The 72089-nt window shown below is 43.6% G+C and overlaps 3 protein-coding genes and 1 pseudogene across 3 annotated transcripts; 1 reads left to right on the top strand and 3 right to left on the bottom strand.

The window, feature by feature from the left end:
* Nucleotides 1–17147: 17147 nt before the first annotated feature.
* On the top strand, nt 17148–23570 carry LOC136520626 (serine/threonine-protein phosphatase 7 long form homolog). The gene is made up of 4 exons (XM_066514201.1): nt 17148–17290; nt 20725–20989; nt 21069–22373; nt 22524–23570. The coding sequence occupies exons 2-4, from the start codon at nt 20741–20743 to the stop codon at nt 23352–23354; spliced, it is 2385 nt and encodes a 794-aa protein (XP_066370298.1). The 5' UTR covers nt 17148–17290; nt 20725–20740; the 3' UTR covers nt 23355–23570.
* An 829-nt stretch (nt 23571–24399) lies between these two features.
* On the bottom strand, nt 24400–25848 carry LOC136520688 (aspartic proteinase nepenthesin-1-like). The gene has a single exon (XM_066514320.1). The coding sequence runs from the start codon at nt 25764–25766 to the stop codon at nt 24408–24410; it is 1359 nt and encodes a 452-aa protein (XP_066370417.1). The 5' UTR covers nt 25767–25848; the 3' UTR covers nt 24400–24407.
* Nucleotides 25849–26719: 871 nt separating this feature from the next.
* Nucleotides 26720–28064, bottom strand: LOC136523642 (protein POLLEN DEFECTIVE IN GUIDANCE 1-like; annotated as a pseudogene).
* A 3585-nt stretch (nt 28065–31649) lies between these two features.
* On the bottom strand, nt 31650–35451 carry LOC136520689 (lysM domain-containing GPI-anchored protein LYP6-like). The gene is made up of 5 exons (XM_066514321.1): nt 34651–35451; nt 33257–33374; nt 33013–33174; nt 32894–32925; nt 31650–31987 (listed from the first exon to the last, which is right to left on the bottom strand). Exons 1-5 carry the CDS (start codon nt 35312–35314, stop codon nt 31743–31745), a joined length of 1221 nt encoding a protein of 406 aa, XP_066370418.1. The 5' UTR covers nt 35315–35451; the 3' UTR covers nt 31650–31742.
* Between the last annotated feature and the right edge of the window lie 36638 nt (nt 35452–72089).

Below are 72089 nucleotides of genomic sequence, written 5' to 3'. Positions count from 1 at the left end.
TTGATGTTGACCAGACTCTGGCACCCAACATCTAGTCACTTTGCTGCTCAGCGTTCGGTCAGTAATTGGAACATGACTAGTGTCTAGTCAGCATTGATCGGACGCGTCTAATCAGGATTCTCTCTCTCTAGAACCTTACTAGAGTTGACCGGACTCTGGCACCTAGCGTTTGGTCACATTTCACTTAGCAACCGGTCGCAACCAGACGACTTCACCTTGGTCAAATGAACTGACTAGACTCTACACCAGCGTCTAGTCAACATTTGACCCTCTATTCACTTCCAACTCGCAATCATATGTGAATGAAGTTTCCTCCAATTGATCTTAGGGCTACTTTGGAGCTACCTAGTGCTAGATTTGACAAGTGTGCACCACAACTAACCCACTAGACTCACCTAGGTCAAGCTACTAGTTCATACCCCCCTTAATTATATGGCCAAAGGAAAACAATATCCTAAATTACTCTAAGTGTCTCTTCAATACCAAACGACACTTAGAACTAGTCCATCCTTAACCTTGTCGTCCATCCTTTGAAAATCAAAATGATTTCCATCGTAGGGGCATGACAACCATGATTGCCCAATCAATCGCCATTATCATGACCTAACTTAATTGCCTCTGCAAAACACATGTTAGTTATAGTAATCACATATTATCATTAATCACCGAAACCCAACTAGGGGCCTAGATGCTTTCAATCTTGCCCTTTTTGGTGATTGATGATAATACGACCTCGAGTATGTTAAAGAGATGAGGTTTTCAACATGCTTGGTTCATATAAGCTTTTGACAATAAGATCAAAAGAGTTAGGCAAGCTTATATGATCCAAGCCAACATGATGTACTCAATAGATATGAAATAAGCATGAGTACAACAAATAAAGCTCATTTGCATTGGAGTAAAATGCGGAAGCAAATCAAATGAGCATAACCAAGTGACATGACATATATAAAGATCAAAGTAGAGAGCACACATGTCACATAACACATAAATATCACTATCACATAAATATCACGATCACACTTATGTAGTTCAATGCATGAAAGTAAACATGAATGCATAATAATGTATCACACATAGAAAACCAAATGTAATAAATAAGCTCCCTTTAAATATATCGCTCCCCCTATGTCTATCATACTCGATCCCTCTCCCCCTTTGGCGTCAAGCACCAAAACCTAAGGGTCTATCGGTGTGGCTAGAGCAGCTGAGTCGGGCGTTGAGGCGCGGTGAGCGATCTAAAACTGGGTTGCATTATCATCTGATCCTGAGCTCTGAGCAGTCTGACCCTCTGTCGCTGGAAGTGACACTAAAGCGGTCTAGGTCGAATCTGGAACTGGTGCATCCTGTGACTTAGTAGGTATGACTATAGGAGCTAGCTCTGATGATGCAACTGATTAAGGGAGCATCTTTGTAGTCCCAGTGACTAGAGCAACGGTGGTAGGTACAGGGACATGTAGATCTAGCGGTGTAGGCTATCCTATCAACTCGCTAAAGGTAGCACCAAGGCTCCTAGAAACTGGGGTGTCAGTCACAAGCAGCGATGAACTCAAAGCTGGTGTGAAGCCCGTATGTAGAGGTGTGAATGAAAGACCCTGGGCTGGCACTGGCAAAGCAAACCACTAGGACACCTACTCTGTAGGTGAAGCGAACAAGGTAGTTGGCTATCTCTGATACTAAAGCACACTAGGCTGAAAACCTAGAGTCACTGTAGTGGTGGCAGGCTGACCGAGCTAAGGTGTAAGCTATGGCAGTGAAGCCCTAATAGCAGAGACAACATGCTGCATAAATCCAAGTAACTACTGCTACATGAGAAGCTGCTTCTGCTGCTGTATGGCCTACTGCTATCGCTGGAACTCATCCTGTCTAGCCTAAACCTGTGCTAAAGCAGCAGCTGTCTCCTAGGTCTGGCGAGCCTGATCCTTCCTCATCCGCTCAAAAATAGCAAGAAGAGTGGGGTCTATCTATGGTGCCTATGGAGCTAAGCTAGAGCCACTGGCCTCACCGTCATGTCATCGTAGAGGCATCTGAGGGATATCTTGGTAGTCATCATCTGAACTGACGCTGGGGTCGCTCTCGACCATACTCTCCTACTAAGCATCTAGCTCTTCCTCCTCTATAGCTGCTATGCCCCTGATAATCTCATCCTACTAGGCGACAGTCTCTAACACCTTTGGGCGATGACATGGCTAGCTAGGTGTCCTTGCTACACTATGGCATAGCATCTGAGTCATGTTATAAGCTGGAAACTCTGTAGTAGCTCCTGAATACTCTACCAACATCTCAGGAGGTCTCATTGTGACTGCCCTATGAATCAGAAATGTGATCTAGTGAGCATACGACAGCTGTCTATGACCTCAAAATCCCTCTGCAAGTGTATCCTCTATCTTAGAAAGAATGAGATCCCATATATCAAATATAGTCTGCTGGATCAGGGAGTTCAGTAGCCACAACTGAATGCGAGTCAATCCCTTACGATATCCTATCCTTGGTAGCAGGGTCCTCCTCATGATAGCATCAAGCAGACTTACTGTAGGAGTAAGATCCTTAGGTGTCCTGCTCGACCCCTCGCTGAATGGCTCTGTGAAGCAAGGTCAGATGAGATTTGTGGGAGGCATGAGACCGCCATGAGGGCGTCTAGGTGGCTCTGTGTGTCCATAGCAAACCTCATGAAGGCAGATGGGTGATTCCTATAACCTAAGGATCTCTCTGACCCTGAAGCTCATCAGCCTATAGTCACGGCCTCTAAATGTAAAGTGTATGAACCTATGACCTGGGTCAATCCAAAGTGTAGCGTAGAACTCATGGACCCAAGATGGAACATATCTACCTATCCATCCAAGTAAGTCTATTAGCCTTGGCAAGTAAGAGAGGTGAGGGTGGATCTGCTCTCTAGCTGCTGCTACAATGACCTCAATGGAGCAAACCCTCTGAGATCTAAAGGCTACACCACTGTTTAGATAAGCATTGTAGAAGTCCTCCTACAATGGTGTATAGAAACCCTCTAAAGCATGCTCATCCCTCCTCGGTGGGAACCAGTCCTCGAGCTGGGAACCAGTCCTCGAGCTGAACAAACCTAAGCTGCTGCACCTGCTTGGCTGTGGCGGCCCTTAAGTCTAGGTGAGTCACTAGAGGCAGACCCTATGGTCTAGGTGGTGAATGAGAACCCCTCCTCTATGTCTCTAGCCTCGGTGTCACCTAGGTACGAGTACGACTAGAGCGGTATAACTATGGCTAAGATGTCTGCTCTATCTCCTCTATCTGCTCTCCCTCCTGAGTTTGCTCAGCACCCTCTGACTACACTAGTGGCTATGTCTGCTACTGTGGCTCCCCCTAAGGCTGAGTCTCCTCCAAAACAACATGTTGTCCCTCAAGCATGACAGTCTCAGCTAGACTACCATGACGATGCTCAACCTGCTCAATGGCTGCCTTCTATGCTGGTGAAAGCTGATCTGCAATGACACCACCACTCCGAGCACCTCCTCTCTCTACATGCTCTGTGGTGGCTGCTACTGCTGCTGCTCTCTCTATATTAGCATATGCAAACTTTCGCTTCTTTAATGTAGTCTTATTTGTCCCCTTGCCTTTCACCTCAGCAGGCAAGCGAGGCGGAGGCCTCGGATCCTCATCACCTGGACCACCTCTAGCATTCTTGACACATGCCATTGCTGGACCTAAAAAGAGTAACTACCACCGACAAGGATCAACTACCAACTGTCACTTCTGAGGCTTGGCCTCGATCCATACTCGTGAGCTTAGCCCTGAGTTATCAGACAACTACCAAAGTGACCTCAACAACACCGACTCGCTACATGATGGAATAGATTGGATATATATGAATAATTAAAATCTAGAGATACAAAACCCTAAGAAACAAGCATTAGATATGAAATTAGAATTGAGAGCTTGCTACCTGATGAACCGATGACCAAAGAGAAGAGGAACGAATCACGAAGAACCACTGGGTCGGCTAGGGTTAGGATTCCGGTGAGGCAACATGTTGTTGGATGGGGTGTGGAGATGCTGGCACGAGCGTGTGGCATGGAGGATGACTGTGGCCGTGGAAGCTAGCATGGCGGCGCTAGGTAGGCAATGCTAATGTGGTAGGGGAGTCATAGGCGGTGGCGTGGTAGAGCTGCAAGCGGCATGGACTAGCTGCGGTGGCTGGCACGATGGCGTGGCTTCGATGCGAGCGCAGCGTCATGGGGCGTGGTGGCATGATGTGGCGCATGCACGATGGCACTGTAGCATGGCTAGGGCACGAGAGCGCGGCGACTTGGGCGAGCGGCAGCGAAGTCAGCGTGGTTGTAGGATGCGGGCTTAGGTTATGGCGCGATGCGGTTATATGAGGTTCCCCACCCATGATTGAAAAGGAAACGGAGAAGAGTTCAGATCCTGTACAATTTCTACTAACCAGACGCTCCGGTGGCAATGACCGGACGCTGCCACCTAGAGTCCAGTCGACAATAGAGAGGTCCAAAACCTCCAAAGTCGTGATCGAATGCGTCCGATCACCACTGACCGGACATAGCCAGAGTCCAATTGATCCTTAGATCTTCTTCTTCGCTTGACCGGACACAGGAATGCCATCTGACTAAACACTGGAAAAGACATGTTTCAGTGTCTGGTCACTCCTTCACAGCAACGGTTCACCTCCTGTGAACTGACCGGACGCTGGACTTCAGAGTCCGGTGCAGCGTCCGATCACTCTTTTTCAGCAAATCTTCAAAGTTCCTTCGTGCTGCTTGTTCCCAATCAGGTCCCAACTTCAATAAAACCCAAATAAACACTAATTGAGACTGATGTGAGTGACCTCTCTCAAATCCTCAAAATTTTCAAAGTATTTTATCTTAGGCTATAATTCTTTTTAAGAAAATAGGCAATAAAAGGGTGATTGAAGAGAAATGACAAAACAACATACATGCATATGCAATGCAATACTTGAAAGTAATTCTAGTTCCTTGTCAAGTTTGATCCAAGGTTAAGCTTCTTCACAAGCTTTTTGGCGGTTATCTTAACCATGTTAGACAAGCCCTAAATGCATTACCAAGAATTAAACATGTTGTATATTACAATGCAATGCAAGGGACAACACAAGCTCATTTTCTAGTGAAGTTGGTAAAATCAAGCACATTGAGCTTATTCCTCAACTGACAAAAAGTAGCCTCATCTAGCGGTTTAGTGAAGATATCCGCCAATTGATCCTCGGTCCTTACACCTTCTAGTGAAATATCATTCTTAGCAACATGATCTCTAAGAAAGTGATGGTGGATATCTATGTGCTTGGTGCGAGAGTGTTGAACCAAATTATTAGCAAGCTTTACCGCACTCTCATTGTCATACAAAAGTGGTACATTTTCTAGAACTACAACATAGTCTAGCAAAGTTTGCTTCATGTAAAGTATTTGTGCACAACAAGCACCCGCGGCAATGTATTCCGCTTTGGCGGTGGACAAAACCACACTATTTTATTTCTTAGAGGACCAAGACATAAGTGATCTACCAAGCAAATGGCACCCTCCAGATGTGCTTTTTCTATCAACTTTGCAACTGGCATAATCTGAATCGGAATAGCCAACTAATTAAAATCTAGCTCCTTTGAGATATACCAAAGGCCAATGCTTGGTGTGTGCTTAAGCTACCTAAGGATTCTTTTAACGGCAATCAAATGAGCTTCCTTAGGATTAGCTTGAAATCTAGCACACATACATACACTAAACATGATGTTGGGCCTAGATGTAGTTAAATACAACAAGCTACCAATCATAGTGCAGTAAAGAGTTTGATCAACCATTTTACCTCCCTCGTCTAGGTTGAGATGTCCATTTGATGGCATTGGTGTCTTGATTGGCTTACATTCATCCATATTGAACCTCTTGAGAAGATCCTTGGTATACTTTTCTTGAGAGATAAAAATCCCTTCTCTCATTTGCTTGACTTCAAAACCAAGAAAGAATGTAAGCTCTCTAATCATAGACATCTCGAACTCCTTCGACATCAATTCACCAAATTATTTGCAAGAATCTTCATTTGATGATCCAAAGATGATATCATCAACATATACTTGACAAATGAAGATCTCTCCATCAAGCTTCTTGGTGAATAGTGTGGTGTCGACCTTCCCAATGGTGAAACCCTTCTCAATAAGGAAATCCCGAAGGCATTCATACCACGCTCTTGGGACTTGTTTAAGCCCATATAGTGACATGGGCAACCTATAAACATGATTAGGATATCTAGGGTCTTCAAACCTAGGAGGTTGATCAACATAGACTAGTTCATTAATAAAGCCATTTAAAAATACACTTTTAACATTCATTTGATAAAGTTTCATTTCATGGTGTGATGCATATGCAAGGAGGATACGAATTGTAACACCCTCGGTGTTACATTGTACTATTTTGTTAAAACACTGCATGAGCATCCTACTTGTTTATACTTGTGTGTAATTTGGAGTATAGATCAATATACATCACTTGACACGTTTATCTAAAACAAGAAACAAATGTTACATTTCATGTTGTTTAAAATTGTTTAGTATTCTGAGCTAATTTTTATCGAGCAAAAATGCTATAGAATGTTTATGCAAACTTTGATAGAGTTGGTAGTACGTACGTCATAGGCAACGATGAAACATGTGTGGACGAGGTTCGTTAGCTAGCATACCCAGTAGGTCTAAATTGAATTCAACGTGAAACCATCGCAGTTTGTTCGTTTCGTGTTAAGTCCGTATTTGGGTCGACGAAGCCACTTTTGGCAATCGTTGTAGAGCGATCGGCTTAGGAAGTGGCAAGATGTCATGACTCTGGTCGATAGCCCTATGTACCCTCTTGTGCATTAAACAACTGGTTTGGCGTTTGGGGTATTGGGTTTGAGTTTTTGAGCTGCTTTAAAAAGCGTGCATGACACATGGTTTAGCTTTGGGCGTGGTCACCACCCCCTGCTGGCCTAGCACCATTGCTGGCTTGCTAGTGCATGCTACTATGCCAGCTACGTCCCACTGCCGTGCCTGTGCATCTATGCACGCACACGGCCCTTGAGCTGCGAGCCAAGGCCGCCTGCCATTGCGCGCTGGCTGCGGCCACTGCCGCTGCTCGCCTTGGCGCTGCTGCTGGCTCACCCAGAGCGCACACCGAAGCACCAGCCACATCCTCACTGCCATCGTGAGGGCACATCATGCGTAGGGTCCTGGCGCTACTGCCTTGGCTGCCTACTACCACTCGCTGGCGCGTGGGTCGCATCGTCGTGGCTGATGTGCTGCGTCTAGGATGCCGACCGTGCCCTGACCTACCCTACCCTACTCTGGTTGAAGGCACACCGGGTCCCATGCTACACGCCGCTAGTCACCACACCTGGTACTACTCCCGTTGACTCAATTCCTAATCACCGCTCCGCCAGGTCCTTAAGACCGGATAGGTGCACGCCATGGGCAAGCCGCCTACTCATAGCACCCAATGGCAATTCATTGCATCACCAGCCTAGTCTTACCCTCCTGAGCACCCCGCGCACCTCAGTTGTAGCTTTATAGTAGCCTCGTCTTCCTCGGCGTGGACGTGCCATCGCCGTGCACCGCCGTATCGTCGATGCGCACGCGGCCGGCTTGGCTCGGGCCTTCTCTGGCCGAACTGACATCTCAACGGTCTCCATGGGTAGTTCCTTGAGCTCACTAGCTAATTTGTTTGCTTTGTTTTCACTGTGGCTCACGGGAATGCACCGCCGTCATAGGGAAAGAACCACCGCCGGGGAGGGAGCTCAGGACAACATCCCTGTTCACCGTATCGCCTCCCGTCGCTACGCGTTGTTATCGAGGTAACCATTGGTCCCTTAGATAGGACATGGAGGGTCGGGTGATGCCGGCGTGGCCGCCCGGTGCCCGCACCGTCATGCCTGTGCGTGCACGGGTGCTGGGGGATGTCGCCATGGTGAAGAAGAAGAAGGGAAGGGCGTAGCTGTAAAACCGTAAACTAGAGGAATAGTGTCTTAGAGCTCGCAGTAAATACAGAGTAGTTCGGGGGCATTTTTGCATGTTTGCCATCACGCGTGGGTCTCTCTCATCACGGGCCATTGGCTGGCTAGGCCGCGCCCCCGCGTGGGCCGTGCTTCGCTGGCGCGCACGCCATGCCATTGTGGGCTGAGCCGTGTGAGCAGGGCCACGAGTTAGAATTTAGTTTCTTTAATTTCCAGTAAAATAGAAATGCTTATTTGCTTTAGTTATGAGTTAAACTTTGATAAATTATAGTAAATTATGTAGAGGTCCAAAAATAGTGAGACTAATTTTGTTAGGTTCATAAAAATACCATCTACTTGATAGTACAGTTAGATTGCAGTTAGCTATGATGGTAATGGGCTCATAAATCCAAACTAAGAGAGCTTAGTATTATGTAGATTAATTTTTGTAGGAATTTTTGTGGGAAATTGGTGATAGCTATAGCTATAAAAAATTTACAATAGACTCACTATATTATTATGTACTTGTTGTAGATTTTGTAGCTTTAAGATGGGTTGTTAAATATGGTAGCTATTACCCTTGCTGTATCGTATGTAGCGTAAATCGGTATTAGGAGTAAGAATACATGTAGTTGCTATAGTAATAATGAATGTCATATTTTAAACTTGTTATCGGTAACAATAGGTAGCTTAGCACCATGATCGATAGCACTAGCTTAGTAGTTAAATCGATGTACTTTTATTTTAAGAGTTGCTATTGTTATATTCCTAAGCATTGCATCGTCATTTCATGCATGTAGATCACGAGTTGGTAGACTTCGTGCCCATCGGCGAGCTGGAGTACGATGAGGTGATCGAGGAGTACGAGGAGGAGATCCTCGTGTAGGAGGGAGCCCCGAAGCCTGCTGGTGCTGACCTTGCTGACCTGTCGCCTGCCCAAGGCAAGCCCTAGTACATAACCCCTATTTTAATGGTCACTGAATATATATATATGTGATGTGCATTTAAGTTACAGGCATTTTATGAAAACTACATGCATAAATATATCTACCCATGAGTCCTCCTAGTACAGGTCGAGTAGCTGCTATGCTCAGGATATCGGTAGCGTGAGTAACCTGCCGTTACTCGCAAATAGATGATAAAATATGATCACTTATGATAAAATGGTGGAAAGGTAAAGGGTGGTCGAGCAGGGATGTGGTTTGGGTATTGGTGGGTGTAAAGGGTTGTGTCCTATGACCAACAGGGCATAGCTCGGTTACACTTTTTCCCTGTCTATGTCGATTAAGGACCGGTCGTTGCATATGACTTTAGGCAAGTCACAAATTTATTGTCCCGAGCGCATACTTGGGTATGGGCGCAGGGAAGACTTGTTGCTCTCTTGTCATGGATCCGACTCTTTCTAGACCGACTGATTGGAGGCAGAGATGGTGGAGGTCCTTGCACCACACTGTGTCCGGGACTCAGGAGTGGGGGCTTGGAGTCCAAGTTTGGACGAGGACCTGGACACCCAGGATAGGAGAGTGATGGGTTAGTCCTGCTTGTGCCTGGGGTACAAGCAGGGCATGTGTTTTCGGGGCACCCAGCTAGGCACATTGATTCGTGAATCGCCGGGCGATCTGGTACGACTTGTCTACGGTTTAGCACTATAGTAAGAACTGGAACTTGAAAGAAGAAGAAATGGAACTGATTGCTCAACCCTTGCTCGAAAGTAGAATAGGTGTTTATATAAACTGTCTAGATGATAACTTAATACGGCTATAATAATACATGAATAAGGACTCACTATTAGTATTGCTTTCTACCAAAAGAAACCAGCCAACCATAAAGCTTATCATATTTCTTAGAGTTAGGAAATTATTTCCACTAGTTGGATAAGTCTTGCGAGTATATTGTGTACTTAGGGTTTATTTACCCCTATTGCAGGTGATGCATGAGAAGTACCTTGTGTGGAGGATTCATCTGGTGGGCTCAGATGGATCCTCGTCCTTATCGCTAGATGTATATTTTTAAAATTCTGCAGTTTATTATTCCACACTCTGGTACTTGGTATTGTAATAATGTACTTTTTAAGAAACTCTGATGTATGAAATGGACTGGTATTGTAACTCGTTCTCATTATTGGGTCTTTGGGAAAAATGTGGATCTTTCAGGTTCTTCCTTGGGGTGTGCCCGATAGATACCGCCCACTATAGCTTACTTTCGGGGTGCTTAGTGTCTGGTGGAAGACGAGCACCGCCATAAGCGTGCTATTTCAGGTGGTTCTGCCACACGAATGGCTTCAAGTCTTGCAACTGGTGCAAAGATCTCTCCAAAATCCAACCCTTCAACTTGAGAGAACCCCTTTGTAACTAGTCTTGCCTTATTCCTCACAACAACGCATTGACCATCTTGCTTGTTGCGGAACACCCACTTTGTTTCAATGACTCTTGTACCTTGTGGTTGCTCTTCAAGAGTCCAAACTTCATTGCAGGCGAAGTTGTTCAACACTTCATGCATGGCATTTATCCAATCGAAATCTTGAAGAGCTTCTTCTACATTCTTAGGTTCAATACAAGAGACAAAAGAGTGATGTTCAATAAAACAAGTAAGTTTTTGAGATTGAGTCGTTACACCATTTGATGGACTCCCTATGATGAGATCTTGTGGATGAGCTTGTAGTAGAGGTGGGTTTCTTCTATCAACCACTTGAGGGGGAGGTTGTGGAGCATCAACATCTTGTGCTTGTGCCATCATTTGATCATGAGAGACATGAGTATCTTCATTTTCTACTCTCTCATCTTTATCACCATCTTATGGCACATTTGATGAAGAAGGTGGATCAATCATTTGTACATCATCTTCATCATCTTTAGGCTTGATGTCTCCAATTGGAATGTTCTTCATAGCCTTCCTCAATGGTTCATCACCTACATCATCAAGATTCTCATGTGCTCCTTGGGAGCCATTAGATTCATCAAATTCAACATCATATGTTTCTTCAACCAAGCCGGTGGCATGATTAAATACTCGATATGCTTTGGACTTTGATGAGTAACCAACAAGAAAACTAATATCACAATGTTTTTGAAACTTCCCTAGGTGTTGTCGCTTCTTGTAGATATAGTATTTGCAACCAAACACCCTAAAGGAGACGTCCAGCTTCTTCCTATTGAGCAACTCATAAGGTGTCTTGCCAAGAAACTTTTGAAGGAATAGGCGGTTGGATGCATAACATGCGGTGTTGATAGCTTCCACCCATAGAGCGTCGGGTGTGTTGTACTCATCAAGCATTGTTCTTGCAAGTGTAATGAGTGTCCGGTTCTTTCTCTCTACTACACCATTTTTATTGAGGCATATATGTTGCGGAGACCTCATGCTTGATCCCAACTTTATCATAATAGGCTTCAATGTTTGTGTTGTCAAACTCTTTTTCATTATCACTTCTAATCTTCTTGAGCTTCACTTCAAACTCATTTTGTGCTCTCTTGGCAAACTTCTTGAAGCATGATGCAACTTTGGTCTTGTCATGAAGGAAGAACACCCATGTATATCTAGAGTAGTTATCAACTATCATAGGACAATAAAGATTTCCTCCTAAACTCTTGTTTGTTATTGGTCTAAATAAGTCCATGTGAATTAGCTCCAGCACCCTTGTGGTTGACATAAAAGCTTTTGTAGGATGAGTGTTTGCAACTTGCTTGCTGGCTTGAGATGCACTACAAAGTTTGTCCTTCTCGAATTTTATATCCTTCAACCCTCTCACAAATTCATTCTTTATAAGCTTCTTGAGTGAACTTATTCCAATATGAGCAAGTCTTCTATGCCATAGCCACCCAAGTGATGTTTTGGTGAATAGGCATGTCTTCAAGTTAGCATCTTCGGAGGTGAAATCCACTAGATATAGGTTGTTGTATCTAAATCCCTTGAATATCACTTGATCATCATCTTTCTTAGATACAACCACTTCCTTCTCGGTAAACAAGCATTGGAAGCCAAGATCACACAATTATCCAATGGATAGCAAGTTGAAGCTCAAAGAAGCAACGTATAGCACATTTGAGATAGAGTGATCATTTGATATTACCACTTTGCCCAATCCTTTCACTCTGCCCTTTGAATTATCTCTAAATGTAATTCTTTCTTGGCCATCTACTTCTTCATCTAGTGAGGTGAACATACGAGGACCACTGGTCATATGTTGTGTGCAACCACTATCAATTACCCAATGACTTTCATCGGTCTTATAATTCACCTACACACAAGAGATCAAGCTTGTTTAGGGACCCAAACTTGTTGAGGACCCTTGACTTTCTCAATAAGTGACTTTACAACCCAAATTTTTTTAGACCTATTCTTATTAGGAGGTCCTAAGAACATAACTATCATTTTTCCATTTGAGTCCTTTCTAAGCATGTAATGAGCATTAAAAGCAAAAGGTCTAACATGCTTGGGCAAGGGTTGTGGTGGTGGAGTTTGACACTCATGGGCAAAGTGACCTTTTTGTCCACACTCAAAACACCTCTTTGACTTTGGCTTTGACTTGTGTTGTTGTTGTTGAGCTTGAGCCTTCTTCTCTTGATTTGCCAAATATCCTATTCCACTTCTATCCATCTTCATGATGGTGTTCATAAGTAGCTCACTTTGAAGATGTTGTCCTCTTGTAAACTTGCTCAACCTAGTCTTGAGATGCTCTTTTTCTAGCTTGAGCTTCTTGTTCTCTTCTTTGAGCTCATCATGATTCTTTTCCTTCTTGAGTCTCTTGTTTTCTTCTTTGAGCTTCTCATTCTCAAGAATTAGATCACTATCATGGTCAAGGTTCTCTATCATGATGGTGTTGGTGGTTGATAGCTTCTCAAGATCTTTCTTTAGCTTCTCATTCTCATTCTTGATCTTGACATACTCATTATAGTCATCGAACTCAACCACTTGCTTGCCTTTGCTACTAGAACCTTGCTTAATGCTCTCAATAATCAAATCATCACATGATGTAGCTATATCAATCTTAACAACATCGTTAGTAGCATCATGTGGCTCATTGGATAAAAACTCATGAGAGATAACAAGATTATCATGATTAACCTTGAGATTTGTATATTCTTCTTTTAGCATTTTGTAGCTAGTGATGAGCTCATTATATATCCCCTCAAGTTTATCATGTTTTTCTTTAAGCTCTTTCTTAGAAGATTTGAGCTCCTTAAGTTTGGATAACATAGCATCATTTGCTTCTCTAAGCTCAACACTAGCATTTTTCGCTATGTCACATTTAGCTAAAAGAGAATCATTCTTAAGTTCTAGCTTTTTATTTTTAGCCCTTAACTTTCTAATGGTCTTAGTGTATTGATTTAGTAATTTAACAAGATCATCATATAAAGGTGATTCAAATTCATCATCATCACTATCACTATCATCATTGAAAGCATTTTCATCACCACTGCTTTCATCATCATTTGATACCTTTCGTTCACCCTTGGCCATAAGGCATAGGTGTGTAGAGGATGATAGCGGTGGTGCCGGTGAAGATGATGAAGAGTCAATCATAATAGCGGCCACCTTCTCGTTGTTACTATCATCATCGGATGAGCAACTTGATGAATCAATGTCCATGAGTTAATCACCGACGATGCATGCCTTGCCATTTTTCTTTGTGTGGAAGTCCTTCTTCTTATATGGCTTGTTTTTCTTCTTCTCATCTTCATCTTCATCACTTGAGTCATCTTTCTTGCCCTTATTCTTCTTCTTGTATTTATCTTTCTTAGGCTTGGGGCATTGATGTGCTAGATGACTAAGTTCTCCACAATTGTAGCAATCCATCTTAGAGATTGGCTTCCTTCTAGTGCTAGTGAAGAACTTCTTTTTCTTGCCATTAAACTTGACGCCATTCTTGTTGAGCTTCTTTAGCATCTTGGTGGTTCTTCTTACCATGAGAGCAAGACTTGCATCATCAATTTGATCATCACTTGAGCTCTCATACTCAATTCTTGCTTTGCCCTTCTCTTGGCTAGCCTTGAATGCCAAGTCCTTGTCTTTCTTCTTGGTAGAGGATAAGCCATCTTGTGGTGTGATGTGCATGTACATCTTATGAGCATTGATCTTTCCCAAGATTTAAGTTGGTGTAGCGATGAAAAGATCCCCTTGATGAAGCACGGTCACAATATGCCCATATTTATCAATGGAGAGGACACTCAAGATTTTTCTTACAATATCGGATGGTTGCATTTGAGTGAGTACATTTCATTAGCACTTTATTTCAGAAGCATCTCAAATAAATTAAGCTTTTTCATAACAAGATGATATCGTTCCTCATGCTCAATTTTAGTTCCCTCATGGAGCGCACAAATATCTGACCATAGTGCATGGGTGTTTTTGTGGTTCCTCACCCGATTAAACACATCTTTGCAAAGGCCTCTAAAGATGGTGTTTTCTAGCCTTTGCATTCCATTTTTCGTAATTCACTTCATTGCCTTGAAGGTGCATGGGATCCCTAGGTTTTGGGAAACCTTGAGAGGCGGCTCTAAGAATTCCAACATCTAGAGCTTCTAAATATGCCTCCATGTGGATTTTCCAATAAGAAAAATCATCTCCCTCAAAGATAGGAGGAGGTCCATCTCCGTGAGACATCTTTCTCTAGGCGGTTAAGCCTAAATACTTGAGCACGAGGCTCTGATACTAATTGAAAGATCAAGATGCCCAAGAGGGGGAGGGTGAATTGGGCTAATTATAAAATTCTTTGCAATAATTAAACCCTACACTTAGCCTACTTCACCCCGTGTGCCTAGAATGTAATTCTAATGATCTATCGCATAAAAGTTTAGCACCCTAAGCTCCAATCCTACTCTAGCATGGCAATTCTAAGAATGTAAAGACAAGAATTGAATTGCTCAAAAGTAAATGCTCAAAGTAAAGAGAGGAGAAGGAACGCAGCGATGTTTTACCGAGGCATCAGAGAGTCGCCACTCCCCACTAGTCCTTGTTGGAGCACCCGCGCAAGAGTGTAGCTCCCCTTGATTCGTGCAAGGATCAAGTGCTCTCTATGGGTTGATTCTTTGACACTCCGTCGCGGTGAATCACCCACAACCGCTCACAACTTGAGTTGGGTCATCCACAAGCTCCGCTGAATGATCACCAAACTCCCAATCACCACCAAGCCATCTAGGTGATGGCGATCACCAAGAGTAACAAGCAAGAACTCTCACTTAACCATAACAAGCCTAATGAGAAGGGTGGATGCACACTTGCTACTCTTTTTTTACTAATGAGGCCTTAATCTTGGATTCTCAAATCTCAATCACCTCACTAGGCTCTTGCTCTCCTTGGCACTCTCAAGGGTGTTTCTCAGCTGTTGAAATGGGCAAGAGTACTCCCTTAAATGAATAGAGAAAGTATTTATACCCCCTCATTCAAAACGAACCGTTATGTGCCTGAGTCAGCACTCTGTGGGGTGACCGGACGCTCCAATCGGTTCTTCCCGCCATAGAGCCATTAAGTGGTGATCGGACTCTAACATGAGTCCGGTCAGCACTGATCAGACGCGTCCGGTCACGAAAACTGCTCTCTAGCACCTTACTGATGTTGACCGGACTCTGGCCCCTAGCGTCCGGTCACTTTGCTGCTCAGCATCTGGTCAGTACCGAAACCTGACCTGCGTCCGATCAGCACTGACCGGACGCGTTCGATCAGGATTCTCCCTCTCTAGAACCTTATAGGAGTTGACCAGACTCTAGCACCCAGTGTCCGGTCACATTTCACTCAGCGTCCGATCGCAACCAGATGACTTCACCTTGGTCAAATGAACTGATCGGACTCTGCGCCAGCGTCCGATCACACCGGAACCAGCGTTCGGTCAATATTTGACCCTCCATTCACTTTTAACTTGCAATCATATGTGAATAAAGTTTTCTCTAATTGATCTTAGGGCTACTTTGGAGCTACCTAGTGCTAGATTTGACAAGTGTGCACCACACCTAACCCGCTTGACTCACCTAGGTCAAGCTACTAGTTCATACCCCCTTAATAGTACGGCCAAAGGAAAAACAAAGTCCTAAACTACTCTAAGTGTCTCTTCAACACCAAACGACACTTAGAACTAGTCCATCCTTAACCTTGTCGTCCATCCTTTGAAAACCAAAACGATTTCCATCGTAGGGGCATGACAACCATGATTGCCCAATTAATCGTCATTATCATGACCTAACTTAATTACTTCTGTAAAACACATGTTAGTCATAGTAATCACATATTGTCATTAATCACCAAAACCCAACTAGGGGCCTAGATGCTTTCAATGTGAACCAACCTTACTTCAATCACAACACTTAGAGAGAAGGTTAGTCCATAATGGTTTTATCAATTAGCCAAAACCAAACTAGGGTTTTCACTGGGCTAAAGTTTAGCCCTCACTTTTAGCCATCCTATTTCGATCCATGAGGGTTAAAAGGTGACTAAAAGAGGTGGGCTAAACTTTAGCCCCATGGATCCAAACAGGGCCTAACTTTTTTTTAATATAAACATATCGCTTTACCCATATGCCTAAGGTTTTGACTATTTTAACACACAAAAGAGTTTTGCGACCTAGATTTTAACCTTACTCTAGAGCGTTAGGAAGACTTAATTCTATTCATGAGATATCAAAGTGTCGATACTCTTCACTAGTCCTCGTTGAAGCACCTAGATCATTTTTTCTCGAGTAGAACAATATTCCTGGTTCACTGGTTGTTGTTCCGTGTATAGGACAAAAATATTTACATTTACTTGAAATTGTCACAAAGAAAAAACTATTTCTAATTCAAGAGAAAAGTGTTATAGCTTTACGAGAAAAAAAAGTTCAAGTTCTTGCAATTGCTCTAGGTTTATAGTGTAAATGGTTTCTAGCTTCAGAATTGTTCAACCTTAATAAAATGTGTAGAATTGTTCCATTTACTTATTTACAATATATTAAGTAAATATTATTATTGTTTTCTTGTTTGGAACCAGTATCCCACCTGCTATTGGAAGTGTCCCATGGAGAGAATAAACGGAATCAAGAAGATAAATAAAAGATAGAGAAATAAATAAATAAATAAGAAAACAATTTTGATTAAAAAAACGTGAAAAAGGAACGGCCCAAGAGAAGGAACGGCCCAAGAGAAGGCCCGTGCGGGTACGCTCCCCTGGGCCCAAGAACCCCGGACCGGGCTGTACGTCGCATGCCCCCATCACGGTTCACCCCGCGTGCGCTCTTTCTGCCTCTCTCTCTCTACCTCCCACCCCTCTCTCTTCTCCGACGACTGAGCGGGCTACAGCTGCCGACGGCGCCTACGCCGCCGCCCTACGCCTGGTGCCGAGGCCTTCGTCGGTATCTTCGCCGGCGACGAGCACCCACCAGGTATTCCCATCCCTTCTCTTCCCTTCCTGCTGTGCGAAACCGAGCACCCAAACCCTAACTTAAATCTATTTGGCTATTTGATGTCTACTAGCTTCGAATTTTTTGCAAAAATTATCGGTTGTACATGTCCCTTTACTGGGTCTGCCCTTGTGCTAGTACTAACAGTAAGCGCTACTAGCCGCTACTGTTTACAGTATTTCCTTCAATGAACACATGAAGAATAAATTGAGAAATAACATGGGGATCAACACTTGAACAATTGCTTTTTCCCATTTGTTGAGGGACAGTTCCTTTGCAAGCGAAGGATAGTGATAATAATCAGCCTTCCAAGCAATGGATCATGATGTTAAAATTAAATTGTAATTTCATTGGATATTTTGTTATTCCCATTATTTCACGCATGCCTGAACAATTTCAATCATTATCGATGTTGTGAACTTCTTTTTTCTTTTGAACTGAGCATTTTGTTTTGGCTTTGGAAATTGGGACACCGAATTGAGAGATCCTGGCTCCACCACTGGCACCTGCATCATGGAGACATGTCTGCAATTGTTCTATGTTTTATTGGATTGATGTTTGGATTTGTAGCACCTGAGTTCATTAGGTCTTTTCTTGAATTCAGTGTCTAAGATAATATCTCGATTCTTGAACAGTATTCTGAACTTCTTCAACTATCTGTTTTCCTGGGTGTTCTACTCTTTTACTTTGGGTATCCTATTTTCACAACATCCTGCTGCCTTGTTTTTGAGTGTGGGTCTGGGGTTCATGTCGGGGTGGTACTTTCACAACATTCTTTTTGCCTGTTGAACTTCTGCTGTTCACTGAGTAAAGGTGAAAGCACAGCTGGGCTCGTAGTTGTAGGGGCTCAGGAGATGGTGAAAGAAGCAGACCACGTGACAACTTAACAGAGTGCTAGAGGGAGCTATTGGCATCGGATACAGGTGCTATTTAGCAATGGGAAGAAAAATAATGATAGGTGGGTAAACCCAGCCAGGGGGAGTGGTATGCATGCTATTTGGCCTTTTTTCTTATCTGAGAGTGAACTGTTCTCAAACAGTCATATGATTGCTTTGTCAATTAGTTGATAGAATTGTGATAGATGGGATATAATTTCTCAGTTGCAAAGCAGTTTCTGGGCACGACGAGAGAGCTGTGCTCACAACTGTGATTGGGCTTCAATTCCTCTTTTTTTACTAACATATATCCATGTCTATAGCTTCATTCCTAACTTGAAAGGTTCTTTTTCAACACTGGATTTCATCTTGTGAGGTTGACCTGTAGAGATTGATTCCTTCATGGAACAATCCATGTTCAAACGAAGGTGTCCCATGTGTATCCATAGCCTTCCCTGTTTTGAGAATATCATATTTCTTCGTAGTATGTGCGCCCTTTATGATCCGTCACCTGTTCCTGGATAAGTAGGTTTTCTACCAACCAAATACAATCAACCTAGAATCAGCAGCTGAGAGTGGTGCACCCTGCTTTTGTCCTCTGCCCATGTTGTCACCTTATGAGCAGCCAAATTTCATGCTTCTTCCAGATCCTTCATGTCTCCTGAGTCCTGATTGAGCTTGTGAAGGTAGATATTGCCTAGTAGGGTTGATAATAGTACACTGGAGACCATAAGAAAAGGTAGACTGAAGCTATAACAGAGGTATACCATGGCAGATAATTTACAGTTTTCTTACTATTACAGTCTTGAAAACAAAGAATCAGTCAATGTTCAAGTGGAGCGAATGTTCGCAGTTCAATATGCTTCGCCCTGTGGTGCTGTATGGTACTTCAGCTGGATTTTACACCAACTCTGTTCACTGATAGCGCTACTGGCTCTTTTCCAACATTTCTTGAAAGCAGATCGCACTCACTGCTTCGTGCCTAGTTAGGCTTTGAAATACTAGGAACAAAGATCTTCCGGAATCAATGTTGTACTCAATCCTCCCTGGCTGGAGAGGGGGATCGTATTAAGCAGAGTATTCAGAGGCTAAGGTTAGTGGAAGCGTTGAAGAGAGATAGAAGGCATGGGGTCCTTTCATCTTTGTTGAGACTTTCACAATATACCAGTGGATAGTGCCATCCAAGGAGTAGGCCCATGAAAGGTCTGGCAACAAGCCAACAAAACATCTTGGTTCATAGGAACCAACGACCTCACCACTGCAAAGCGGAAGTCGAATGATTTGGATTCAGACAGGCTGTCTCGACAATAAGAAATCAAGAAGCCGAAGCAATCCAATCTGTTCGGGGCTTTGGGGAAACCAAAAACGTACTCTGTTTGCGTTTTTCATAGATGGATGATGTATATAGGAATGATATATATATTCCTTTACTTTGGATGTATATGTATCTTTTCTTAATCATCTCCCAGTTATCTCTTTTTTAGTCCACACTGTCCTATCTCTCTAAATTTCATCAAAGACAAACACTCACTCCTACTCCCTCCGTCCCTAATCAACTGTCGCTTTTGGTTTTGGTGCCACAAGTTTAACTGTATTTGTAAAAAATGCGTGCAACATTTGTATCTCCAAATAAAATTATTATGAAAATAGATTCGATGATCTATCTAATGATATTCATTTTGTACCATAAATATTAATGTTTTTTTATATATACTTAGTCAAAGTTTTTTCTCGGGAAGCGAAAACGACAGTTATTTTGGGACGGAGGGTGTACTTGTTTATAGAAAGATCTTTGTCAAGGACTTCACCTTAGACTGATGGAATAAAGCTAAGAAGTAGGCTGAATGGAAAAGGGAAGGTACAAGGGCTGTCATTGCTTGCAAGGGGATTGAACTTCCAAGAAGAACAAGCGATGAGCGCTTTATTGATCAAGTGCATATGTTTTCTTGCTCCTTTCTATACACAAATTCCTGACTGAACTTCAGTCCACAGTTTGATTTATCTTTCTGATGTCGGGGTTAACACATTCACCTTACATGTCTGAAGCACATGGATCTCATTCATTGAGATAACATTGCTGCACTAAGGTGCTCCACAGATGCTTTTTTATTTCTCTTTTGTTCTATGTACGTGGAGAAACATGAGGGGAAAGTGTTCTTTTTTTCAATTTTTAGGATATTAGGTCTAGAAGACTAGGGCCGTGTTTGGGACCGCTTTTAATCGGATTATCGAGCACTGGCCGCGAGAATCGTGCCAAATAGAGCATGGCTCAGGCAACACCATACAAGGCATGCGCCGCGAGTTTTGAACTGGCCACTCAATTCTGATACTGTGGCTGCGGTATGGCATGGCTGCCGCACTGCTACTGCAGATCCAAACACGGCCTAGGACTGTAGAAAATCAATTTTCTAAAAAAAAGATTAGTCCCGTTCTTTTAAGCATGTCATGTTCAATAACTGTTTTACAGCTTTGCATTTTAGCAGTCAGTCATCAATCATCTATGGCATCTTCCTTTCTTAATTCATGATGTTGATAACACAGGGCTATGTAAAGGGGGATGTCTCCTACAAAGAGAAGAGGAGGTGGTCGCCATGGTCATGGTCGTGGAAGAGCTGCTGTGGCAGAAAAAGATATGGATCATCTCGAAACCTCTGCACCTTCTTCACCAAGTACCTCTGACAGGGAAGATCAGCTTGTGTTGATTCCAAGACAATCCCCAGCTTGCTATGTAGGACCATCAGAAGTATCCTCCACGTTACTCAACCCTAAGATCAACCATCGTTCCGATGCGATTTTTGGTGATCAGGTTTGTTTAATGACATTGGTTTTTTCCATAGTTCATCATAAGTTTCATGATACATTTCCACTGAATCTGAACGTTGCAGGCAGTGGAGCAGTTGAAGTTACGTCATCACAAGCCTTTGAAATTTCATGAGAGATATCGGCCTTATCTGAGAGATGCAGGTTTGCTTGGGCTTGCACAAATTTGCCAGAAGATGCCTCAGTTGGACAAAGCATTGATTACTGCCCTTGTTGAGCGTTGGAGGCCAGAGACCCATAGCTTCCACTTGGCCTCTGGGGAGATAACTGTTACACTTCAAGATGTCGCAATGTTGTTTGCTCTTCCTATTGATGGTCGTCCGGTTTGTTCTACCACTGATCATGATTATGCGCAAGTGGTCCTTGATTGTTTAGGCCAGGATGCAAGGGGGCCAGCAATGCCTGGAAAGTCCTTCCTGCATTACAAATGGCTTAAGAAAAACTTTTATGAATTACCAGAGGAGGCGGATGATATGACAGTTGAAAGGCATGTTCGAGCATATATACTGAGCCTTTTATGCGGGGTACTCTTTCCAGATGGGACAGGAAGGATGAGTCTGATATATCTTCCTCTGATTGCTGATCTTTCACGTGTTAGCACATACAGCTGGGGTTCTGCAGTTCTAGCATTCCTGTACCGATCTCTTTGCTCAGTTGCCTCCTCCCACAATATCAAGAATATTGGCGGTTCATTGCTTCTCTTGCAGCTTTGGAGTTGGGAGCGCTTTCATGTTGGCAGACCATTGGTTAGGTCTCCTTTATGCACAGAGATAGGCATTGAACAGGACTTACCTCCAATCGGCTTCCGTTGGGTGGGGGCACGCACACAAAGTGAGAATGCTACTCGCTGCCTTAAGCAGTACAGAGATGAACTGAACCTTCAGCGAGTTGATCAGGTGAAGTGGGAACCCTACCTGCAGATAGAGCCCTCAACCTTACCCCCACTTTGTACAAGAGACGTGGACCTGTGGCTTACACAAGCTCCATTAATAAACTTCCCTATAGTTGAAATGTATTTGCCTGAGCGAGTGATGAGGCAATTCGGGCTTCGACAATGCATTCCACCACCTTTTCGGCCTACGCTACAGTCATTACATCGTATTAGTAGACGTGGCAAAGAACGAGAGAACTGGGAAGAAACACACCATGAGTATATCCAGGAATGGGAAGCACGACGACAGCGCATATTTCGAGATACAGAGCAATATGATCCATCATCTTATGAGGAGTATCTGCGCTGGTACTCAGGAGCAACACGGCGGTACCTTGTCCCAGCAACCAGTGATGACGTTGAAGCGGGACCTTCAGCTCCAACTGATGATTCCTTAGATCTTCAGTACCAAGCCAAGTCTCCAATAATCCGCAAAGCAGTAAAACACTAATCTCTTATTTAGTTCACATTCCTGGAAATAAATTTCATGCGCTGTTTAAGATTTGAGTACAGGCACAGCTTGTTCAATCAAATTACTATGCATATAGTGAACCAGTATTTAATTTGAAGTATTCCCTAACTGTTGTAGGTTGATAAACTGGAAGTTATGGTGAAGAAGGCCAAGAGAGCCATGACAACGACAGCTGATACAACCACTCAAGCCTTGGTTGCTGAGTTTCTGCATGGCTTTGAAGATGTCTTGCAAGATCTTGGTGAGATCCAGAATAATAGTGACTCAGCTGTTCCACCTTTTCATTCGGATACTAGTCCACATGTTGGTGCAGCTGCAAGTCAACAGGCACCTCAATTTTTGCTTGAAGCTCAAGAAAATATAGATACCAACCAAGAAGGGCAACAAGAGGAAGATGAAGAACTTAACACAGTGGAGCGCGCTTCATTTGCCCTGGAGCCTATGGAAGAGGAAAACGACTTCTCCAACAATGTGTTCCCTGAAAATCCTTCACTGGGTGTGGAGGAAAACTGTGATTCAGCTGCACCAGCCACTGAGATTTGTGATGCAGCCACTCCCATGACTGATTTGGTTGTTCCTCAATCGGATGAGGATCTCCATCAAGATCAACATCTAGAAGACCACGCTGAAATGGAGCAGACTATATTGATGGGGGAGCCTAAGTGTGAGGAGGGTGATGGTTCCAGCTTTGTGCTCCCACCAAGCCCTCCAGAACTGATGCTGGAGGAACAGGACGACCCAGGGTTAGTAGCTCTAGATACTGAATCATGTACCGTGCAGCAGAGCCTTGAAGTTGGAGAGGCTGGGGATCAGGAAAACCCTAGCACAGCTGAGCATGGCGTCATGATAGTGGAGCATACGGGTGAGGAAAACAACAATTGCAATGGCGTTTATTCTTCCTGCCCACCTTCATCTGCCATTGTTGATCCCATCCAAATCGAGCAGTGATTATCTGTGTTAGTTAATGTAGGGATTAGAAGCATTTTTTTTTAAGATTTGACATGAGATTGTTAGTTCTTTTGTTGCTGGTGGCATGGGGTTGATTCTGTAACTTGTTACAGTAAAATTGTTTGCCTCGTGCAGTTGTGCCGATGGCAGTTGTCTCTCTCAACTCTATCAAACCATCGCCTATGTTGCTCCAATTGCCATGCCTGTGATTTGTGACCGGCTTCTGTAACCTCGCCCGTTTAACGTATATTATTAATCCAAATGCCATGCGTGTAACTTCTGAATGGCTACAGTGGCAGTGACCGGCCTTGTGCAGGCTTTGCTGCTTCAAGCCATATCCAGTAATCCTCTCGATCGTGCTTTCTGCTGCCACATGCCCATGTGTCCCAAATCATGGTTGCCAGGGTGCCTTGAACAGGCATGTCAGCGTCCCTAAACTCCTACCACATGAACCCATATGTCAGATGCGCATTCACACATAATGGGTAAGACAATGACCCCATTTAATATGTTGAATGATTTGTTAAGAATATTGTGGGACCATCGACAAAAACTGTTTGGCCAAAAAGAAGAAGAAAAAGCGCCGAGCTACTAGTTCACAAACATTGACCAAACTGTTTGGCCATTTGGCCGCCTATGGATCGTAGCCTCATTGGTGTCTTATTCACCTGCCGACAAAGCCCTGAAAGCGAAACGCTTCTGCTCCGAGCCGGAGCGTTCCTATCAGCCGGAACTGCTTTGTCAGGTGTCAATTGTATGTATGGTTGACAGGCTGAACGCCGAGACAGAAAAATCCAGTGTAAACCAGCTCGCAAGGTGCTACTAGCCGAGGAGTACCATGTTGCAAGATTTCATGAAAACTCTTTAAAATATGGTCAAATTTAAGATGCTATGTGATCTGGAAAGAAGGCGTGACAAATTGCATGCAAAATTTCCTCTGTTGCTTTCCAACTTCTACCATCACAGTGAAAAACTTTTTTTTCACCTACTAGTATTTTTAGTACTAAAAAGATCTACCTTTTCTTTGTACAAACACTACCTAGTGAGTAGCGACTAGAGTGAAGCTACAAGGCTGTCGCACCGTGCCGGAGCGAAGGACAGCCTGTCGTTCTCGAGGTCGTACACGACGTGCGTGTTCTGCTGCTGGAAGTTGCCGATGACGGTCTGCTCCCCGGGCGCCGCGTCCAGCACGACGCACATGACGCGCGCACCGAGGTCCTCGAACACGTAGTTGCCGCGCGGCAGCTCCCAATCGGCGCCCTCCAGGTGCAGCGTCAACGACGGGACGGCGGGGCGGCGCCAGAGCGCCGTCACGGGGAGCGCGAAGCAGAGGTCGAGCACCGACCCCTCCACGCCGCTGGGCGGCAGCCCGACCTGCGCCGCGAACTCCGCCTTCACGGCCTCGTACACTTGCTCGGGGAGCGTCGTGATCGAGGCGCCCGAGTCGATGATCGTCGACCGGAACTTGGCCTCCGGGACCGGCAGCCGTGTCTTGCCCACGGATATGCCCTTGAGCGAGAGGAAGTAGAGCGACGGCTGCGAGGGGTTCTTGAGGAGCGGGGTGGTCCGGACCTCCCCGCTGAGGTGCGCGTGGCTGTAGAGCTCGGCCGGCTCGCCGCCGAGAGTGACGAGGCTGCTCTTGGACTCGAACATGGAGGTGAAGCAGTAGGAGAAGCTGGTGACGTTGAGCTGGGAGGGCAGCGACCACCTCCCCCTGCCGAAGCCGGCAATGCCGGTCTCGTTCGACTGGAACACGCCCTTGTTGAAGTGGCCGCAGCCGAAGGTCAGGCGCCGCGTGGGGAGGCTGTCGCCATCGCCATTGCCGCCGCCGTTGTCCCCGCCGAAGGTGAAGCGGTCGGTGGCGATCTCGCCGGCGGTGACCGACTTGTCGCCGTAGTGGTAGACGTAGGCGCAGCTCCGGTTGCTGCCCCAGCTCCGGCCGCCGCATGACGTGAACGGTAGCGCGCGGCACCGCGGCGCGCCGCAGGGGAGGGCGGCGTACGTGGAGGACGCCGCTGGGTCCAGGAGCGGGAGGCCCTGGTGGAAGCAGTCGCGGCAGGGCGCGCACTGCGTCCAGACGAGGTCGCTGCCGGTGTCGAGCGTCAGCGCCACGGGCCGCGGCGGCGTGCCGACCGCCAGGCGCACCAGGTACTCGTTCGTCACGATCCCGCCGCCGCCGGCGCCGAGCCCCACGCGCACGGCGGGTCGCTCGTCGTGCGAAGAGGCGGACAGGAGCCGGCGGCGCGCCCTGGCGCGGTGCGCCATTCGCCGCACGAGCTCGGGCGTCGCGAGGCCGCGGGCGGCGTCGGCGTGCGTGAGCAGCGCCGCCACGACGACGGCGCCGGAGGCAGGCACCGCGCGCACGGGGAGCGCGATCAGTAGTACCAGCAACACCACGAGCTGATTCTTCATGCTAGCTTGTAATGGGGTCGGTCACAGGAGGAGCTTTGCACTGGGATTACGCTGCATATTTATGCGTCCTGAAGCACGCGGCTCATGGCGATTAGAGACTACTGCTAGGAATTGGCATCGGATTAAGCACTGGATAAAGTAGTTTCAGAGGAGTGAGGAGGAGAAGCACTTGTTGGCAGAAGCCGGTGGCATTGTTTTTGTCAAAAGAAAAGAACATTGTATACGCCGTCGTTTTGGCATGTACTCCACTTTTACCCCGTTCGCCGGTCTGAAACTTGGCTGAAACTGGCTGAAAATACTGTTCCGGATGAATTGTTGTGAAAGAAAAACATTATTCCGATTGAAAAAAGAAGACGAATATGGGTCGAACAGAGCCTTTTCTTCAATATTTTGTACACTCGGCGCGACAAAGCAAGACGTAGGTGAGAACTGGTGAAGACACCCGGGGACGGCACCAGCGTGTATGTTTGACCCCTCCTCGACTGCCTAGTGTAAACACAGCAGAAGGCAGGATGGACATGCTCCCTCCAGTCCCAAATAAGTGCGCTTCTATCTTTTAAAATTTATGTCCAAGTAAGTGTATTTATAGGTATAGCCCAACTAGTTATAGTAGACCTTTTTACTCTCTCTACTTTCAAAATGCAATCATTATATGAAAAAAAAAAAGTGCAATGGCATGGTCGCGAAAAAAAATACAATCATCATATGCTGAAATTTTTTTATAGAGGTACCATACTAAATATGTAATTGATCTTACTTATTTTCTTCTTCTTTTTTGACGTAATGCGAACAATCTTATCGAGCTGCTGTGGAACACGAAATATGACATAGTAGTTTGTTTATTTTTTTTTCTAAAGGAAATGTATAAACCTGTCCTACATGACAGATCAGAACATCTTGGTTAGGTAACAGCAGATAATTTAGGATGAAGCTGAGCTATGCACAAACGGAGGTTACTTCATGAACCACAGCAAAATGTCTTCTCCGAGATGTAACCGTAGCACCAGAATTGTGGTGTCATGTACACAATCCACATGTTGTTTTCTTGTGAGCCGTAGATTTTACATACCAATTTGCAAGGCAGCGCAGTATCAATCCCACGATTATCTTGAATATATGGAGAGCATAAAATAGGTCAGAACTGGCCAAAGTAAAATCCAAAATATTCTTTCTCCAGATAAAAGGGCGCAGGAAGGAGGGTATCAATGTATCATATACCGGGGTCAATACACGAATTACAACACAAGCTGGGGCAAGGGGGATGAATGTTAGGTCCTTTCTGACGGTCATCAAGTTTGTCATTCAAAATCTGTAAAGAATATGGCCATTAATGGATGATATTCAAATTATAGTCAACTGAATTTCGATGCCACAAACTTTTAGTATGCTCAACCAATCAAAGCAGGGAAACTGTGCCCCAAGGCCAAGGAGGACCTGCTTGCAAAGATCTTCCAAAAACTCTGAATAAGTTATCTCATTAAATTTTGCAAAGAAAGAATGTTTGATAGCATCGATAAGTACTTCACACACACACACACACACAAAAAAAAAAACAATGACGCATTAAGAACAAAGTTGTCAAACCATGGACCCTCTGCTTCCAAGACATTTTGAGCAAGAACAAATAGCAGAAAGGCCGTGATGTGTGAAATCGCTCAATGATGTCATAGTATATACCAAATTATGAAGATTCTCTTCGCTAACACGCTGAAATACATTACTTTTTTATCTCAGCAAAATTGTTTGATACCAGTAGAGCCAATAATGCATTGCTGTGGGCAATAATACATGTTGACAGGGTGATCGCCTGAGCTAACAAGACAAATGAATGGGTAACAAATGCAACAACGGCTATCGCCTCTCTCGATCTTAATACAATGATACGCAAGTCTTTTACGTATTCCAGAAAGAAAGAAAAAAACAATGGTTATCGCCTCCAAAATGAACCGCATCAGCGAGATCCCAATAACACAATCGGTCGGTGCTGTGTTGAGCCTTGCTTTGTCTCAAAGTCATGACTTTTAATTCGTGCATCAACTGTTGCTTCAGTCGGGGGAGAAAAGGTTCGCACGATATCTACAGAAATGGCGTCTCATGGTTGTTTTGGGTTTCAACCCTGAAACGCACGACTCGATCCCAAAAGGAAACCCTGACGCTGACGGAGACCGGCAGCACTGGCACCTCACCCACTCCCTTTTTCCTTTTTTTGACAAAAACGTCCAGTAAACTGTTGTTTTCACCAACCGCCTGGCGGGGGAGGCGTCTTTGTCCGCACCGGCCGGAAATCATCGCATCCATGGGGGGCCGCCCGGCCGGGGTGCAGAGAGCAGAGTCAACCAGGGTGGGTAGGCGAGCTCCACCACCGGTACCAACGCTCTTCTCACCTCTCTGCAGATGGCTATTTTTCTTCCTCTAGGGATAACTAAGAGCCTCTTTGGCAGGCTCTTGCATGGGCTTCAGCTTCAGCTCTTGCAGAAGCTATGCCAAACGCCTGTTTTGGAAAGGGCTCCGCATGGGGAGCCAGTCAAGAGCCGGAGCAATTTTTTGCCTACGCAGGAGAAGTCTAAAAAACGAGCTTCGCGCGACTCCTTGCTGTGGGTTCACGTCGTCTAGTGCGAAGGAGGCATTTTGCCAAACGTTTTTCAGAACGACTCCAGCTCCTCCAGAGGAGCCAGAGCCGGAGCCATTTTCATAGGAGCCAGAGCCCTGCCAAACAGGCTCTAATTGTAGCCTGTAGTGATCAGAGTAGCTTTAGCTCCTGCAATCAGCGTGAGATGCAATCATGCAATCGGTTTTGAGGCAGGAAAGAATGGTGTGATAAGCTTTTCTTGTTAGGGAAGCGATTGGGTTTTTTACCTGCGTCTTATTTCGATGTCTTGCCTATCATGTGGTCGGGGCTCTGTGTGCGTCTTTTCTTTTTTTCCACGGAGAAAAAAGCTCTGGATTTTCTGTGCCATCTGAAACTGCAAAGAGATAAGTATTTTTAAGAGGCATAACATATTTAACAAAAAGAGAGAGAGGGAGAGAGGAATCTACTAGTAAGATTCTTGTTCTTCAGTGTCGGCCTTATGATAATGCAAGCCTCGTGGCTAGGCAATAGGCACACTGTCAAGATCACTTAACAGACACTCATAGTCGTCATAGCAACTTTGGGAGGTGTATATTAAGTCTTTTTATTAGTGTGGCTGATGGTCACCTCCCACTTAACAGCAAGCAAACAGATTAAGAGCTCATCTATCCCCTTGTTATTTCTCTGCGAGCTAGGAGGGTCAATGACACGTTGACAACCGTGCAAAAACACATATACTCTTGCACGTACGACCAACCAGACCAGTGTAGCGGCCACTGGTCAACAAACATGCACCTCGCTGCCCTCTTTTTTCTTTGTGAAAGCAGCCATAACAGAATTCAACAACCGTGTTATCCTGATCGAGCTGAGCTTTGTAGTCGCCGGTGCACTCGGTGACACCGACCGTGCGTTAGGCCGCGGCATCGGACAGCCAGCTGCGCGCCGAGGGCGACCGCCGACGACGTCGACGGCGTATAAAATGACCTGGAATCCTTATAATTTGCCGCCGGCGAGCGGGACAAGGAAGACGGTTAGTCAAATGCTCCGATCTAGCGGTGCTTGCGTGTTGACGTGCTGGAGCCGGTTAGTTGGTGTACGGTGCAAATGATTTGCTCGTGCTTTCGGACATCAGCAGCAGGAATATGTACGTACGCGTACGTACGTACTCCCCTGTATGTGCAGCTGAGACTTGAAATGGATGAGATACGGATCGTAACTTCGTGAGTTGATCAGGTATGTAGCTTGTTTCCGGTAGAGAGGTTACTGAATCTTTTTTAAAAAAGGTGCAGACCACTAGATAAAATGACAAAATTTTCTAAAAAAATAAAAAATGAAAAAATGACAAAAGACCACCATGATATGCTTGTGCTAACCAATCAATAATAAGTAATAACCGTATACCTAATCACGTGTAAAGATGATTGATCCGTGCCAACGACGACGTCCTACAGTCGCTCCTGGCGTGTGAGTGAGGGAGCGCCTCCCTCCCATTCCGTAGACAAAAGGATGTTGCAATAATACTTACCATGCATGTTAAAACAGTGTTATGGAGATTTAGCACTAAAAAGTACTATCAACTCATTAGTGTTGAGATAATTGTGAGTCGAGCCTCTATCTATAAAAAAAACTAAGCGCTGATTTTGAAAATCCCCAAAATCCAATATTAGACAACATCACACATTAAACTTTTAAAACCAAACAAAATGGGCAATGCTACGGTACTTTCTTTACTTAATAAGAGTTAATATCTCGAACAAATCTGAGTCATTGATTTTTTAGATTTTTAATTAATTAACTTAACTAGAAAAAGAAAAAAAAATCTTAAATGAGCAGGCCCGCGGCCTTCCTTGTTCGTGAGCAGTTCCATGCCATATGTCGCACCCTTCCTTTACGTGTGTATCCCGCCGCACCTTTCCTTTCTCTGGTTCTGTCATACATCTTTCTAAATTCTAATGGAGATATGCTTTCTTTTTTAAGAAAAGTTTTGATTCAATGTGACAAGAATTATTTGGGTGACAAACGTGGATTCTAGACGTAATTGTCCGTTGTTGTCAAAAGCATGTTACTAATTTCTATGTCACACGTTGCACGAACATTGGTGATCTAAAACATGTTACACACTCAGTGACGGAGGCGTGAATAATTTTCAGGTGTGGTGGGGTTTACAAGAACCAACATACCGCTTATATGACATATTGACGTATGTATTTCATGTATATTTACTGGTATATAATACATATATTTAGTATTTTGTACAGATTTTAGGTATGGCGGCTGCCAAATACCTGCCTTCGCCCCTGTACACACTACCACGTTACATGGTCGAGTGCGTATGTTATGCTAATACGATCAAAACTACATCACTTAATTGAGACGGTCTTTAAAATATGTTATACGTAACACGTTAGTTGTCACGAATATTAAAAACACGCTTAGCTCTCACATACGATGGGAAAAAAGTTACATGCTATTTAAATTATGTCATTTATGATGAATGGAAAGTTAGTGCTAGCACATGTCACGTACCTTAAACGGCCAAATAATCCAAATAATGCTAATCAAATTTGTTATATCATGTCATGTCCAAATTATGCTAATTAAATTAGCTATCATAATAAGTTCTATGCTAACCAATTATGTCATGTCCAAAGTTGCTAAATAAAAAGATTTAACTATCGAATAAATCATACATGCATCAATTAGATTAAAAAGAGATTTTTTATATTAGAACTTTTCCTCATATGTCCTATTTTACAAAATTTAAAATTAAATAAATATATATTTCATATATTGCCTCCTACAAAATAATAGAGCATCGTAACCATTCGATCTAATTAAATAAATGACTCATAGTTATTTGACCATTTAAATGTTGTTTCTTAGATGGTTTTGTTGAGGTGGCATTGGCTTACATGTAAGGTGGCCGCCTTTTTATATAAAAGAATCATAACTTTTTTTGAACTTTTTTTATATAAAGTAGAATGAATGTGAACTTCATATAAAAGTTATAGATGTGGAAGCGATCTACAACTTCATAGTTTGCAATTTTTTTATTTAAGATCTTACAAAGGCCCGAATATTCGTTTTCACTTATTAGATTTTGAAATTGATTTTTTTTCAAACGATCTCATGTTGACATTATCTATAATTGAGTTGTAGCTACTAGGCCATCAGGAACATGGACCTTGCCACCTCTATCTCGTACTACTGCCTTCAGACCCTTGCCTTGAAGGATGGATCCTGAATTTGGGGGTGGCTTCTTCATACACAAAATCTGCTGATAGCAGAATCATACCAGAAGTTTCACCAGAAACTGATGAAGAGAGGCTACTGCAATCTTCATTCAGGTTCCACCTGGCCCCAATGAGGCCTCTTCCCCGTTCAATACAAATACAGCCAACAATAGTCTACACAGGAATCCACATCCGCAAGGACAATGTCAGAGAAAGAATGAAAATGAGGAGCAAATGGCATGGTTGATTAATCACGGGCGCTTGCGAGGCGTTCCCAGCAGGCCCATTTGAAGGAGAAATGCCGGAACCTCCTGGGATGGCACCACCAGCGTCTCCAGGTCCTGGTGCAGGTGATGGAGAATAAGACCCATGGTTTGCCACAGTTGGCACCGCCGTGAGTGGAGGGAATTGATGTGGTCCTGTATTCATCAAAGTGATTGAAACAACAGACACCAGCAAAGATCAGAACAGAGGAATTCATGATGCATAGCAGTGGGCAAACGAAACAACAGCATCTACTCTATGAAACAAACTTCTGTCGGTACATTTCCTACTGTTTGCTATACTGAAATACATTTAAAACAAAGTGAAAGCTTCACCAATCTAGACATCATGTTATTTGGTTAATGCCTTAATCCACATTTTATAATGTCAATGACGTTCCAGAAGCATTGTCTGAATAAGCAATGGTATATTTTCACTCTTCTCCTTTTCCTTTGACATAAAAAAGTGTGATCAGGTGAAAAATGCCAATTATCTAAAATGCAGCTTCCTCACATGTTGCACTTGATAATTTAGTAAATAACTATCACTTCATTTATTTAAAAGGGGTTGCTTTGGTACTTCGTACTACCTCAAATAAAGAAGTATACAGAACTTTAAAGCAAGGTACATAGTGTTAGGCAGGCGTAATCTGATACTAACTAAAACAAGATTGAGGGCAACCTACCGATATAAAAAAAGGAAATGCCATCTTAGATTGGACACAGGGAGATCAAAACTATGTTCGATTTAAATCCAAACCAAGGGGCTAGATTAATATTCTGGGACAAGAATATCTTTCTTTACACTTGAAATCACACATCAGGTTCATCCTTTATTCTATCTTCTAAAAAGGAGGTGCGCACCTAAAAAATCTTATAGGTTGTGACTAGACAATACATTTACTATTTTACTGATGGACGTTTCAAAAGTGCTGCTCTGGACAAGTCAATGATGATGTTCAAAAGGAACTTTGAACAAAGGAGTGAAGGACTGAAATTTACTGCATGGGCACTTCAGTAGCTAAATATGAAGCAGACTACAAGTGAAGATTGCACAAGTACCTGGACACATGGGTTGAAGACCTGAGGATAGCCTGCACATGCATTGTAAGATGTGATCATCTTTGAGTTTCATAGTTTAGATAGAGTAAAAACAAAATTATTTGGGATTTTTTGCTTACGATGTTGCGATGGTTCCATTGACATAGCCAGCATAGTTGCAAGACGAGATACCGCAGCCACCAGTGGTGGGTTGTGCAGTCACATTACCAAGAATTAGGTTGCTATTAGAGCATTGCATACTTGAACATGATGCTGTCAGTGAAGCCGGTGTGCAATACAAACTGTAAGGAAATGAGGGTGTTATAGTCCGAAACAAATAAAAGGCAAGAAATCTACATTGAACAAAAGGGAGTATAAGTTTACTTGAGATCTGCTGGCCCGCAACTGCACTCCACACAGTTCCCAGCAGTCAGTGCATAGGTTCCATTTGCCACAAGCAATCCATAGTCCGAAGCAGAATTAGGAAATGCTGAGGCGCAAGCTAATGAAAGAAACAAATGGTTGTCATTAGAAAGAAAGTACTGATCAGCAGAGGTCGGCAAAATTAGAAAGTATCCTTCTCAACTATCATTATTGAATCAATCAGCAAAAAGAAAGGTATGCCTCCAAGAAAATGAAAGACCTACCACTGCACATTTTTATAAGTTATCTTTAGTTAATGCACTGAATAATTAATCACTCAAAGCAGCCCTTGCTAAAATTCATAAATCATAGGCCCTGTTTGGTACAGCTTATGAGCTGCTTATGGCTAAGGCCTTATTTAGTTCCTCCCCCTAAAGTTTACTCCCTATCACATCGGATGTTTAGACACACGCATGGAGTATTAAATATAAACTAAAAAATAACTAATTGCACAGATTACGACTAATTTGCGAGACGAATTTTTTAAGCCTAATTAACCCACGATTTGACAATGTGATGCTACAGTAACCATATGCTAATGACGTTTAATTAGACTTAATAAATTCGTCTCGCAGATTACTGACAGATTCTGTAATTTGTTTTTTTATTAGTATCCGAACACCCCATGCGACACCCCCATGTGACACCCGATGTGACATCACTAAACTTTACCCCTGGATTTAAACACCACCTAAAATAAGCTGAAATCAACAGCCAAACGGCGTGCTTTTTGCAGCTTATTCCGGACGCCCTTATTTCCACCAGCTTATTTTGACCGTGTTTTTACTCTTATTTGTGCAGCTTATCTAGGAAAGATAAAAAAGCAAATAAAATTGCTCACATGTACCACACAAACACAGAAAAGTAATCTTCCACAACCTAACCACTGCAAGCGTGGCTTGTCCCAAGCCCCAACCGTAGATCAGTTTTTTGCAGTGGTACTTTAATTTTAAAGTTTAAAAAGCCATCACTGCATTCTGCGTTTGTAAAATCCAAAGGCTGGCAATTCCTTATAACAAGTTAAAAAGGGCCTAAAGGAACTATGTAACATTAAATTGGGCCTTTACAGAACTACCCCTTTAGACTTTCACAACGGTACACCTGTCACCGGTCAACCAATATTTCAGGTTATTTCCCCTGACCTACGGTTATTGACAATCATAAGCATAGAAATGATGGGTGGTTATTGGCAAACTAGATCCCTACAGAACTTGAAACAACATATGTTTTCAACCATTGTTTAGTCAATTTAATGGGGAAGTGATGGAATGTTGCCAAGTTATGGATCTGCAATGGCCATGGCAGTTTATTCCAATCTTGTTGCATACTGCGGTCCAATGAGTGAATTTGTTTACCAGCCAATGGTATGGCAAGGATGTCGCCTGGTGCGACAATGGGGCTCCCCATGGCGTTCACATTGCTGATATCAGTGACGGTGGTTGTGTGGCTGGCGGCGATGGATTCCACGGTGTCCCCGACCTGCACGACATAGGAGAGGTACACAGCGGGGAGGTTGTTGTCGGTGGAGTTGAAGCAGACGCAGGGGAGCGGGATGACGAGCTTCTGGCCGGGGTTGAGCGGCGCGTCGGGGTCCTCGGCGGCGAGCCCGTTGGCGGTGCGGATCTGGTCGGCGGTGGGGAGGCCGGCGAAGACGACCTCGGCGATGGAGCCGAGCGTGTCGGAAGGCCGCGCGGCGTAGCGAACGGCGACGGACTTGCGGACGCCGTCGGCGCAGGCGCAGCGGGTGGGCACGCGGAGGGGCGTCCCCTTGGGGAGGATGCGGTTGGCGGCGCCTGGAGAGGCGAAGTCGAGCGCGTTGGCAGCCAGCACCGCGGCCGGGTCGGCGCCGAAGAGCGCCGCCACCTCGGATACCTTCATGTCCGCGTAGAGCGTGTAGCCCAGCAGAGCCGGGCACGCGTCCGCGCCAGCGCACGGCTCGATCGTCGTCTTCGCCGTCGCGCCGCGGAACGCCGCCACCGCCGCAAGGAACAGCAGCAGCGCAGTCGCCGCCGTCGGCATTTGGGCCCGAGGGTTTAGGGTTTGGGCTTGAACAGTAGTAGGGGGAGGCACCGAGGCAGTCTGGCAGAGGGGCGAGGTGAGCTCGCCGGCTGAGCTTGCAGCTCTGAGCTGTGAGCTCTGTTACTCTGTACTCTGCTAGTGTGAACACGGGTGCGAACTGTGTGGAGGGTTGGTGAAGTGTGTGAATGCTAGACGCACACGGAGGTGTCTTAACTGTCAATGACAGGTGGGGTTAGTGAAAATACGGCCCACACGTCAGTGAGATACTGGCTAGTTTGGTCAACATGCAAGGACGGGGACACTTCTTCTCAGGGAGACGTTGAGCTCGGCTTGAAATACGTGGCCTGTGAGGGAGACGGGGGACAAATGTCTCGTGACCAGGTCTACAAACGCCTTGTTATGTGTGGGCCCACCTTGGTCCACCGTCCACGTGTCCCGTTGCAGAACGGAAACATTGCCGAGAGTAACGGAACAGCCCTTGGGCCTGGATTGGGCCAAGCTTAGAGTTTTCGTTGGGCCAGACCCAACCACTCTACCAGTCCATTTCGCCCATGCTCTCAGCCTCCCCTGTAATCTCAATTATTAGTTTTTCCACATAAATCTCATTAGTATTTGTACTTATTAGTTAGCGCTCACTTCGTTCTAAATTTATAAATTATTTTGCCATTCCTAGATTAATATATATCAAGATATAATATATATCTAGATACATAGCAAGAGCTATACCTAGGAAAGCAAAAATAACTTACAATTTAAAACAGATCGAATAGCAAACATGCTAATACATGGTGTTTGTGCCAACAAAAATGAGGTAGCTATATTTTCTGGATTTAATTGGACATGGAGCCACCTTAAACCAAATAAATTTCAAGGCCCAAAATTTTTTTAAATGCAAGTGGCAAGAGCTCTGTCTTTCAATTTAATATAGAAAAGAGTCGGCCCAGATTATAAGAAAATCTAGCCCAAAAGCCTTACTGAAAGTGCATCTAGCTCTTTAGTGGGTTTTGGATGATTGAATGACAACGTGATTAAAGGTCTAACCCGTTTGCTAAGTGTGGACAGGTAATAGGTTATCTCGCATATACTTAATGAAAGACAAAATGATGTGTTGTTGTATAAACAATCTAGTTCAAGCACAAGACAACAATGCAAATATAATTCATACAAAGGCTTATTTATTGTGGGATTTTCATGTACTATGTGAAAGTAAGCTCGTAAGAATTAATTAATGAGACATGAGGGATTGCATATGGAATGGTCTCATATTTGAAGCTTGCTAAATTAAAATAAAAAAGATAACAATACAAATGAATGGATGATTCAACACAAGATGTGACTTGATGGCTTGAGATGGTGAAGATAGTAAGGAAAGGCTTCGAGTTACTAAGCAAGGGTGAAGGGCAAGCGACGGCTTGGTGGCCGAAAAACCTAGCTAGGGTGAAGAAGGAAGTACTTGTATTTAGTTGAGATACTAATCAAGCTATGATGGTCATATCAATGTGGAGGATCAAATCACTATTAAAGTGTTTGATGGAAGTGACTTGATACATTTGGGATTATTCAAATTTGATGAATGGAATCAAGTCACGTGCTCAAGATGGCTATGCTCAAGTGAAAAGATCAATATCAATATGTTGGCACCCTTACTTGATGAAGAGTGGAATACACGGCTTCGGTTGAAAGAGATCAACTTAAAAAGTTTAAATTCGTTATACTCTTTAAAATTGAGTTAATAGGAATCCCGTACTATTAAGAGGGATGCATCATGTTGATAGATAATATTTCATAAGTGCTCAAGCCAACCCATGTAAGTTTTGAGTGTTTGAGAGACAAAAGAGCTAATCTGTTTTTTTGTTGGTCTGGCAATACCGATACCAGATGTGTCCGGTATTTGTCCAGCAATGGTAAAATTGTTGTTCTCGGGTTGGTTCGTCGGGAGTTCCAACGTAAGTTGGGAGTTTCGACGGCTGGGAGTTCTGGTAATGGTCGAGAGTTCTGACGTCTCGTGCTTAACAGACTTAGAGGGTTCACTGTCCTAGTCATACCGGACGTGTCCGGTATGGAAGACCAGAGGCCAACAGCTAGTTTTCAAAAGCCTTGAGGGTTGAGAGTTTCGGCATGCGTCGAGAGTTTCGACACCTGTAAGGTCGAGATGGCGGACTAGAGGGAGGGTGAATAGTCCTTTCTAAAATTAATCGCGTCGGCTAATCGAAACAAGTGCGGAATTAAAACTATCGGTCTAGCCAAGACTACACCCCTCTATTTATGTTCTCTAACACCTTCCAAAGATACTAATTAAGCAACAAAGGTGCCGAGCTAGCTAGAGCTCACCTAACCAATTCTAGAAGCAAGGTCACACAAACCTATGCCACTAGTACTTTAAGCAAAAAGGGAGCTCCTACACATGCTAGTAAGCAAAAGCATAAAGCCACCTAAGCTCACTAGCAATGCTCAATAACAAGGCATCCAATGCCAAATTAGAGAGCGCAAATACTTAGCTACATAAATTAAGTAATGTGACTAACAAGGTTACACAAACCAAATTAGCCACGTAAGGGAGCCATTTCTATGCTACACAAGCAAGAAGGTAACTAGTGAGCTACACGAGCTTAACTAAATACAAGAGCAACTACACAAGCACAATGTATATGAAAGTAATTATGAGCTTGTGTAACGAGGATGCAAACCAATGGGAAGAAAAAGGTTGACACGGTGATTTTTCTCCTGAGGTTCACGTGCTTGCCAACACGCTAGTCTCCGTTGTGTCGACCGCTCACTTGGTGGTTCGGTGGCTAATTGGCATCACCCGCCAAGCCCGCACATCGGGCACCGCAAGAACCTACCCCAAAAGTGTGGGTAGCTCAATGACACGCTTTACTAAAGTTGCTCTTTGAGGCTCCCGTGGGGCGAGCACAATGCCCCTCACAAAGCTCTTCTCCGGAGCACCGCACAAGCTTCTTGCGGGCTTCGACGGAGACCACCACCAAGCCGTCTAGGAGGTGGCAACCTCCAAGAGTAACAAGCACCACCAGCTTGCAACTCGATCACCTAGTGCCACTCGATGCAATCTCACGATGGAATTGCACTAGAATTGCTTTCTCACACAATCGGATGATCACTATCAAGCATATATGAGATGGAGGGCTCCCAAGCAATCACAAGCATGGACACAAAGTCCCTCGATGTGCTCAGCACCAGCCATGGTCGAGACCACCTTCTATTTATAGCCCCATGGGCTAAACTAGCCATTACCTCTTCATTGGGCAAATTTTGGGACGACCGGACGCTCCGGTCAGATCGACCAGACGCAGGACCTCAGCGTCTGGTCGCCCGATGCTTGCCATGTGTCATCGGCTTCAAACGTTGTTCACCCGATCTCAATAGTCAAGTGATGACTGGACGCAGCTGCTCAAACTGACCGGACGTAGGACCCTAGCGTCCGATCGTTTCCGGTAAGGTTCCAGTCGTGATCAGACGCGTCCGGTCGGTCATGATCGGACGCAGCATCAGCGTCCGGTCCTTCTCCAACTTCTCTGCATCGCCTACATCACCATACGTCAGCCTGACCGGATGCACCCTGCCAGCATCCGATCACTTTCAGTGCCCGTGTCCGGTCGAAGACCGACGCCTGCACGCTCTCTGCTGCCACTGACCAGACGCAGGACCCCAATGTCTGGTCACCACGTGACCAATGTTCGATCCACTCTATGAGACCCTGTCTTTTCTATATAGGGCACCGGTGGCACTGTCGGACTAGGGGACACTATGCCGGTGGAGTTCGAACCTATGCCTCCGTTCCTTCATCGAGTTGATCCACATCAACTCTAACTTCATCTCCTTTGTAAATGTGCCAACACCACCAAGTGTACACCACCATGTGTATGTGTGTTAGCATTTTCACAAACCTTTTCTAAAGGATTAGCCACTCAACTTGCCACGCCACTCAATCCTAGCAACGATGCAAAGTTAGATCACTCGAGTGGCACTTAGATGACTGATATGCAAACAAGTTTTCTCCTCCTGATAGTATGGCCATCTATCCTAAACCCAGTCATCAACTTCTCTACACACCTATGACCAGTGAAATAAAATGCCCTAGGTTATACCTTTGCCTAGCGCATTCCATTCCATCTCCTCCAATGTCGATGCAACACATGCACCAACATGATCAACAATGATATGATCCACTTCATATCATTACGTGATCATATTGGTTCATCGATCTTGACTTCACTTGCTTTTCACCATTGCCTTCGTCCATCGGCGCCAAGTCTTGCTCAAGCTTCACCGCCACGCGGTCCATCGCTCCAAAGCCTCCGACTTGCCCTTCACGCTTGCAACCGGTCCATCAAGCCAAGTCTTGTCTTGATCTTCTCCACCTTGATCACATGACTCAATGTTATGTCTCATGTACAATGAGCTCCTTCATCATCACATGTGTGAGCTTTGCAACATCTCCAAGCCATTTTCACCTTCATAGCATATGTTGTTCACACATATGTACATGTGGACTAATCACCTATGTATCTCACATAAAGACAATTAGTCTACCTAGGTTGTCACTCAATTACCAAAACCACACAAGGACCTTTCAATCTCTCCCTTTTTAGTAATTGATGACAACTCTACAAAGATATGGAAATTAAGCTCTTTTGGATTCATGTTGCTTGCCCAAGCAATTTTACCATGTGAAAATGATTTTGGACAAGTACCACAAACCCGAGATGGTAGTATTATCTCCCCCTACATATGTGCTAGAGTGTTTGATTTGAAGCTCGCACATATGCATAGATTAAAATTGTGGAAGAGTAATTACTACTAAATGATGCTAAGGTGTATAGAATAAACCTTTAAAGCGTGTACCAATCAGAGTTGCACCTTTAAGTTCATCCTTAGCACTATGGTTAGCTAGATATCACTTGGAAATAAAAGCACTAGATACCTTATGAGATCAACATTAAAAGCAAGGTACTAGCATTACTTGAAAAGCATACCAAGTGTCTAGCTATCATCCTATGCATGCTAGTTATCAAATCATCATTCAAGTTCTACAACTAGCATACACCACACAAGCATGCATATTGAATTTGAAAGCTTATGCAATACAAGCAAGCACATGAATATGCACATATCAAATGCAATCTATCAAAGTTCATGAGCTTGCTCCCCCTACTTGTGTGCTTCTCTTATCCAAGAATTTGATCCATCTCTTTTCTTCAATGTTGCTCCCTCTTTGTCCATGTCCATGTCCAACCTCTACTTCTTTGATCTTTTATATCTTATCTCTCCCCCTTGTACAATCTCAATCTCAATCTCAAAGCTTTCATATCTTTGTACAATCTCTCCCCCTTTGTCATCAATTTCCATAAAAGGTGTGCTTCTCATTGATGCAAAGGTATGCATTTGGGATAGATGGTTGAGGTTTGAATCTTGTATTTTTTATGAACATCACTTGATTGTTGGAATGACACCATTTGTAAATACCACTTGTAACTTGTACCACTTGTATCTTGTGTAGGGCTTCTTGAAATACCACACATAAGATTTTTGATCTTGAGATCAATTTGTGGGACACCTCCCCCTATGTGATAGCATGGGTTATCTATTTGATACACTTGAGCTCTTGTAGGTGAAGGATGCATTCTTCATTTGATGATCACTTAAAGTTAAGGATCACTTGTAGAACCATCATCTTGCATGATTGATACCATGTGTAGATATGATATCACTTGAAAGAATTTTCTAGTATGGAACCACTTATTGGATTTATCAATAAAAACCATGTCTTGAACATTTGCTATCTTCATGAGTACCACTTATAAGATATCACTTGTGAGTTGATCTAGACATCATTTGTAGATTCTTGATGAAATGCTTGAGTCTAGATACCACTTGAAACAAATGAACTAGATATCCATTTGCATTGTTGTCTTATGCTTGTACTCTTATCACTATCATGAGCTTCTATGGTTAACTTGAACTAAATTTATTTGCCTAAGCTTTCAAGTCCGGTTTGAACCAATGACAAGCTTCTTCACACCTCTTGCAAGGGTTATCTTGCCAATGTTGTACTTGTCACTTATTAGCAATCCAAATTAGATCAAGTACTTGGGATCACTAGCTCATGAACAAATTCATATACTAACCACTAGATCAAATAATAATTCAAGCAATAGTGGTAGGTTATGAATTTAAACATTTCATTTGTTATGCATGATCCTATGAAGCATGTACTATATGCACTAACCGCATACTAGTAAGGGATAAAATGATCATGCACATTACAATAATACATTTGCTATGTTGGAGTAGAGGATAGTCACATAGATTCTAATTCATTATTCCAATAGCAATGTAAAGTCAAATTATAAGCTTGGTGAAGACCAATAGATACCATGTTGAATTCCATTCTTTATCCATATGAAATAAATACCACTTATGATCAAGTGCACTTTCTTGTTGTGGTTGGCTTGCTTCATCTTTTGATCAATGCTGGCATGAGAGCATCAACGTGAGAATACCACTTGAAATATTATGACTAGCTCTCTTTTGGGTGTTGCTTGCTTTTTTTGATCAACACTTTTGATTGCTTCAACTAAGCATCTCAAATGTTCCTTGGATCACCACTTCCATGTTAGTCTTCCAAGTACCACACTTGGTTCACCTACACATAGACGGCAAGCCCCTACACTAGGGAGAAATGACCTCTCTCTAAAAATCATTCTTGACACTAACTTAAAATAACTTGATTGATTGATCCAAGTGATGGACTTAACTTGATGAGTAAACTTGATTCCTTCTTTAAGTCATTTTCTTTCTACCAAATGATCTCCAATCGTATCTAGAACTTAAATTTCATCTTCAACTTGAGTTTGATCTTGATCTTCATCTTGAGTACCAAAAGTGTGCGAAGTACACTCTATAATCAAATGGCCTTGTAATCTTTGCTTGTCATGCTTCTAGATCTTCTCAAAACCAAACTTATATGTCTCAATTACTTATAAACATGTTTCCAATTTGAGGATCTTTCAATCAAAGTGACTCTAGATCAATCTAATATTTGTCACTTTTCTAGCAGATTCTGTACCCTTCAAATAAATAAGCATATCTCCCCAAGTACAAATCCAAATATCATAAAATTTGGTGGAGATGTGCTTTACTAAGTTATCTAGCAGTTGTAAAAATTTGAGCTTCATTTGACTTCTAGATTGCTACCAGATTTCAATTCTTCCACCACTGCTACATGCTGAAAACTATTGCACTATAGCTGACAAGATCCACTCCAAAATTGAAGCATTTCTTATCCAATTCTCATAAAAATTTTACATAATCTTATACCATAAGTCTAGAGCATGTACAGCAATTTTTATGTCAATCCAATAAGTTTTGATTACTCAAACATGGCTAAGATCACAGCTCACACAGATTTTCAATATAGGACAGATTTTAATCACTTGAGCTATACTTCATCAAATATGAATCAAACTTAAAACTAATTTGTTTGAATACTTTCACAAGACATAAATCCATTCAATCCACTTGCTAAATATCATCTTATGAACTTATCCAACACAAATCAATCCAAACTTGACTACTAATCAATTATCCATTCAATCATCTCATAGCAAGCAACATTGCATATTTATCCAATTCAATCAACTCATATGCACCCAAATGAAATGATCAATAAGAGATATACCTTGGCTAGCTCATGATCATCCAACTAGCAAGCTTCAACTCAATTATTTGCAAGTCATCAAATATATCCAATGAATCACCAACAACTTGAATTATAGCACTTGTATGTTGATAGCACTTGGACTTTACTCAATTTTCTCTTGGCATTGGGTTTGGATGTGCACTAAGCTTCATAACTTGATTCAACATATGATAAACAATATGAGATCAATTGAATCAAGTCTCCAATGCTGATGGTACCTATGAAAGGTCCTTGTATGGTTTTGGTAATTGAGTGACAACCTAGGTGGACTAATTGTGTTTATGTGAGATACACAGGTGATTAGTCCATAGGTACATATGTGTGAGCAACATATGCCATGAAGGTGAAAATGGCTTGGAGATGTTGCAAAGCTCACACATGTGATGATGAAGGAGCTCATTGCACATGAGACATGACATTGAGTCATGTGATCAAGGTGGAGAAGATCAAGACAAGACTTGGCTTGATGGACTGGTTGCAAGCGTGAAGGGCAAGTCAGAGGCTTTGGAGCGATGGACCGCGTGGCGGTGAAGCTTGAGCAAGACTTAGCACTGATGGACAAATGCAACGGTGCAAAGCAAGTGAAGTCAAGATCGATGAACCAATATGATCACGTGATGATATGAAGTGGATCATATCATTGTTGATCATGTTGGTGCATGTGTTGCATCGACATTGGAGGAGATGGAATGGAATGCGCAAGGCAAAGGTATAACCTAGGGCATTTTATTTCACCGGTCATAGGTGTGTAGAGAAGTTGATGACCAGGTTTAGGATAGATGGCCATACTATCAAGAAGGGCAAACTTGTTTGCATATTGGTCATCTAAGTGCCACTTGAGTGATCTAACTTTGCATCATTGCTAGGATTGAGTGGCATGGCAAGTTGAGTGGCTAATCCTTTGGAAAAAGTTTGTGAAAATGCTAACACACATACACATGGTGGTGTACACTTGGTGGTGTTGGCACATTTATAAAGGAGATAAAGTTGGAGTTGATGTGGATCAACCCGGCGAAGGAACGGAGGTATGGGTTCAAACTCCACTGGCGGAGTGTCCGCTAGTCCGACGGTTCCACTGGTGCCCTATACAAAAAAGATAGGGTCTCATAGAGTGGACCGAACGCTGGTCACGTGGTGACCAGACGCTGGGGTCCTGTGTCCGGTCAGTGGCTGCCGAGAGCATGTAGGCGTCAGTCTTTGATCGGACGCTGGCGCTGGAAGTGATCGGACGCTGGCAGGGTGTGTCTGGTCAGGCTGACATACGGTGATGTAGGCAACACAGAAAAGTTGGAGAAGGACCAGACACTGACGCTGCGTCCAATCGTGACCGACCCGACGCGTCCGGTCATGACTGGTACCTTACTAGAAATGACCGGACGCTGGGGTTGCTGCGTCCGATTAGTTTGAGCAGCTGCGTCCGATCATCACTTGACCATTGAGATCAAGTGACTGAGGTTGAATGGAGATGACACATGGCGAGCATCCGTTCATCGGACGCTGAGGTCATGCGTCCGGTCTATACGACCGGAGCGTCCGGTCGTCCCGAGTTTTGCCCAGTGAAGGGGTAACGGCTAGTTTAGCCCATGGAGCTATAAATAGAAGGGGTCTCAGCCTTGGGCTGATAGCTGAAGCACACTAGAGCCTTGGTGGCTTGTGTAGTAGTGCTTGGGAGCCCTCCATCTCACATATGCTTGATAGTGATCATCCGATTGTGTGAGAGAGCGATTCTAGTGCGATTGCATTATGAGGTTGCATCGAGTGGTACTAGGTGATCGAGTTGTAAGCTGGTGGTGCTTCTTACTCTTGGAGGTTGCCACCTCCTAGATGGCTAGGTGGTGGTCTCTGTCAAAGCCCTCAAGAAGCTTGTGCGGTGCTCTGGAGAAGAGCTTTATGAGGGGCATTGTGCTCGCCCCGCGGGAGCCACGAAGAGCAACTCTAGTTGAGCGTGTCATTGAGCTACCCTCACTTTCAGGGTAGGTTCTTGCAGTGCCCGACATGCGGGCTTGGCAGGTGATGTTAATTAGCCGCCGAACCACCAAGTGAGCGGTCGACACAACGGGGACTAGCGTGTTGGCAAACACGTGAACCTCGGGAGAAAAATCACCGTGTCAACCTTGTTCTTCCTGTTGGTTTGCATCCTCATTACACAAGCTTATAATTACTTTCATATACATTGTTCTTGTGTAGTTGCTCTTGTAATTAGTTAGCTTGTGTAGCTAAGTTACCTTCTTGCTTGTGTAGCATAGAAGTAGCTCCCTTGCGTAGCTAATTTGGTTTGTGTAACCTTGTTAGTCACATTACTTAGTTTGTGTAGCTAAGTAATTGCGCTCTCTAATTTGGCATTGGATGCCTTGTTATTGAGCATTGCTAGTGAGCTTAGGTGGCTTTGTGCTTTTGCTTACTAGCTTGTGTAGGAGCTCCCTTGTTGCTTGAAGTACTAGTGGCATAGGTTTGTGTGACCTTGCTTCTAGAATTGGTTAGGTGAGCTCTAGCTAGCCTGGCATCTTTGTTGCTTAATTAGTATCTTTGGAAGGTGCTACAGAATATAAATAAAGAGGTGTAGTCTTGGCTAGACCAATAGTTTTAATTCCGCACTTATTTTGGTTAGCCGACGTGATTAATTTTAAAATGGACTATTCATCCCCCTCTAGTCTGCCATCTTGACCTTACAACCTACAAACAATCATCTACTTTTTATAGTACCCAAATAAGTTTGGGTCCTCTCAAGTTAGGAGCAAGATACTTAGGCAATGCCTTAGTATGAGTAGCGGGATGTTTTGCAATAGCAACCATAGAGGTACAATTACCATCCTTTCTAAGCACATTATTATCAACAATTGAAATAGGCTTAGAAATGTCACCTAGGGGACATGAATGTGTCATGTGTTTTCTTTCCCGACATGAGTAGCACTTTCTCTTTGCTTGAGCCTTCTCTTCTTTGCTCATATGGTGCTTCTCATTGCCTTGCCTCTTATGGATTGCTTGAGCCTTCTTCTCAAGCTTGGTCGGACACTTAGAGGCAAAGTGTCCCATACTTCCACACATGAAGCACTTGATGTGAGCATAATCTTTCTTCTCATCTTCATTCTTGCTCATTATCTTGGCATCTTGAGTTTGCATTGGATGCCTTGCCTTTTCACCCCTTCTTGTTTTCTTCTTCTTCATCATCAAGTCACCACCATCTTCATGATTGATCTTGATTTGCTTTTGGGGTGTTTTCTCTTGTTCAACTTGTGGCTTTGGTTGAGGCTCTTCTAGTTGCTTCACCAACTGCTTGGATGGGCACATTGAGGTAAGATGACCCCAAGTGCGGCACTTGAAGCACTTAACATGCCTTAGCCTCTCTTCTTCTTTCTTTAACTTGAGTTTTTCTTCATTGGGGCAACCATTTGCAAGATGTTCCACTTCATGGCACTTGAAGCACATGAAATGAGAGAGCTTCTCTTGTTCTTACTTCTTCATCTCTCTTTCATATCTTCTCTTGCCCCATCTTTTACCCTTGATCTTGCTCTTGTTGAAGCTAATGCCACTTATGTCATTGTGGCTTTCTTGATGATTGACTTTGCGAGTCTTGAAGCCGATGCCACTCTTGTCACCAAAGTTTCTTTGAGTCTTCAACATATGCTCAAAGGTGACTTGAGAGTTGTAGCACCTTTCTAACTTGTTGCTCAATTTCTTCACTTGTTCATTTAGCTCATTGTTCTCCTTCAAAAGGTTAGTCTCACAAGACATAGAAGTAAAACAAGCATCTATATGTGAAGAGCATGGCATATCTAATAAATCATCACAAGAGGTGGATACATGCTTCTTGCCTACATCACAAGGGTTAGCAACAATATGTGATTGATCAATTGACCCATGTGATAAGCTCTCATTATTTTTAAGTTTCTTTGTAAACAATTTAATGAGAGAGGCATGTTGTTCTAATAATTCATCATGAGATGCAAGAAGTGTCTCATGATTCAATTTTAGCTCATCATGTGAAGATTTAAAAGCATCAAGTAATTTCTTATATTCTTCACAAGAGTTCTTTAGAAATGAGTTTTTATTTTCCAATTTTAATGTTTTAGCTTTCTCATTTTCTAAAGACATGGTCATGCTAGCAAGTCTACTAACAAGCTCATCATATGAATCAACATGATCAACCTCATTATCATTTGATACCTTGGTGTCACCTTATGACATGAGACAATGTGGTGTAGTTTGAGAGCTTGTAGTAGCAGCATCATCATAGCTTGAGCATGAACCAACATCACCATCAAGTATGCATGGGGTAGCATCATCATTTGCAACACTTGTGGCATTGTCATCACCCTTGTCAAGTGATCTTGTGGTATGATGTAACACCTCGGGTGTTAGCCTTGCATAACTTGACTTGCATAACATGAGCATGAGCATCAAGCATTCATAAATCATCATTTACAATTGAAACATTTGATCAAAACATATGAAACATTTCTTGTTATTTCATGTTTCTTGGAACATATGCATATGATCTTGTACAAATGAATGCAAGTGGGTAATGCTAGTCACTAAAACACCTTAGCTATACTTAGGTTAGCAAAAGGAACCTTGTTCATGAAGGCCATATTTCATGATCAAGCATTTGAGTGTTATTTCATGTGTTGGGCTGAATAGCTATATGAGTGACTACTACTTGAAATGCTTAAATGACCTTGCAAATTGTTTTAACATGCTTAGAGTATCATCATGAACAACTTTGGTATTTAGGGCTAGGGCTAATTTGGTCATTTAGTCAGGGTTTGAGTAGGTATCATGTTTTCAAAGTGACATGTTTGACTAAAGTTGAACTAGGTGTTAGAGACCTTGCATGGAGGAGTTCACTAAAGCAAAGTTGTAGTGTTTGACATAAGGAACAACTTTGATTTTTGGGTCTTTGACTGATTCTGCTCCTAACATGTGTGAATTTGAGTTTCAAAAATCAGTGAAATCATAATTTCTACACTTAACAAATTTTTGCTAAGTCGTGAACACTGTCAGCCTGACAAGCCGACTTTGAGCATGATTTTACTCGGTTTAGGTTGCGAATTAGAGTATGCTGCCTTAACAAGAGTTGGAGATGGTACATGGTTCTACAACTTCTATTCAGTACGTTTGCACGAAGGAGCCACCATTTAGCCGGTAAATCAACGAGAAAATGCGCTGTCAGGCTCGGCCATCGCGCGACTGACGAACTGAATCGCGAATGAACATGGCCGACCGGTTTCAGGCTTTGTGCGCCGCGTGTCCCCGGTGGCGGCCGCGCGTCGCCAGCGCCCTGACCGCGCAGGCCACGCCGTGCCTGGGCGCGGCCTTAACCCCGCCAGCGTCCGCCCGAGTCGCCCCGCGCTTCATTTCCCATTTTCTGCTCCGTCTTCCTCGCCGCAGCGACAGCCGAGCTCGGCCCGCACCTCCGCCGTCGCCATAGCCGTCACCAGCTCGTCCTCACTGCTCCTTCGCCACCGCAATAGCACCACCGTCTCCCCAGCACCCCGTAGCTTCTTCCCGTGCCCGCCATTCGCGCTTGGTAAGCCTCCGCCGCGCGCACATGCTCGCCGGAGCTCCGCCACCACCCTCCGTCGCCGTGGCCAGGCCTAACCAGACCACCCCAGGCCACGAGAGCGCGCGCACTAGCTTCCTTGTAGTCTGTAGATGCTCGGCGTAGCGTTTGTTTGAGCCGCCGTAGCCTTCACCGGCGTCCCGCCGACGTCCCGCCTCGCCGAGCCGCCATGGCCGCCGCCGTCGTCCTTACCGTCGACGTTAGGGTCAGCCAAGGGGTTCAATAGAAGCGCTAGGTTGAGTAGGTCACGCCGTGAAGACGTTACTGCCGGCGGACTCGCCGTCGACGAGCCGTGGCCGCGCGAGCTTGCTCGGCGCCGCCGGCTCTGTTTCGGTTTCACTGACAGGCGGGCCCTGCTGACCAGCGGGTCCCACCGGTCAGCGACAGCAGCGTTGTAGGCTAGTTCAAATATTCCAGTTTTTGATTTGTTTTGTTATTTTTGTATCTTTAGTTTGGTAGCTCCTAAAATTGTGAAATAAATTTGTAAGTGTTCCTTAGGAAGTGTAGTATTTAGGAAAAATATGTTCTTGGCTTCAACAGTAGAAATTTCTGGAGATTTAAATAGGGATTTCAAATGTGCTTTTGAATGCATTTAAATTTGTTTATTTTATATCTAGAGTTCCTGTGCTCCAAAAATTATGAAATTTTTGTGGTAGGCTATTCTTGTCATACATGAGCTTGGATAAAAATTTGAGAACCAGTGCATGTATAGATCTATAGTTATAGATTTTTCTTTTATAAATAGTTAATCCTTGCATGAATTTTTATAAATTAATTATAAGTCCAAAATTCATGAAATTTATGGGAGGTGATACTAGTACCATATGGATGTTAAGAAAAATAAGAAATCTGTTGCTTGACACTTTTCAATAGGATTTTCCATTTATGCTATTTCAAGCCTTGCTTCCTTATCATTTTTGTATAGGATGTTCTACTTAGTAAAATGACATGAAATTTTTATAGTAGCCCTTTGATAGCATTAGTAAGACTCTGTAAAATTTTGAGAATTTATTAAGCACATTTGATATATATTTATTATTTAGCCTAGATATCTAAATAAAATAATAAAGGCAATTTAATAAATAGTTTGGGCTTCACCATTATATCATCTTAACTGTATTTGGTATGCTTACACTGTTGGTAGGTTATATGTTGTTAAATTTTGAATGATTACCTGATGTAGAAATATTCTTACTTTATATTGCATGTTAACACATTTCTGGACTGATTCTAGAGTGTAATGAGTTACATGTTGAAACAAGTGTAGACTGTAAAAATGGTTAATAACAAAGTTGTAGAGAATTTGATAAGCTTTCCAGAAAGTCCAGGATCACTGTTTTTGAATTTGTAGAACTCCAGTTATGAGTGAAACAAGTAGCTGCTGGTTATGGTGTAGTCGATGCATTGTAGAAATAGTTAAGTAATAATTGAGAAGAGATATGCACCTACTCAAACAACGTGATGCACTTGTTAACATCTATGCATTCGTGATACTCATACCATACTCATGCATCTAGGATCGGAGGAAGAAATCACGTTGCTGGAATTCGAAGAAGCAGAGGAAGGGAACCCGCAGGAGAATCCGCAAGTCCCCGCTCCCGAAGGCGTGGAGCAGAACCCTGAAGAGCTTCCGGAGTGCCCTGACCATCGTCCTACTTCCTTTCTGCGAGGCAAGCCCCGGAGCATTATAAGTCTCCCAGTAATTTACAAATGTTTACTTACGTATTTATGATTGATGCATTAGGTTATAAGAGTTGAATGAAACCACTTGATGCATGTACATTCCTTGTCCAGATATTAACCCTTTAACCGGTATAGGTCCAGGATCGAATATATGCTTAGCCATGCTTAGACCGGTAGAAGTCGGGTGATGTCCTGTCACCTGCGAGATATAGGTGGATACCGGAGCACGGTTGGCTATATCTGCTATCGTGGAACAGAACCATGTGGTAAAAGTAAATTGAGACCGGACGGGAGGTCGATAGGGAAGCAACAAGGCATGGAGGTCTTGGGTGTGGACTTATCCCCGTCTGTGTCGATCAAGGACCGTACCGTTGTTGGAACTTCTGACAAGATTGAACGCATGCCTCTCACTTAGCTGGCCGGATAACTCGTTCCGACCGCGAAGCCGAGTAATTCAACTCAGGCCGGGAATCGTTCTGTTGTGCGCTCCTTCCGGGGAACGATCAGACTGAGCCCAAGGGCAGGTTTGGCCTGAGCATCCTGGCATCTGGTGTTCCAGATTGTGCGGCGCAGTACGAACCCGCGAAATGTGTACCGGAGTTGTACCAAAGGTGACCTAAGACTATCGTGGCTGGTAGATCTGGGTTTGTGTTAGGAATAAATTCCCAGCTGGTGAAAATCGATTCAAATCGCCGTCTCTCCCGGATAGTGAGAAACTTGGCTAGCTCCAACATCGTAGTAACTGTGTTATGAAACATGATGGTTCAAATGAATATGGAATTACAATATCTGCTATGGTTACTATTGTATGATTCTAAATAACATACCACATGTTTGGCATAGGATAGTTGCTAACCTAGAAATGGATAGTTATAATTAACTTGATAAAAGAATCACAACTGTACAACGGTTAATTGCCTTTTTCGCAAAAATGTTGTCAAGTTACGTCCACTTATACAGCCTTGCATAATCCTTGGAGTCATTTTATTTCTGGTTCATGACGGGTAAGTCTAGCTGAGTACCTTCTCATACTCAAGGTTTATTTTCCCATTGTTGCAGATGGCACTATGTATCATGGTTATTGCAAGAGTTGCTTCTATCCCGCTGTGGATGAGGAGTAAGCCGTGGGCAGGCTTCCTTAGTAATTCCTATCTTTGCTTTTGTGGACCGTGATCTGGTTTGGCACTGTATTAAACTATGTTGGAAAATTTTATCTCAAACTTATTTGCTTCCGCTTGGTTTATCGAACTTGTTTTGTAATAACTTTTATTCGTACTCTGATGATGAAACGTATCTGTGAACTTTATGTAATATGTGGCATGTATGTTGAATCCTGTACGATCTTGGTTGTTGTAAATCGTTTATCGAGACCCGTCGCAGTACTCGACGGACTACCGGGTTTATATGGGTTCAAGTATGACCGTGCGACCGCTTGCGGATTGCCATTATACTTGTATTCTTATAAATTGGTCGGTTCTGCGACAGCTGGTATCAGAGCAAGATTCAACGTTAATTGTCACAAGTGTATTTAAAAACAAAAGTTTTTGTTTTCCAAAAACCCCTCTCTAGCAACTATTAGTATATAATAGGTATTTGAAATCTAAAGTGTGCCAATGATCACTTTCCTTATGCCCAAATTAAGGACTAATAGGTGGCTATTTAAGTACTAACATGGGGGTTTTTACTTCGTCGTCTATACGGCGTGCTATAGTATGGATGCCATTCACTTGAGTGGTAGTGTATGGATCAAATGCCTCTACGCCAAGGTAAGATGAGAGTATGACCGCAAGATGTGAGCGTGCGGTCGGGAAGAGTTAGTTTTGGTACGGCTATGTATGCATGCTTGCATGTGTATATGGTACGTATTTAATTGTGGGTTTAAATTCTTGTTGGGTAGATTGATATGGAAGTATATGTATGGGTATACATATATGGAAGTATTTATAATTACATTCTGCATATTCATTATGGGTTTAGGGCTGAAATGAAATTTTATGCAGGTACACTAACAACGAAACATGTAGCTCGACTAGTTACGCTATTTATGAGAGAACGTATGTATGCCACCGTGTCTACCGTTAGAAACAAATTTTTCCTAAGTTTGTGAGGACGTACGGCACGAGCATGCATCATGTTAAAATACCATTCACATAATTACAATTGTTCCTCCCCTTATAAAGATTCTTACTCGGTTATGTAACTCTTATCCATTATGGCATTGTCTCACCATGGGTACATGTTAATGGTGCAGATGGCACGCACCAAGCAGACTGCTCGCAAGTCCACCGGAGGCAGAGCTCCTAGCCGTCAGCTTGCTCCACGTACCCGTCAACGTCACACGTTCCTTGGAGAGTTTGGGATGCCTACACTTTTATGGAGAGTGCTCAGCTATGTAGGCTATCCTGATGGAATGGAACCCCGCTACTTCTGGGCGAATGAGCGGTTGGGAGAAGGTCTCTTAGTTACTGTGGAGGCCGTTGTCCGCCCCCGAGGTGACGATTCTGAGTGGACAGGCTGGTGTTATGAGTCGACTGGTAGGACTGCTGAAGAAGCAGCTGGCAGGGCAGCTTTTGGGATCCTGAGGGATATCATGTATCGTTTTCCTCAGGAGCTGGCAGCCGCTTTGGTTGGAGTCTTTCCAAGAGGTAACCCCTCCACTGACTCATGGCAGCAGGCAAGAGGAAGACCCTTGGAAATTGGTGCCACAGAAAGGCAGAACAGTGATAACCCTGCAATGAGCGCCATGTTTGCAATGATGAGAGTGTTAGATGGAGTTGAAGGTAGCCTCAGACGTGTGTCTGGTGCTCTTGGTCATGCCCGCGAGGACCGACGTCAGCTTTAGAGGGAGCACGATGCCGAGATTGAAAGGCTCACCGAGGAGATGACTAGGTTAACTCATCAGCGGAATGCAGCCTGGTCCAGGGAAGATGTCCTAAGAGCCCGACAGTTCGAGCTGGGACAGCAGCTGGCCAATGCGGAAGAATACAACGATAATCTGCATGAAGAGGTTCACCTACTGCATAATCAGCTCCACCCTTATGTACCACCTGGAGCCGCAGAAATGGATCTAGAAGGGTACGAGGAAGAAGAAGAAGTGGCACCTGAAGCAGAAATAGAACCTGGGGAAGAAGATGATTCTGCATCTGACCTCGATAGTGATCATGATGAGGATTAGATCACTTAGCGTGTAGTGGGAAGACTAATGTATCACCTTTATTTATGTAATGGACCTGTAGTCCAAGTTGGCATTAGTAACCAGACTATCATGTAATGTTAATCGCACGTTGGGTAAACGTCAATGCAATTCCAGTTCTTTGTCGGTAATCACGCTTTAAATTGCATGCGTTATGAGCACGATAAGTGGTCAAATTGGTGATGTCATGTTGCGAGAATGAATTATTATGCCTCTATTTTTATTGTGCTTTTGAGAATTTTCTCCAGTAATTTCAGTTTGGCATGAATACCTAATTCATCTGCAATCTCTTGGCATCGACCAATAATCGCTTATTGTTGCAACTTCGCAGATGACGCGCACCCGTGCTGGAGCTAGTAGCGGTCAGGATGGCAACCAGGATGATTTGCCACCCCCACCGCCACCGTCTGCTCAGGAGTTCTTTACCCAGTTCTTGGGTAGCCAGAGGACAATGGAAGAAGCTTTGCGCCTCATCGCGCAAAACACTGCTCGTGGCCACCCACATCAACCAGGGGCCGAGCCAAATCAGCACAGTTCATTCAAGGAGTTTCTGGACACGAAGCCTCCGATCTTCAAGGTGGCTGAGGAACCACTGCAGGCCGATGAGTGGCTGAATACCATCGAGCAGAAATTTCGTCTGCTAAGGGTCACCGAGCACCTCAAAGCTGAATATGCTTCTCATCAGCTGCAAGGACCAGCAGGAATCTGGTGGACGCACTTTCTGTCGTCTCTGCCTGCTAATGCGAGAGTGACCTGGGATCAATTCAAGCTGGCTTTTAGGGGACACCATATTCCCCCAGGCCTGATGCGCATGAAAGCAGCAGAATTTATGAGGCTCACTCAGGGAACCAAGTCACTCACAGAATATATGCACGCATTCAACAACTTGTCAAGATATGCTCCCGGTTTCGTGGATACAGAAGAGAAAAAGATTGAGAGTTTCAAGCGAGGGTTGGGTACCAAACTAATGAAGACTATGGCAAATTCTCGATGTGCCACGTACAATGAGTTTATTAGTGATGCCTTGACCCAAGAAAACCACAACAACCTGCATGCAGTTGCTAAGGGTCGCAAGAGGGCATATGAGGCCAGTGCATCCGGATCTTTTCAGTCAAAAGCGCCTATCGCAGCTAGGCCACCATTTCATCCACCTGCATCCAAGTTCAGGCCTCCACCACCGAAAGCTCAGAATAACAGGCCACAGAAACCGTTTCGTAAGGCGTTCACTATTGCCTTACCAAAAGGGAATGGTAATCAGGACAGCTCCACCGGATTCAAAAGTAATCAACCTTGTTTCAACTGCAACCAACTAGGTCATTGGTCCAAGGAGTGCCCCCACCCCAAGAGGAATGGCAACCCAAATCAGAACAATCAAAGGCAGATGAATGCCAGGGCACGTCAGGGACAAGTGCATTATACCGCTGTGGAGGAAGTGCCCGCCGGAGAAGTTGTCACGGCTGGTATGTTTCTTGTCAACAAGCATCCCGCTGTTGTTTTATTTGATTCGGGAGCTTCTCATTCATTTATGAGTCAAGCATTTGCATCTAGACATGATCAAGAAATAATTGAAGTAAGTAAAGGGGGTTTTAATATAAGTTCAGCAGGGGGAACTGTTACTACCAAAAAGATAGTCAAAAATGTACTCATCTTGATACAAGGGCGGGAGTACACCACAGATTTGATAATATTGCCGGGGTTGTCGATAAGTGTAATCTTAGGCATGAATTGGATGAAGTATCATGGTGCTCTTATTGACACTAGCACCCGTACTATCATGTTGAGAGAACCCACGGGAGGGAATGCTTTTCTAGTTCCACTCTCCCGCGATTTCGAACCCCAACATTTAGCCTGTGCTATCCAAGCCACCACCATATGTGATATACCAGTGGTTTGTGAGTTTCCAGATGTATTTCCAGAGGAATTACCAGGTCTACCACCGGATAGGGACATGGAGTTTAAGATTGAATTAGTACCAGGTACCGCACCCCTATCCCGAAGGCCCTATAGAATGCCACCCAATGAGTTAGCAGAACTCAAAGTTCAATTGCAAGATCTATTGGACAAAGGTCTTATCCAACCTAGCTCATCTCCGTGGGGATGTCCAGCATTGTTTGTGAAAAAGAAGGATAAGTCACTGAGGATGTGTGTAGATTACAGACCACTCAATGCTGTGACCATCAAGAACAAATATCTGTTACCCCGCATCGACATCTTGTTCGATCAGCTAGCGAAGGCAAAAGTATTCTCCAAAATTGACTTAAGATCAGGTTACCATCAGATAAAGATCAGACCGAAGGATATACCGAAGACTGCTTTCTCTACTAGGTACGGCTTATACGAGTATTTGGTTATGTCTTTCGGACTAACAAATGCTCCAGCCTACTTTATGTACCTAATGAACTCGGTATTCATGCCCGAACTTGATAAGTTCGTGGTCGTGTTTATCGATGACATATTGATTTATTCAGAAACTGAGTCAGATCATGAAGAGCATCTGAGGATTGTCCTATCCAGACTAAGGGAACATAAGCTATATGCCAAGTTTAGCAAATGTGAATTTTGGATGAGCAAAGTACCTTTCTTAGGTCACATTTTATCCAGAGATGGAATCTCAGTAGACCCATCAAAGGTGCAAGAGGTCATGGATTGGAAAGCCCCAACTTCGGTGCATGAAGTTCGGAGTTTCCTAGGGTTAGCAGGATACTATCGTCGGTTTATTCCAGACTTCTCAAAGATAGCTAAGCCTATGACCAGATTACTTCAGAAGGCTGAGAAATACAAGTGGACACCAGAATGTGAAACAGCTTTTCACACCCTCAGAACTTTGTTGACTACCGCACCAGTGCTAGCACAACCAGACATTGAAAAGCCTTTTGATGTATTTTGTGATGCATCAGGAATAGGTTTGGGATGTGTACTTATGCAAGAAGGGAGAGTAATTGCATATGCCTCTCGGCAACTGAGAAAACATGAAGCCAACTACCCTACACATGATTTGGAACTTGCAGCCGTTGTCCATGCACTAAAGATATGGAGACATTACTTGTTGGGCAATGTATGTCATATCTATACTGACCACAAAAGCCTCAAGTATATCTTTACCCAGCCAGAACTGAACATGAGACAACGTAGATGGTTGGAATTGATTAAGGACTATAATTTGGAAGTGCATTACCATCCGGGTAAAGCAAATGTAGTAGCTGATGCACTTAGTCGGAAGTCCCATTGCAACACTATGGAAGCACTATTGGAAGATGGATTCAACTTGCTACATCCTGCCGTACTCCACAATATCACAATCAGTTGTTCGCTTGAGAGCCGAATCATAGAGCTACAGCAGACAGATGTAGGAATAAGTCACATCAAGAGAAAAATGCAAGAGCAAGAGACAAAACACTTTAGATTGGACGAAAGAGGTGTATTATGGTTTGAGGACCGGCTAGTGGTGCCGAAAGACCGTGAGCTAAGGAATCAGATTTTAGAAGAGGCTCACTCGTCCAAATTGTCTATCCACCCGGGTAGTAGTAAAATGTATCAAGATCTAAGAAACCGTTTTTGGTGGACTAAGATGAAGAAAGAGATCGCAGCCTATGTTGCTAGATGTGATAACTACAGCAGAGTGAAAGCCGTCCATATGAAAACCGCTGGATTACTTCAGCCATTGCCTATTCCAGGATGGAAATGGGAGGAGATCAGTATGGACTTTATCACAGGCCTTCCAACAACGCCCTAAGGTCACGATTCAATCTGGGTCATTGTTGATCGTCTCACAAAGTCAGCCCATTTTGTACCAGTTCACACAACATATCACGCGGGTAAATACTCTGAGTTATATGTTTCCCAGATCGTGAAATTGCATGGAGTACCCAGGACCATAATCTCAGATAGAGGACCACAGTTCATAGCTCGTTTCTGGGAACACTTACACCAAGCTTTGGGAACCAAGCTAATAAGAAGTTCAGCTTATCATCCGCAAATGTCAGGACAGACAGAGCGAGTGAACCAAATCCTAGAAGATTTACTTAGGGCTTGTGTTATATCTTCAAAAGGTTCATGGGAGAAATGGCTACCTTTGGCTGAATTCTCCTATAACAACAGTTATCAAGCGAGTATCAAAATGGCTCCATTTGAAGCCTTGTATGGCAGAAAGTGCAGAACTCCATTGAATTGGATTGAGCCCGGTGAAAGGAGATATTTTGGTATTGATTTTGTCAATGAAGCCGAAGAACAAGTACGTATCATCCAACAACACATGAAGGCAGCTCAATCAAGATAGAAGAGTTATGCCGATAGAAGAAGAAGACCACTAACTTTTGGAGTAGGTGACTATGTGTACTTGAGAGTATCACCCATGAAAGGTGTGAAGAGATTTGGGATGAAAAAGAAGCTTTCACCAAGATATGTAGGGCCATACAAAATTTTGGAATGGAAGGGAAATGTTGCGTACAAGCTACAACTATCACCAGAGATGAGTGCAATCTTTGATGTGTTCCATGTGTCTCAGCTAAAGAAATGTCTTCGAGTACCGGAGGAAGCTATTGCGCCCACCAACGTGCAGCTCCAATCGGACCTGACCTATGAAGAAAAGCCAATTCGAGTATTAGAAGTGATGGAGAGAGTAACAAGGAGTAAGATCATTAAGTTCTATAAGGTGGTGTGGAACAATCATAGTGAACAAGATGCTACATGGGAAAGAGAAGATTATCTGCAAGAAGTTTACCCCGCCTTTTTCCAAGAATGGTAGGTCTTGCAAATCTCGGGACGAGATTTTTATAAGGGGGAGGGGCTGTAACACCTCGGGTGTTAGCCTTGCATAACTTGACTTGCATAACATGAGCATGAGCATCAAGCATTCATAAATCATCATTTACAATTGAAACATTTGATCAAAACATATGAAACATTTCTTGTTATTTCATGTTTCTTGGAACATATGCATATGATCTTGTACAAATGAATGCAAGTGGGTAATGCTAGTCACTAAAACACCTTAGCTATACTTAGGTTAGCAAAAGGAACCTTGTTCATGAAGGCCATATTTCATGATCAAGCATTTGAGTGTTATTTCATGTGTTGGGCTGAATAGCTATATGAGTGACTACTACTTGAAATGCTTAAATGACCTTGCAAATTGTTTTAACATGCTTAAAGTATCATCATGAACAACTTTGGTATTTAGGGCTAGGGCTAATTTGGTCATTTAGTCAGGGTTTGAGTAGGTATCATGTTTTCAAAGTGACATGTTTGACTAAAGTTGAACTAGGTGTTAGAGACCTTGCATGGAGGAGTTCACTAAAGCAAAGTTGTAGTGTTTGACATAAGGAACAACTTTGATTTTTGGGTCTTTGACTGATTCTGCTCCTAACATGTGTGAATTTGAGTTTCAAAAATCAGTGAAATCATAATTTCTACACTTAACAAATTTTTGCTAAGTCGTGAACACTGTCAGCCTGACAAGCCGACTTTGAGCATGATTTTACTCGGTTTAGGTTGCGAATTAGAGTATGCTGCCTTAACAAGAGTTGGAGATGGTACATGGTTCTACAACTTCTATTCAGTACGTTTGCACGAAGGAGCCACCATTTAGCCGGTAAATCAACAAGAAAACGCGCTGTCAGGCTCGGCCATCGCGCGACTGACGAACTGAATCGTGAATGAACATGGCCGACCGGTTTCAGGCTTTGTGCGCCGCGTGTCCTCGGCGGCGGCCGCGCGTCGCCAGCGCCCTGACCGCGCAGGCCACGCCGTGCCTGGGCGCGGCCTTAACCCCGCCAGCGTCCGCCCGAGTCGCCCCGCGCTTCATTTCCCATTTTCTGCTCCGTCTTCCTCGCTGCAGCGACAGCCGAGCTCGGCCCGCACCTCCGCCGTCGCCATAGCCGTCACCAGCTCGTCCTCACTGCTCCTTCGCCACCGCAATAGCACCACCGTCTCCCCAGCACCCCGTAGCTTCTTCCCGTGCCCGCCATTCGCGCTTGGTAAGCCTCCGCCGCGCGCACATGCTCGCCGGAGCTCCGCCACCACCCTCCGTCGCCGTGGCCAGGCCTAACCAGACCACCCCAGGCCACGAGAGCGCGCGTACTAGCTTCCTTGTAGTCTGTAGATGCTCGGCGTAGCGTTTGTTTGAGCCGCCGTAGCCTTCACCGGCGTCCCGCCGACGTCCCGCCTCGCCGAGCCGCCATGGCCGCCGCCGTCGTCCTTACCGTCGACGTTAGGGTCAGCCAAGGGGTTCAATAGAAGCGCTAGGTTGAGTAGGTCACGCCGTGAAGACGTTACTGCCGGCGGACTCGCCGTCGACGAGCCGTGGCCGCGCGAGCTTGCTCGGCGCCGCCGGCTCTGTTTCGGTTTCACTGACAGGCGGGCCCTGCTGACCAGCGGGTCCCACCGGTCAGCGACAGCAGCGTTGTAGGCTAGTTCAAATATTCTAGTTTTTGATTTGTTTTGTTATTTTTGTATCTTTAGTTTGGTAGCTCCTAAAATTGTGAAATAAATTTGTAAGTGTTCCTTAGGAAGTGTAGTATTTAGGAAAAATATGTTCTTGGCTTCAACAGTAGAAATTTCTGGAGATTTAAATAGGGATTTCAAATGTGCTTTTGAATGCATTTAAATTTGTTTATTTTATATCTAGAGTTCCTGTGCTCCAAAAATTATGAAATTTTTGTGGTAGGCTATTCTTGTCATACATGAGCTTGGATAAAAATTTGAGAACCAGTGCATGTGTAGATCTATAGTTATAGATTTTTCTTTTATAAATAGTTAATCCTTGCATGAATTTTTATAAATTAATTATAAGTCCAAAATTCATGAAATTTATGGGAGGTGATACTAGTACCATATGGATGTTAAGAAAAATAAGAAATATGTTGCTTGACACTTTTCAATAGGATTTTCCATTTATGCTATTTCAAAACTTGCTTCCTTATCATTTTTGTATAGGATGTTCTACTTAGTAAAATGACATGAAATTTTTATAGTAGCCCTTTGATAGCATTAGTAAGACTCTGTAAAATTTTGAGAATTTATTAAGCACATTTGATATATATTTATTATTTAGCCTAGATATCTAAATAAAATAATAAAGGCAATTTAATAAATAGTTTGGGCTTCACCATTATATCATCTTAACTGTATTTGGTATGCTTACACTGTTGGTAGGTTATATGTTGTTAAATTTTGAATGATTACCTGATGTAGAAATATTCTTACTTTATATTGCATGTTAACACATTTCTGGACTGATTCTAGAGTGTAATGAGTTACATGTTGAAACAAGTGTAGACTATAAAAATGGTTAATAACAAAGTTGTAGAGAATTTGATAAGCTTTCCAGAAAGTCCAGGATCACTGTTTTTGAATTTGTAGAACTCCAGTTATGAGTGAAACAAGTAGCTGCTGGTTATGGTGTAGTCGATGCATTGTAGAAATAGTTAAGTAATAATTGAGAAGAGATATGCACCTACTCAAACAACGCGATGCACTTGTTAACATCTATGCATTCGTGATACTCATACCATACTCATGCATCTAGGATCGGAGGAAGAAATCACGTTGCTGGAATTCGAAGAAGCAGAGGAAGGGAACCCGCAGGAGAATCCGCAAGTCCCCGCTCCCGAAGGCGTGGAGCAGAACCCTGAAGAGCTTCCGGAGTGCCCTGACCATCGTCCTACTTCCTTTCTGCGAGGCAAGCCCCGGAGCATTATAAGTCTCCCAGTAATTTACAAATGTTTACTTACGTATTTATGATTGATGCATTAGGTTATAAGAGTTGAATGAAACCACTTGATGCATGTACATTCCTTGTCCAGATATTAACCCTTTAACCGGTATAGGTCCAGGATCGAATATATGCTTAGCCATGCTTAGACCGGTAGAAGTCGGGTGATGTCCTATCACCTGCGAGATATAGGTGGATACCGGAGCACGGTTGGCTATATCTGCTATCGTGGAACAGAACCATGTGGTAAAAGTAAATTGAGACCGGACGGGAGGTCGATAGGGAAGCAACAAGGCATGGAGGTCTTGGGTGTGGACTTATCCCCGTCTGTGTCGATCAAGGACCGTACCATTGTTGGAACTTCTGACAAGATTGAACGCATGCCTCTCACTTAGCTGGCCGGATAACTCGTTCCGACCGTGAAGCCGAGTAATTCAACTCAGGCCGGGAATCGTTCTGTTGTGCGCTCCTTCCGGGGAACGATCAGACTGAGCCCAAGGGCAGGTTTGGCCTGAGCATCCTGGCATCTGGTGTTCCAGATTGTGCGGCGCAGTACGAACCCGCGAAATGTGTATCGGAGTTGTACCAAAGGTGACCTAAGACTATCGTGGCTGGTAGATCTGGGTTTGTGTTAGGAATAAATTCCCAGCTGGTGAAAATCGATTCGAATCGCCGTCTCTCCCGGATAGTGAGAAACTTGGCTAGCTCCAACATCGTAGTAACTGTGTTATGAAACATGATGGTTCAAATGAATATGGAATTACAATATCTGCTATGGTTACTATTGTATGATTCTAAATAACATACCACATGTTTGGCATAGGATAGTTGCTAACCTAGAAATGGATAGTTATAATTAACTTGATAAAAGAATCACAACTGTACAACGGTTAATTGCCTTTTTCGCAAAAATGTTGTCAAGTTACGTCCACTTATACAGCCTTGCATAATCCTTGGAGTCATTTTATTTCTGGTTCATGACGGGTAAGTCTAGCTAAGTACCTTCTCGTACTCAGGGTTTATTTTCCCATTGTTGCAGATGGCACTGTGTATCATGGTTATTGCAAGAGTTGCTTCTATCCCGCTGTGGATGAGGAGTAAGCCGTGGGCAGGCTTCCTTAGTAATTCCTATCTTTGCTTTTGTGGACCGTGATCTGGTTTGGCACTGTATTAAACTATGTTGGAAAATTTTATCTCAAACTTATTTGCTTCCGCTTTGTTTATCAAACTTGTTTTGTAATAACTTTTATTCGTACTCTGATGATGAAACGTATCTGTGAACTTTATGTAATATGTGGCATGTATGTTGAATCCTGTACGATCTTGGTTGTTGTAAATCGTTTATCGAGACCCGTCGCGGAACTCGACGGACTATCGGGTTTATATGGGTTCAAGTATGACCGTGCGACCGCTTGCGGATTGCCATTATACTTGTATTCTTATAAATTGGTCGGTTCTGCGACATATGATCATCATCATCATCACTTGACCATGAGGTGGAGCAATCTTCCACAATTACCAAATTGTGGCTATGCTCAACACACTCATGCGCCTCCTTCTTGGGCTCATCCTCCTTCTTGAATTTGCCATCATCCCACGTGGAGGAATCACCGTAGGTGTGCTTGATTGACTCCCATATCTCACGAGCGGTTCCCACATAGTTTATCCTTTTCATTAAATCAAAGCTCAAAGCATCCGTTAGATAACAACAAGCATGTGCATCAAGTTCATAGAGAACTCTTTGAGCTTTGATGAGATTTCTATGGTCCAAGACATGAGTGAGACCGCTAGTGACAATCCACCAAAACTTAGGTCCCTTTGCACGAAAATGATCAAGCATGTGATTTTTCCAAAGTGCAAAGTTTGTGCCATAAAAATGTGTCTCACAAACATCTAGCCCACTAGACGCCATCCTCTCAGGTCGATGAAGACCACAAATGGGAGACCTAGCTCTGATACCACTTGTAAGGTTGAGATGGTGGACTAGAGGGGGTGAATAGTCCTTTCTAAAATTAATTGTGTCGGCTAATCGAAACAAGTGCAGAATTAAAACTATCGGTCTAGCCAAGACTATACCCCTCTATTATGTTCTCTAGCACCTTCCAAAGATACTAATTAAGCAACAAAGGTGCCGGGCTAGCTAGAGCTCACCTAACCAATTCTAGAAGCAAGGTCACATAAACCTATGCCACTAGTACTTTAAGCAAAAAGGGAGCTCCTACACATGCTAGTAAGCAAAAGCACAAAGCCACCTAAGCTCACTAGCAATGCCCAATAACAAGGCATCCAATGCCAAATTAGAGAGAGCAATTACTTAGCTACACAAACTAAGTAATGTGATTAACAAGGTTACACAAACCAAATTAGCCACGCAAGGGGGCTACTTCTATGCTACACAAGTAAGAAGGTAACTAGTAAGCTACACAAGCTAACTAATTACAAGAGCAACTACACAAGTACAATGTATATGAAATATAAATACAAGCTTGTGAAAGGGGATTGCAAACCAACAGGAAGAATAAGGTTGACATGGTGATTTTTCTCCCGAGGTTCATGTGTTTGCCAACATGCTAGTCCCCATTGTGTCGACCGCTCACTTGGTGGTTCGGTGGCTAAATGACATCACCCACTAAGGCCGCACGTCGGGCACTACAAGAACCTACCCTAAAAGTGAGGGTAGCTCAATGACATGCTCAACTAGAATTGCTCTTCATGGCTCCCGCAGGGCGAGCACAATGCCCCTCACAAAGCTCTTCTCCGGAGCACCGCATAGGCTTCTTACGGGCTTCGACGGATACCACCACCTAGCCGTCTAGGAAGTGGCAAGCTCTAAGAGTAACAAGCACCACTGGCTTGCAACTCGATCACCTAGTGTCACTCGATGCAACCTCACGATGCAATCGCACTAGAATCGCTCTCTCACATAATCGGATGATCACTATCAAGCATATGTGAGATGGAGGGCTCCCAAGCATTACTACACAAGCCACCAAGGCTCTAGTGTGCTTCAGCTACTGGCCCAAGGCCGAGACCCCTTCTATTTATAGCCCCACAGGCTAAACTAGCTATTACCCCTTCACTGGGCAAAACTCAGGACGACCGGACGCTCTAGTCGTATCGACTGGACGTAGGACCTCAGCGTCCGGTGAATGGATGCTCGCCATGTGTCACCTCCATTCAACCTCAGTCACTTGATCTCAATGGTCAAGTGATGACCGGACATAGCTGCTTAAACTGACCAGACGCAGCAACCCTAGCATCCAATCATTTCCAGTAAGGTACCAGACGCGACCGGACGCGTCGGGTCAGTCACGATCGGACATAGCGTCAGTGTCTGGTCCTTCTCTAACTTTTCTATGTCACCTACATCACCATATGTCAGCCTGACTAGACGCACCCTGCTAGCATCTGGTCGAAGACCGATGCCTGCATGCTCTCGATAGCCACTGACCAGACGTAGGACCCTAGTGTCCGGTCACCACGTGTCTAGCGTTCGGTCCACTCTATGAGACCTTGTCTTTTCTGTATAGGGCACCGGTGGAACCGTCGGACTAGCGAACACTCCGCTAATGGAGTTCGAACCCATGCCTCTGTTCCTTCACCGGGTTGATCCACATCAACTCCAACTTTATCTCCTTTATAAATGTGCCAACACCACCAAGTGTACACCACCATGTGTATGTGTGTTAGCATTTTCACAAACCTTTTCTAAAGGATTAGCCACTCAACTTGCCACGCCACTCAATCCTAGCAATGATGCAAAGTTAGATCACTCGAGTGGCACTTAGATGACTGATATGCAAATAAGTTTGCCCCTCTTGATAGTACGGCCATCTATCCTAAACCCGGTCATCAACTTCTCTACACACCTATGACCGGTGAAATGAAATGCCCTAGGTTATACCTTTGCCTTGCGCATTCCATTCCATCTCCTCTAATGTCGATGCAACACATGCACCAACATGATCAACAATGATATAATCCACTTTATATCATCACGTGATCATATTGGTTCATCAATCTTGACTTCACTTGCTTTTCAACATTGCCTTCGTCCATCGGCGCCAAGTCTTGCTCAAGCTTCACCGCCACGCGATCCATCGCTCCAAAGCCTCCGACTTGCCCTTCACGCTTGCAACTGGTCCATCAAGCCAAGTCTTGTCTTGATCTTCTCCACCTTGATCACATGACTCAATGCCATGTCTCATGTGCAATGAGCTCCTTCATCATCATATGTGTGAGCTTTGCAACATCTCCAAGCCATTTTCACCTTCATGGCATATGTTGCTCACACATATGTACCTGTGGACTAATCACCTGTGTATCTCACATAAACACAATTAGTCCACCTAGGTTGTCACTCAATTATCAAAACCACACAAGGACCTTTCAACACCTCACATACTTTAACTCAGTTACCGAAGTTTTCAAATATGCTGAGGGCCAAGAGTTTCATGCTCAGTGCTAAATTTATTTGATCTTGGTTCTAATTTTGTGTTGCAGGGTTGTAGCTTCTAGATATATTCTTTATACCTTGTTTAATTTGTGGCTAACTTGTGAGGGGTGGTGCCACACTTAATTTGGAGTTTCCAGTTTGGAAACTCTCTTTACTAATCATTTCCGTATTTAAAGGTGTTAATTTTCAGAAATGCCTATTCACCCTCCCTCTAGACGGTATCCTAAGTCCTTTCAATTGGTATTAGAGCAAGGTTCTCACCTAAAGCTTCACCGCCGTGAGAAAAGGATGTCGATGCCTATCGAGTTGGAGCCGGTGCTTCTCCAAAATGATGGTTCAAACTTTCTATCTTGGTCAATTCATGTACTCAATCCTTTTAGGGATATTAGTCCTCTTGTTGAGCATATTGTAGATGCAAGCATACCTCTTCCTATAGTTGATTGGAGCAACTACAAAAATTTGTCAAAAGAGGAAGAGATATGCGTGCAACTCAATGCTCAAGCTATTAATGTCATGTTGAGTACATTGAGTGCAGAGGTTCAAGATGAGGCAATCTTTAATGGGCAACAACCTTCGGAGAGTGCTCATCTTATTTGGGCTAGACTTTTTGATTTATATGGAAAATCCAAATGTGGTGATGCACTTGAGATCGAGTCAATGGAAAGTATGTCTATTGTGTCTTCATGCAGCGAAGAAGCCTCACAAGACCTCAAGAGCGCCAAGCCAGAGCAAGAAGTGCAACCAGCGCATGACCTGCTGTCTGCCTGCACATACCAGACGTGTTCGGTATGCCTACCGGACATGTCTGGTATGGCCGAGGCAGCAGAGCAGCAAGCAGCTATTTGCAATGATGCCCAAGCCTGGTGGCGACCAAGTGATGAGTCAACCTCAGTATCTCATGATACTCATCACTTGTGTCTCATGGCCAAGAAAAGCAAGAAGAAGAGTAACAAGAAAGATCAAGAAAAGGAGAAAGCACAAGTAGATGATCAAGATGAGAGTGATGTTGAAGTTGAAGACAACTACAACCTTGATCATCTCAACCGCAAGGACAAGTTCATCATCATGAAGATAGTTGAAAAGAATGATGAGCTTGAAGAAGAGATTGAGAAGCAAGAGCAATCACTTCAAAAGCAAGAATTGTTTCTCATCTCTAAGATGGAAGAACTAAAGGCTCTAAGTGAAAGGTATGAAAAATTGTCAATTGAGCATGCTTTAGTTACTAACTCCTCTTCTAGTGTTTCACAACTAGAGAAGGAAAACTTTGAGCTCAAGGCAAGGCTAGATGAACTATCAAGCAAGTATAATGTACTGCAAGCAAACTATGTTCATCTAAAGTGCTCTCATGATGAAGTAGTAGAATCAAGCATCATGCTTGAGGTGGCTCATGAGGTTGTGATCACATCAGTAAAATTTTCTCAACCTCTCACACATTCACTCACTAGTACATCATCTCAATTAAATATTTCTTGTACTAATGAATGTGCTCCTCAAGCAAGCCAATCTTCGATTGAGCTAAATCTCATAGAAAACATAGAGCTCAAAGAAGAGGTGGAAAGATTAAAGAAAGATGTGATTCGGTTGAAGGGTAAGGAGAAAGCACAACTTTCTCAAGATAACCATGATAACATGGTGAAGAAGCTTGAGAAGGGTTCAAACCTTGCTTCCTCCAAAACCCAACAAAAGAATCACATTTCAAGCAAGGCCAACACAACCAAGAGCAAGAAACATGGAAAAAGGTTATGCTATGGTTGTGGATTATATGGACATGAGTGGGCTATGTGTCCACATAAGAGTTAGGCCGACAAGTGTGAAGTGGCTAAACAAAAGGCCTCAAACAAGTTGGCCAACCAAAAGAAAAGTGATAGACAAAGCGCTTGTCTCATGAGCAAGAAATTGGGGCATCCTACCAAGAAATGCCCAATGTACAAAGAGGGAAGAAAGAAAGCCCAAGTTGCAACAAGACGATGCTATGGATGCAATGAGATGGGCCACAAGGTTGATAGATGTCCATACAAGCAAAACAAGCATAGAGCAAATAAAGGCCGCATATGCTATGCATGTAGAAGAAAGGGGCATCTAAGCCATGAATGCCCAAATGGTAACGCTCCTAAGCCGAACACATTTGTTTATAATAATATGCTTAGGAAGACCACAAATGGAGTTAGCACTAGCAAGGTGTTGTGTTCACCACAAATTAGTGCTAAAACCATTTGGGTGCCTAAGCACTTGTTGACTAACCCAAAAGGACCCAACAAGAGTTGGGTACCAAAGTATGCTTAGGTTAATGATATAGGTACTTGGTGATGAGATGAAGGCTTCGGGGTGGTTGAGCGAGCAAATTGATAATATTCACTCAATCTATTAACCAATTCTTATTATAATCTCCTATATGGTTGACCCAAAGATAATTTAATGATGTATCATCTACTTCATCCTCACCATTGGTAACAAGTACATAAACCTTATAGGATAGCCACTTTGTATATTTTGTGCTCAATGGCTCACAATTAAGTCTATTTGTGAAATTTTTAAAGTGGCTAATAAGATTCAATTGAAAAGTATTTTATTTTGCCATATGACGCTTTTAATGGCTCTCTAGTAGAGCAATTTATTTGTTGAGATGCAGGGCATAAAATAAATACTATAGCTAAAACGAAGAATCACAAGTAGTAGGTTATTTGTTTCTGTCCTGCACCTATCGGACGTGTCCGGTATGACTGGGGACAAAAAGAAAAGTATTTTTGTTCTGCGTATTTCGGACATGTCCGGTATACCTACCGGACGTGTCTGGTATTACAGGAACCAGAACACTAATTGGATTGCAACTGAGTCTTTTATCCATATATTTTCATATATCATTAATTTACTCATAAGCTTGTGATTTACCAAATCTAAGTGAATTGTGAGCATCTCTTGAACTCAAATTTAAATATGGCAAATTATTTGGTTGTGGTTCAAAATAGAAAATTGACTCTCAAATTCTTAATAGAATAAAGTGCTAGTTAAAAGTCATTCAAATTACTTAAAGCACTTATTTAGGGGGAGCTCAGTTTCTATTTTGCACCTTTGTGGACTAACAAATTTGTCTAGCATTCTTTGTAGTCCTTTAGATGAAAAATTGATTTCGTATCTAGCATGATTATTTGACAATTAAGGTAAACATAAAGATTATCATGCCATGTACCTTCTTAGTGGTATTCTTGTGGGCTCAAGGCAAAGGTATGTTTTTACATACATGCATTGTAAGTGCATCTAAGGACCTTTATATGTTAGAATGTGCATTTGTGTGATATAGGAAAGATGTTTTCAAAACCCATAACTAGCATGTGTAGGTGGTGTGAATTTGAAAACTATTTGAATCTTGGTCCTTGTGACCTAGCCTTGTCATGTGATAATTATAGCTCTCCTTAATTGTTTTATTGGCTAATTACACATGACAAGGCTTTCTTAAGTCCACAATCTACTATGTCTCATAATCTCTCTCTCAAGTAATCAAAATCTATATATGCCAAATATTTGGAAAGGAGAAGTGATACTCATGGCATTTGGATAAGAAAAGTATTTACACCTTATTTGGATCAAGGACATACATATTTTTGGATCAAGAAATGATAGAGAAGGGGATTGGAATTAAGTGAATGAAATTAGGAACAAGAGCAGCTAGCCCGCAAATACCGGACCTGTCCGGTATGAGCGGGGTTATAAAATAATCGGTACCCCTTTGGCCAAGTTAGTTTTTCCTCCTTCCAGCCAACCTAGCCACCTCTCCTTGACCTTCATTGGCGATTTCAAGTTTCCACCGTCAAAAGGAAGAGAGGGAGATTGGATCGGAGGAGATTTGCATCAAGATCGAAGGCTCCGAGACTTGGATTTCTAATCGCATCTTCATTCACTCTCTCAAGGTACCCTAATCCTGGATCTCATCCGATCTAAGTGGTTAGGGCATAATTTTGGAATTCCTTTGGTAGAGATGCTACATTACCTGTCTAGAAACAATGCCCAGAGTTTGGATTGGATTGGTTGAAGATTGAGTGAAGGACCCTGGTTAGGGTTGCTGTCCGCTCACAGCAGAGCAGGTTTTGCTCCCTTATGTCAATCTTCTCAGTGGTTGATTCATAGGACTAAGTTTAATTGTCTATTGTGCTTTGTAAACCTTGTGACCTAGTTTGGTTGAGGTGATTGCAAAGCATATGATAATTATTCTTATTTCTATATTTTGACTAAAATAAGCAATCATTTGGGCATGTATCTAAAATTCCTTGCATATCTTTGGATACAGGACAACAACCATGAGTGGAAGACAGGAGCCTAGGCCCAAGCATAGGCATGATCCAACACTAGACAAACACAAGAAGGCAAGACAAGAAATACATCCCAGATATAGTCAGCAGGAGCAGGGCAGCAGCAGGGGACTCTCTAGGGCTACTAGGGGTGATCCATAGTACATAGAGGGAGACAACAGTTCTTCCTCTAACATAGATATAGAGGAGTATAGAGTGGAGCCCAGTACTAGAAAGAGGAAGAGCACTGACAGAGGTTCAGATGGTGGCAGCTCAGATGATGAGCAAGAGATTAAGGAGGAGCAGGCAGTACCTCCAGCTCAGCACCTGCCAGGTTAGGGTATGCACTATGGTTTACTTGAGCCACATCCACCTAGTGTACCCTCTTATGTTTCAAGAGTTAACTATCGAGGGAAAGGCGTGACCAAAAGAGCCAGAGATGAGAGGAGAATTGATCCAAGGGGCTTGTCTAGGATTTAGTTTGATCATCGATTTCAGACAGCCTTTCATATGGATTTCTACACTAGTGTGATTCTCATTAGAAACCCAGTGATTGCCAGGTCTTAGTGGATTGACTGGCAGTACATCAGAGATTTGCAGAAGTCCTCCATTAATCATGTTATTGCTATTTGTGAGCATGCTAGGGTATATGAGATCATGGAGTTCTAGCATGACTGGAACACAGAGGCGATTGCCCAATTTTATGCCACTCTGTATGTTGAGGAGGATGAGAGGCGTATGCACTGGATGCTTGAGGGCTAGTGGTACAGTGTTGATTATGATACTTTTGCAGCTCTACTTGGCTTCTTAGATGATGATCTTCAGAAAGATAGGATCCACACTGAGTAGATGTTGCCTCTAGAGCAGCTCGTCTACATGTACCCACCAGGAGCTGAGAGAGGAGTAGTGAAAAAGGTTCTAGGTCTTCACCCTACCTATAGATACCTGGACAGGATGTTTAGGAAGACCATTGACTACAAGGGAGGAGACAAGGGCAACATTGCATATTATTCTAGGAACCTGCTCCATAGGATAGCACCTGATGCATGACCCTTTAGTGTCTTTGACTTTATATGGTGTGAGATTAGGAGCGTTGGCGAGAGGCCCCTCAAGGGCTGTGGTTTTGCTCCCTACATCATGCACATGATTGAGCAGGTCATAGGGCATACCTTTGTGTATGACAAGGTACATAAGACCCTGAAGATTATTGCAGATCTACCTGAGATTGGTGTACCTCCAGCAGGACCAGGAGGAGCAGTAGCACCACCAGAGGCAGATGCACCTGTAGGTGGTGTAGCAGCAGGACGAGCTTCCCCTCTACCACATGCTCCTTCATGTTCTTCTTCACATCGCCGCAGTCCTCTTTCTCCTATTCGTAAGATGTTCAGTGCTATCTTTGGGATGTGCAAGGACATACGGACCTGTCAGCAGAAGGAGAGGGAGGCTAGGAGGAAGGACACTCGAACTTTGAAGCAGATTGCTGCTAGACTTGAGCTTGATCTCCCTAGATCACTATTAGATGAGGCAGCTAGTGAGCCTGAGACTGAGGAGCAGTAGCAGGGCAGGTATGACACAGAGTTTATTGAGTTTCTTCAGTGACAGCAGCAGCCGCAGCAGGCACCAGAGCACCCTGACACTTTACCACTATAGGCACGCATGCCTACTCACTCTCAGCCATGTCCCAGTACAGCAGACAAGTATGCTTTAGACTGGTGGAGTGACCTCATAGGTAGTTTCGGCTACTATGGGTCTGGTGGCTATGACCCGTCTGGTGCGGGTGGTTCTCGTCCAGCCAGTGCCACACGCTCAGATGATGAGGATGTTGGTAGAGATGAAGATGATGATGAGTGATCACAGCTTTCAGAGACAGCTTGTAGCCCCTTTGTCCTTAGTATGTCATTGTTGGACCTTTGTGGTAATAGATGACAAAAGGGGAGAGAGACTGATTAAAGCTTCAGGATTTTGGTTTCATTTGCTTATCTTTGTACCTGAAAATATGTATTGTAGGCTGTAATCTTTTGAGCTTCATTAATGTATCCAGAGTTTGAGATAGATTGTATCATGTAAGAGATGAGACTTATGCTTTATCTATGTATCTCTTGAGACATGATCTTTATTTATATATCAGTGGCTTGTGGACTTGAGAAAATATGTAATGAATGCTATGTG

Source organism: Miscanthus floridulus, chromosome 18 (assembly GCF_019320115.1).
Source record: "Miscanthus floridulus cultivar M001 chromosome 18, ASM1932011v1, whole genome shotgun sequence".
NCBI lineage: Eukaryota > Viridiplantae > Streptophyta > Magnoliopsida > Poales > Poaceae > Miscanthus > Miscanthus floridulus.
The sequence above is the reverse complement of the archived record's forward strand: the minus strand, read 5'-3'. Positions and strand labels throughout refer to the sequence as shown.

Bases quoted from the DNA above. Each gene is read 5' to 3' on its own strand.
- LOC136520626 (XM_066514201.1), top strand. From the start codon at position 20,741: ATGTCTCCTACAAAGAGAAGAGGAGGTGGTCGCCATGGTCATGGTCGT. The intron at 20,990-21,068 runs GTTTGTTTAATG...TGAACGTTGCAG, and splicing joins ATGCGATTTTTGGTGATCAG to GCAGTGGAGCAGTTGAAGTT. The intron at 22,374-22,523 runs GTAAAACACTAA...TAACTGTTGTAG, and splicing joins CTCCAATAATCCGCAAAGCA to GTTGATAAACTGGAAGTTAT.
- LOC136520688 (XM_066514320.1), bottom strand. From the start codon at position 25,766: ATGAAGAATCAGCTCGTGGTGTTGCTGGTACTACTGATCGCGCTCCCC.
- LOC136520689 (XM_066514321.1), bottom strand. From the start codon at position 35,314: ATGCCGACGGCGGCGACTGCGCTGCTGCTGTTCCTTGCGGCGGTGGCG. The intron at 33,375-34,650 runs GTAAACAAATTC...TTCTTTCATTAG, and splicing joins CCTTGCCATACCATTGGCTG to CTTGCGCCTCAGCATTTCCT. The intron at 31,988-32,893 runs GTACTTGTGCAA...TGATGAATACAG, and splicing joins TCTTCAACCCATGTGTCCAG to GACCACATCAATTCCCTCCA.